Source organism: Marmota flaviventris, chromosome 10, assembly GCF_047511675.1.
Source record: "Marmota flaviventris isolate mMarFla1 chromosome 10, mMarFla1.hap1, whole genome shotgun sequence".
Lineage (NCBI taxonomy): Eukaryota > Metazoa > Chordata > Mammalia > Rodentia > Sciuridae > Marmota > Marmota flaviventris.
In genome coordinates this window covers 18,907,530-18,978,832 of record NC_092507.1, presented here as the reverse complement: position 1 = coordinate 18,978,832, position 71,303 = coordinate 18,907,530, and the positions used below count along the sequence as shown (strand labels likewise).

The window sequence follows — 71,303 nt, the reverse complement described above, 5'->3', positions numbered from 1 at the left end:
TGTCAAGTGGGTACCCATCCCTCCTCAGGAAGATGAGACTCAGAAAGTAGACGATGTGGCTACAATCAAGTAGCTCAAAAGCAAAAATCCCCAAGTCTACAGCTTGGCTCTGCTGGCTTGGGGTCCACAAGTCTGCGGTTCCAGATGCTTCCTTTCCTGGGGCCACGAATCTGGGACCTGGGCTTTTGTGAAGAAAGAGAGTTTCCCCCAAAGAGCCAAAGGATCCTTGGTGACAAAGCTCCCTTCCCTTCCCTGCCTTTCATAGGGCAGGTTCCTAGGGCCATCCGGAAGCTGGAGGAGTGGTGGAGTGAGCCCCAGCCTCAGACTGGGAGGTGGGAGCTCTCACCACTCTGCTACCCTCTCTTACCTGGAGCAGCTCGAGTACCTGTCAGGGCATGGCGGCCCTTGTCTACTGCAGGGCATCACACCCGGTGCCCTGTCTGCTTCTTGTGTATGGGAGAAACAAATGAGGCCAGTGACGTCAGGATCGCTGAGCACACTTCTCTCGTTTCTTTCATCCATTCCTGTAACACAGGAAAAACCTTGATTGAATACTTCCCTTTGTGCCTATTCTTTTTTAGGGGGTGGTAGTGGCGATTGAACCCATGGCCTCACTCATCCTAGGGAAGTGCTCTACCACTGAGCTGTATCCCACCCTGGGAGGCAGATCACTGGAGACGGAAATGTCCCTGATGCTTCCAAGAGAATCCACATATGGTCAGCCAGACCCTGACCCATCCTGGCAAGTGGCACCACTGGTAGAGGAAAGCTAAAGGAGCCAGGAGGCTTTGCACATGTCCCCAAGAGTGATCCCTGAGGAATGTCAGCTGACTCTCAAGAGTAGATAGGAACAAGGTCAGTTTTGACCAACATCTGGCAGGAGGGTATAGCGTAAAAGCACAGTCCTGCGTGGACATTTAAAAGAAAAACAATGTTTTTTTAAAATGCAACTTAAGATGTACATTTGTGTCAGCCTTACTAAATGCGAGTAAAGCTGGAGGCTATAAAGGAAGGGTTCTTGTGTGAGAGAGCCTATGATAATGACCACAAGAGTTACAAATTTGTCCTGAGTTAATTCAAGTCTGATTTCATAGACCTACAAATCTTCCTAACCTCCCACATTTGTGAACTTTCTGTGTTTCACTGATAAGATTATGAATTACTATCCTCGAGGTTTTCAGAGACTGGCTGAAATACTAATTGTTTTGTGTAATTGTTTACAACAAAGTAATGCTTTGCTGTCTTTACTGTTGTCTTAGCATGATCCCTGCCCTATGTATGCCTTGTCCAGTCACCTGCCATCTGTCACTGTGGACCTCTGGACTGCTCATGCTGAATGCACTTAACTGTAACCCCACCTGAAAGAGAACAAGGACTTTGGGTTACTTCCCCCAACTTTGCCCCCTTTCAGCAGGAAGTAGCTTGGAGATGTCATCGCCCATTGTCCATAGAAATGGAAGCTAGAAATTGACAGTGAAGAAATGTAATAGGGTTCACTTGATGCTTTTGTAAGGGACCCGCGAACGACAGAGGAAGAGACCACCAAGAGACCGACTCATGCAAGAGCAAAAGGGGGTTTATTGAAGATCCAACATGCTGGGGCGCTGTGCTCACTCAAGGAGGGAGAGCAGCCCAGAGCCCCAAGCAGGGGTTGAGCAGTGTTTAAGTACACTCTTTTTAGGGAGGGCAGGGACTTTACATACATCACAGTCCCCTTCAACAAATCACCATACACTGTGGGAAAATCAAACAACAACTCTCGAACATGATTAGTACATTCATTGGCGGGAACAGGTCGGGCGGGGGTGATAGGTCAGTCCTAAGAAGGGGGGTACATTCAAATTGATTGGTTTGGGCCCTGAATGCCTACGTGCCAAACTGCACAGGGCACAGGTTATTTAACAACTAAATGGTCAGGGGGAATATCTACTGGGCAGTCCCGTGAATTGTCCTAACAGCTACAGGAATTTCAGGTTTTGAGTGTAGCATAGGAACTTAACAATACCTGGTCTTTTACATTTTAACTCAGGCTTTGCAGCTTAGAAGCTTTACAATGCCTGGTCTTTAACTTCAGTTTCTTTTATCCTTTCACTTTGTCTATACCCCTTGTGGCTATGAAATTTACATTTTTTTTCTTTTTCCCCATCTTCTCCTCCCTGATCTTCTTTTCCCTAACCTTCTTCTTCTTCTTCTTTTTTTTAATATTAAATATTTATTTTTTAGTTGTAGTTGTCAATATCATTATTTTATGTGGTCCCTCGCAAGTGCTCAACAGCTGAGCCACAACCCCAGCCTTCCCTAACCTTCTTCCTGATCTTCTTTTCCCTGATCTTCTCCTTCCTCATCTCTTCTCCCTCATCTCATTTTCTCTGAGTCACCTCTTTAAAAGCCCCCTGTTCTTGCTGATGGGCAGAATCACAACCTTTGGACAGGAGTTCCCCATGTTTCTCTTTGCTAACAAAGCAATAAACTGTATTTTTCCTTTTTCTCAAAAATAAGTAAATAAATAGAGATCCACAGTCAGAAGACCTTATCAAGGTGTCCAGAGGCCCTGTGAAATAAAGAAAGGGAACAGTGAAAAACCGCTGGAGCCAGAGAAGGCCTCATGAAGGAGGAGGAGGCGTAGATGGGTGATGGTGGCACAGAGGCCAAGGGGAGGGAAAACAGCTCTGGAGAGTGGGGGCAGGTTGGACGTAGCTGCAGCACAGCTGCCTGAGGGCAGTTGTTTCTTATGGGGTGGGGCCTAGTGATTACCCTAGGCTTTCTTTGGAGACAGGTGGAGGTATGTATTCTGTATGTCTTGCTGAGTTGAAAGAAAGAAGCCATGTGAATGAGATACCAAGATGAGCTTTGTCAGGATGCCCCAGAGGAAGAGGGATTTTTTTAAAGGAAATTCCCATTGCTAGCACTGGACCCTCAATTTCCAAGTCAGTGTGATGCTGTTCAGGTTACACTGAGCTCCAAGCCCCACCTCCTCAGTGAGCACCTAGTGCTGGCAGGTGGTGGTTCCTGAGAGAAAGAGGGTTCAGTTGCATTGCTTTGCCACAACCGGTAGGCAAGGTTTCAGCCAAGTCACTATGACAGGCGCTGGTTTCCATTGGTTGCAGCACACAGCAGGACATCCTTTCCCACGTCCAAGACTTGATTTTAATCATAACCCCCTACAACCTCATGCAGAGAAAATGCCTGATCTTATCTGGTTTCCCCTGGGGAGAACTTCATGGCCTTCTGTTTTGGGAAATCCACAGAAAGTTGGAGCTGAGAGATGGGCATGGTAGCACATTCCCATAATCCCAGTGACCGGGGAGGCTCAGGCAGGAGGACTGCAAGTTTGAGGCAGGAGGACTGGGGAGGCTCAGGCAGGAGGACTGCAAGTTTGAGACTAGCTCACCAATTTAGCAAGGCCCTCAGTAACTTAGTGAGACTCTGTCTAAAAATTAAAAATAAAAAGGGCTGGGGATGTGGCTCAGGGGTCAAGTGCCCCTGGGTTCAATCCCCAGTGCCAAAAGAAAAAAAAAAAAAAAAAGAAATTTGTTGGAGCAGAAAGATCACTGTCCAATTTATAGATGGGGATGGTGAGTGAGACCCAAAAAGGGGAATAGTGTAAAGGACAATGGAAAAGCTCCGTAAACTCAACAAGCCAAAACAAACGTTTACCTGTGCGAGATTTTATTAGCAGGACCCTAGCGGCCAATCACAGAAGAGAAGGGAGGGGAGAGAGAGAGAGAAAGAGAGAGAGAGAGAAGAGGGGGGAAGAGAGAGAGGAGAGGGGGGAGAGAGAGGAGGGGGGAGAGAGAGAGGAGGGGGGAGAGAGAGGGGGAGAGAGGAGAGGGGGGAGAGGGGGAGAGAGGAGAGGGGGGAGAGGGGGAGAGAGAAGAGGGGGGAGAGAGAGTAAGAGTAAGAGAGAGAGCACAGACAGGGTATTGATATTTATGGGCTTAACACAGGATGAGGAGGAGCAGGGCGAGTGGGCTGTTACTTCTTCATTGGCGCCACTTCAGGGATTGGAGGTGCGCCATTCAAAGTTCGCGCCATTCAAAGGGATTGGATGTAACGGTTCGCGTCTGTCATGGACCTGAGCTCCAGGAAGAGAAGGCTCCTGGCGCCATCTTTTCTGAGCTCCCGGAAGAGAAGTGCTCCGGGCGCCATCTTTACCAACAAATAGAGTTGTTCAAAATTGTACAGCAGGGGCCAGGGTTGTGGGTTAGAGGCCGAGCACTTACAAAGCACATGCGAGGCACTGGGTTCCATCCTCAGCACCACATAAAAAAATAAATAAATAAAATTAAGTTTAAAAAAGTGTTATAATTTTTAGGGCTGGGGTTTTTGGCTCAGAGGTAGAGTCCTCGCCTAGCATGCGTGAAGCACTGGGTTCCATCCTCAATGAAAGGAAAGTGAGGAACCGGGAGTCATGCGAGCGAGAAATGAAAGATGGAGACCAGGCGGAGGCACACAAGAGAGTTCATCTGTCAGAGCTGACAAGTAAAGGCCATCTCTCCATAGACGGAGAGAGGCAAAACAGGCTTGGGGTAGGAGACTTTTATGGGGAGGCTCGGGGATTAGAGCCAGGTGGGGTGGTATGAGGGAGTGGTGAGCCTTTCTCAGAAAGGCCCTTGGGAGGGCAAGTGAAACTTTTTCTTAAAATGGCGGCTGTAACTTAAGATGGCCATCCAGATCCTAAGTAAGGACCTTACATTCAACACCACATAAAAATAAAATAAAGATATTGTGTCCACCTATAACTAAAAAATAAACATTTTTTTTAAAGTGTTATAATTTTTTAAAAATTATACAGCAGATTAGTTGTAGGTCCAGGCCTAGAACCAGGGTTCCTAACTCCAGTCTGTGTTTCTTGGTCAGTACATAAAGGTGCTCTATGTTTGTAAGGTATGCATGGACCCAACTACTATGTACAAGGAGGCAGTGGGCCACATCCTGGGAATGGGCAGGCCATATAATCCTCCAAGAAGGTTACAACCAAGGTATCAGAGCAGAAATAGAAAGAGATACCTGTCTGATTTTAAATGGCCCCAGAAAAAAACCAATGTAGTCAGTCACGTTATACTGTATTGTAAGGGTCCCGTGAAACGTCGGAGAAAGAGACCACCAAGTGACCACTCATGCAATTGGCAGAAGGGGGGATTTATTGAACCAGCATGCTGGGGCTCCGTGCCCACTCAAGAAGGGAAAGCAGCCCAGAGCCCCGAGCAGGGGCTGAGCACTGCTTAAGTACACTTTTTGGGGAGGGCGGAGGGCTTTGTATACATCAGAACAAATCATCATTAGGCGCGGGAAAATTGAATAACAACTCCTAAACATGATTGGTTCATTCATTGGCGGGAACAGGTCAGGCTGGAGTGATAGGTCATTCCTAAGGAGGGGGTTACATTTAAACTGACTGGTCCAGGCCCTGCAATGCCTATGTGGGACCACACAGAGCCCTTATTACTGGGCAGTTCCAAGCATTGTCTTAACAGCTACAGAAATTTAACTCAGACCTTGCAGCTTAGAAACTTTACAACACCCGGTCTTTTACCCTTTAACTTTTACGCTTTAACTTCAATTTCTTTTACCCTTACAGTATCTAAGGGAGAAATCCATACAGCTCTGAGCACTCAGTGACCTTCTTAGAAAGGCGGTCGGTCATCAACATATTTTATGTTTCAATCTTGCTAAAACCACACAAGCCACAGCAGAACTTCTGGGCCCAGCCATTGGCCAGCAGAAACAGCCTGACAGAATGGAAAGGAGAGACAGTGGACCTCCTTGTGTTATGCTCGAATTCAGGACCCCCAAAGACCACCAGAGACCCAAGATCGATGTAAGCAGCAAAGAGGTGTTTATTGCGAGCTAGCTCGGTCCTCCGCATGCACACACAGCAACTGGTGACGCTGAGAGGCCTCAAGCCCAGGGTTTGCAGCATTTTTATACATTTTTTGGAGAGGGCAGGGACTTCATATACATTATAGCATCCCTTAGCCAATCATCACACACCGCGGGAAAATCAAATAACAACTCTAAAACATGATTAGCACATTCACTGGCGGGAACAAGTTAGGTAGGGGTGATTGGTCAGTACAAAAGGGACATTCGTTTGAACTGATTGGTTTAAGCCAAGAGGAGTGTACATGCTGAACTACATGGTTTCCCAACATGTTATCAACCACCATAAACCACTGGGAGGGTTATCTGGCATCCCAGGTATTTCTCTGTCTCATGCTGATTGGTGGCTGCTAGGGGGCTGCTATGGATCCCCACCTAGCCTGACTGAGTCAGGGACACCTGGTGCAGCAGATCTCTCCTGTTATTTGTAGATAAACAACTTAGCAGGATGGGAATGTGCTTAGGAGTGCTCTGTGGGTTTTTCCAAGGACAAAGGCCATGTCCCTTCCTTGGACAGGCTTTGCTCTGAGATAGATGCTGGTTTTTCACTTGATATGACCACTTCCCTAAGCCATCTGCTCTTGCACATCCCTACTCCACAGCCCAGAGCAGATTCATGGAGCCTGGTGCACATCTGTAATCCAAGTTACTTGGAAGGCTGAGGCAGGAGAATCACAAGGTCAAGGCCAGTCTGGGCAATTTATTGAGACCCTGTCTCAAAAACAAACAAGCAGGGCACAGTGGTGCATGCTTGTAATCCTAGCAGCTTAAGGCAGGAGGATGGTGAGTTCAAGGCAATCCTCAGCAACTCATCGAGGTCTTCTAAGCAACTTATTGAGATCCTGTCTCAAAAAATAAAAAGGGGGCTGGGGTTGTGGCTCAGTGGTAGAGTGTTTACCTAGCTTGCATGAGGCACTGGGTTCGATCCTCAGCATCGAATAAAAATAAAGATATTGTGTCCACCTAAAAATTAAAAAAATAAATAAACAATTAAAAGGGTTGGGATAAAGACAGTCAATCCTGCTTAAAAAAAAAAAAAAAAAAAGGGTTGGGGATGTGGCTGAGTGGTTAAAGTGCCCTGGGTTCAATCCCTGGTACCCAAACAGATAGGGCTGGGTGTGTAGCTCAGTGGTGGAGCGCCCATAGGCTTAATCCCAGTATCCAAGTAGGGGAGAAAGGGAGATGCGGAGTCTTTCTTTCTTTCTTTTCTTTTTTTGGCTGCCCTGGTGCCTGCTGCTTCCACACTGTCACTTCACTATATGTATGGGGCTGGGGGCGGGGGGGGGGGGGGGGGGGGGCTGGGGGGATGCTGTCAGGGGCCCCAGGGAAAGGCAGTGACCTGACTTCCAGAAAGGCAAGTTGAAAATCCAGCTCCAAGTTAAGCTCCAGAGCCCAGACCCTGGCAAATTAGTCTTTTGGCCTGGTTGCCATGGAGACAGACAGGCAGCAGCTGCTCAGGAAGAAGAAACTGCAGCCTCCCCGACATCTAGAATTCTGAGACAACCGTGGTGGGGGAGGGGGCTGGACACCGCCCTTTCTCCCCCAGATGCAGAGGCCCCCGCCTGTCCCCCAAATCCCAGGCTCACAGGAGCTCAGGAGTTGCCAGGGTCACAAAAACAAGAGGGAGTGGTTTCCTGCTTCTAGGCCGGCGCCCTCCCCACTATACCATGGTTGCCTCCTGCTTAGCTTTTGGAGCAAACAGATCTTCTAGCACTGAGCCCTAGGCCCTGGGAGGGTTTCTGAGCCACCTCCTTGGAGGGGGCAAGTCATTAGAGGTGAATCCCAGCATGTTGGCCACTGGAGGCCAATTTGGCCCATTGCTCTGTCACCGTCTCTCTGGAAAACCTGGCAGAGGCTGTGTGGGTCTGTGACCAGCCATTGTCTAAGAAGGGAGCTTGATTCTGAGCCCAGAGGGAACTCAGCAAATGATGGGTTTATTTTTCCTTCGTTTGAGGCTACACTGATATCATTAATTTGTGGCTTCATTGGCCACGTTGCCCAGCTGGCCGCCCCATCAAACCCTGACCTCCCTGGCCTGTGGAAACAGTCCTTGGCACTCTTCCTCCCTCACCCATTATCTCTGGAAATTGAAGGTGGGAGAGGAGAGGGCCTGGGATCCAGGTCACCTGAGTCCACTTTCCCAGCAGAGCTGCCTGAGCTGCCCAGAGGTGGTATCTCAGCATCTTGGTTTCACCCCTTCAGTAAAAGGAGACCCGAGGCTGGTATCTGGGGCTCTGAGTTCTTGGGCTGTCCACGTGAGCAGGGCCCTTACATAATGGAACAGAGACGGGTGGGAAGGGAAGGAAAGGAAGGAGAAGAACAGAGGCTGCGACCGGCCAGCCTGGACTTTTGATGTTGCTGTTTTAATTACAGAGGTGGTTCCTGTGTGGGCGTGATCAAAGGGAGAAGCCAATGCCAAGGATTATAAAGAAAATTGAGAAAATAACCCAACACTTCAAACTGTACCTCTCTCCCCTAGCCGGAACCACTAGCAATTTTCTAGTGCATCCTCTCAGATCTGTCTGCTTTATCCCCACCCCACTGCCGTATTATTGCTATATTTAAATTCCACAATAATACGAGATCTCATTTTCTCATTTTTATAAACGATGCAAACACCGCAGATAAACTTAGAGTCAAAAGCAACCCACCTTTGTTGTTTATTCCCTTCACCAAACAGCTACCGTTAAGAATTTAATGCCCTCGCACCCATGAGTAGAGTTTTAGTTTTTCTTTCTTTAGCATAAAGGCAATGGTAACACCCATTTTGCTTTGCTAGTTACTTTTCCCACCATAAAAGCAATTCTTAACCTTTTTCAAGAGAGTATATCTGGGCTGGGGATAGAGCTCAGTGGGAGAACATTTCCCTAGCATGCTAAAGCCCTGGGTTTGATCCCTGGTACCTACAAAAAATTAAAAATAAGTAAATAAATGGGGGGGGGAGAGAGTAAACCTGCTCTATTCTGCAAAGCTCCTATTTCATATAGCCTACATTTCAGATGTCCTTGTTTATCTGATCTCCTCCAATAAACAAGCTATTTACAATCTTTTTTTTTTTGGTACCAGGGATTGAAACCAGGGGCGCTTTTTCCCAGCCCCCTCCCCCCACTTTTTTTTTGGAGACAGAGTCTCATTAAGTTGCTTAGGGTCTCACTACATTGCTGGGGCTGGCTTTGAACTCCTGATCCTCCTGCCTCCGCCTCTTGAGCCTCTGGGATTATAGGCATGCACCACCACAGTCTTATTAATAATAATGCTTTCAGCTTTTGTATGGCTACTAATACAGGATTTATTTCTAGAAGTAGAATTGCTGGGTTAACATGTCTGTATAGCTTTAATTTTCCAAGTTACCACAGGGATTTATTTTAAAGCTTTCTTTGTTTCTGTGTTTTAATTATCCAATGTAGACGCCTATTGCAAAGAAACTGAAAAATATACAAAGCTTTGGAGGGAAAAAAAATCACTCAGTCTTTCCCCCCAGAAACCACAACTGTTTACGTAATTTTAGACATATTTTCTTCCAATTATTTTTTTATGTCTGCAATTGTTACAGGGATCAGATCATACAGCATAGATAATTTTCTGTCCCACTTTTCTTAACATTATAAGCATTTCCATTTCCAATGTCACTGAAATATTTTTGTAAACATCTTTTCATGATTTTATAAAAGGTATTCGGTGCACATACCATGATTTTTTTCGTTTATTTTTCTGTTGTTTGGCTTTCAAGTTGACTACATTTTTTTTTTCACTGACACCTCGGTGTTTGTTTTTGTTCTTGTTTTCATAAGTCCTTGTCCAAACGCCAATAATTGAATTGGAGCTGGAGGTTATGAGCAGTTGCCTACCATGCATGAGGTCCTGACCACAAACAAAACAAAAATCCAATAATTTACTTAAGCTAGATTTCCAAAAGAAATGTCATATCTAGAGGTATGGATTTTAGGGAATTTATTTTTTTGAAAATCTGAATTGCTAATATGTACACAAGGTACAAAATTCCAAAGGCATTGAAGGGTTTACAATGAAAAGAAGGTCTTCCTCTTACCTGGTTCCTCCCTAAAAGCAACACAATTAACTGTTTTCTTCTTGTATATGTTTCTTATGGGGAAAAAACTTAAAGGTATGTTCCTTTTTTTCCTATAGAAATAGTAACACATTCAGCCGAACGCTGTGGCACACGCCTGTAATCCCAGCAGTTTGTGAGGCGGTGGCAGGAGGATTGCGAGATCAAAGCCAACCTCAGCAATTTAGCAAGGCTCTTAGCAACTCAGTGAGACTCTGTCTCTAATAAAATACAAAATAGGGCTAAGGATGTGGCTCAGTGGTCGAGTGCCCCCCTGAGTTCAATCCCTTGTACCCACCCCCCAAAAGAGAAAGAAATAGTAACACAGTATATAGATGCTTTTGCACTTTTTTCACTTAATATTTTTTGATGATTGCTCTATATATGAAAGAGAGAACTGGCGGGGTGTGGTGGTGCTTGCCTGTAATCCCAGGGACTGAAGAGGCTGATGCAGTAAGTCCAAGGCCAGCCTGGGCAACTTAGTGAGACCCTGTCTCAAAGAAAGAGTGGGGAGGCTGAGATATCGCTCACTGGTAAAGCACCCCTTGGTTCAAACCCCAGCATCGCAAAAAAAAAGACAGAACTGCACTATTTTCTTCTCCTTCTCCTTCTCCCCCTCCCTTCCCCTTCCTCCTTCTTTTTTTTTTTTTTTTTTTTTTGGTACTGGGAAATGAACCCAGGAGTGGTCAACTACTGAGCCACATCCCCAGTACCCACTCTTTTTAAAAATTTAATCTTTATTTTATCTATTTGTTTTTATGTGGTGCTGAGAATCAAACCCAGAGCCTCACACATGCTAGGCAAGCACTTTACCCACTTTACCACTGAGCTACAGTCCTAGGCCCCCCAGGCCCTTTTCATATTTTATTTAGAGACTGGGTCCCACTAAGTTGCTTAGCTTCTTGCTGAATTGCTGAGACTGGCTTTTTTTTTTTTTTTTTTTCAATATTTATTTTTAGTTTTCGGTGGACACAACATCTTTGTTTTTGTATGTGGTGCTGAGGATCGAACCCAGGCCGCACGCATACCAGGTGAGCGCGCTACCGCTTGAGCCACATCCCCAGCCCTGAGACTGGCTTTTGAACTCATGATCCTCCTGCCTCAGCCTGCTGAGTCGCTGTGTGCACCACTGCACCTGCAGAACTGCACCAGTCTCTAAATATTGCAAAAAATTATTTTAGATGAATGTGGCGTAATTAAATAAATCAACTGAGGCACTTGTAGGTTGTTTTCCATCTTTCTCTGTTGCAACAGTGTAGTGATGAATGCCCATACCTATACATCATGTGGTACATATATGCTCTCCTTTGTGCAATAGATTCTTGTCAGTGGAATTGGTGGGTCCCAGGGAATGGCTATCTTACCCCTTAATAGGTCTTGCTTTCTCCAGAACAGGGGACAATGTTTAAAGTTCTTGATACAAATGGCCAGAGTGCTTTCCTGAAAAGTGTCACCTGTTTATACTCTCACCCGCATTTTCCCTCCTACCACTGATGTGCCCAAGAGAAAAAAAAGACAGTAAGGTCTTGTTTGCAGTGTTTGTTCTCAATAGTTATTTTTTCAAAAGGATATGTTTAAGATTAGGGAAAGTGAGCAAATGGTTAACTTTTAAATCTTTTTTAAATTTTTAGTTAAGTTTTAGTCCTAGATGGACACAATATCTTTATTTATTTGTTTATTTTTAATGCCACTGCTAAGGATGGAGGCAAGCACTCTGCCTCTGAGCTATAACCCCAGTCCCAATCTTTTTTTTTTTTCAATTGAAACTCAGGATCTGGGAGAATTTCCTAATCCCGGCTTTGCCACTGTAAACGTTGTGACCTTGACACATGACATCCTCTGACCTGTTTCAGAATTGTTCCGAGGATTAGACACTGGGTAAAGTGCTTGGAACCTGGCAAGGGCTCAAGAGGTGGTAGCCTGCCCTGGATGTCACCCCCGGTCCCGAGGAAGGCAGGCTTTCAGGCTCCAAAGGAGGCTTGGGCGTTGCCAGCGCCTTTGTTCTTTCCCTCAAATTCTCGCACTGGTCTTTTCTGCCCTGAAGAGGAAAACGGAAAGCTGTCCACCAGCTGCTAGGGAAAAATACCCGAGCCCAGGACTGACCCTTGGGGGGCCGGGGACGCGGCCCTCTCGCAGTGTCACCGCAGAGTTTAGTCTCCACCCAGCGTGGGGGGCCAGAGCCCTCCTGTGGGGCTCCCCCGAGGCCGATCCGAGACAGGCAGTGCGAAGGGACCCCTTTCTTGCTTGATGCTCACTCAATTCAGTTCTTCCTCCCAGCTGACCCGCAGGCGGTGGTTGCCTGGGTCCCCCGAGCCGCAGCCTCTCCGCGGAGTAGGTGGGCGCGGTCAGGTGCGCATGCTCCTTGGCCAGGGGCGAGGAGCGACGAGTGAGTGCGGTCCTCTCAGCCCGCGCTCCCGGGTGGGGCCAGGGACCCCACCCGCTACCTGGGCTCCACGAGGGACAAGGGGGTGGCGCGGCGTCTCGTGCTGGGCGCTGGGTGCTGCGATCGGGCTGGCCCCTCTGCCAGGGTTCAGGTGGGCCTCTGAGGGCTCTGCGCCCGCGGACAGTCCAGCGAGCCTGGGCCGCCCCCGTTCTAGCACCGAGCAGCTGCTCTGAAAAGTCAGCTGCTCCAAACGCCATTTCGGTCCCCACCCTTGCCTTGGCTCAGGCCGAGCCAATCCTGACTCGTGTGTGCAGCTGTGCGCGCTGCAGGTGGGGTGACAGCGGATCTGCGCGGCGTGGCGAGGCCATTTTCTGAGCGGATTTGCAGTCATCTCCACTCGTGGTATAATCGCCTTGTTGGAGAATTTTAGCCATTCCTTTCCCGCCCACCCCTTCCTTTCTTCTCCAGGGTCTTAACTGATTTTCCAGGGAGAACAGACACGGACCGCGGGATGGGGGCAGGGTGGTGTCACAAAGAACCACTGACCCTGACCCTGATCCTGCATAACTCAGCCCTAGGCCTCAGTCTTTTCATTTACAAAAATGGAGGGAAGGGTTAAAATGGACCAGCGAGGGCGGGGTTCTGGGAAAATGGTTATCACAATCTGACCTTATCCAGTAAGACTGAAAATTCTCCTAACGTGTCAGGAAAATACTTGCAACACCTACTGTACTCAGGAAGGCTGTTTGCTACCACCTGATCTAATAACAAGCCACCAAAAAACGGCTCAAGGGCCCACAACTGGGAACGTGTAAATAAAATAGAGCTCATACCAAATGAGTCATTATATCACAGTTGGAAGGAATAAACTCCATCTATTCACTGGAACACAGACGAATAGAGCTTCAAACATAAGTAAAAGCAGAAAGTTGCAAAAATAATGCATAATATAAGTTTTGCAACACATTAAAGAGAACCATGGCTTTTCTATTCAAGGAAAAAGAAAGGACAGAAAAGATACACACTCCTACCTCATAGAGTGGCTGTCCCTGGGGAGAGGGGAAGGGAGCTGAGATAGCAAGTAGAGGTGAGAAGGATCTTCAGTTTTTCCTCTAGTATTCTAATTTTTTCAGGGGCTGGGGGTGTAGGTCAGTGCTTGCCTAGTGTGCACTGGGCCCTGGGTTCCATCCCCAGTACCCGCCCCTCCAAAAGGCAGTTCATTCACATATAAGGAATTGCAAATTGTATATTCATAAAGAAAACACTGAAGACAAATATGTTCAAATGTCAACAGTGCTTAATTCCAAGAAATGGTAGTAATTTTTTATTTTCTTCCTTGTACTTTTTTGGTTTTGTTTTAGTATTTTGTCTGTGTGTGTGTGTGTGTGTGTGTGTGTATACTCGTGCTGGGGATCAAACCTAGAGCCTTGTGCATATTAAGCACATGCTCTACCAGTGAGCTACACCCTCAGCCCTAGTTTTAGTTTTTCAACACACAGAAGTCAAGACTTTCCTCAATTTGAAGAGTCTGTGATCTTGTGATTCTAAATAATTGTCCTTAAAGTCCTAGCAACCCCACCCCAACCAGGAAGGCTTACAAGAATAGTGATATTCCACCCAGCCCCTCCCTCAGTCTTAAATTTAATCTTTTTTTTTTTTTTTATTCTTTTTAGTTGTAGATGGATACAATTGTTGAGAGCCACAGCCGAGTTGGAATGGCCCCAGGCATTTTGCCAGAAGGAATGGTTGAGAGGTGATGCCAAGGAGCCATTAAGATGATGATAATTAAGTGAAGCTGTGTATAATTGCTGTGACTGGATAATGCTGGATTGAAACAGGCTGTGTATTCAGTTGTATATAGACCCCTGCTGTCCGGCAATAGGGAGGTTCCTGCTGCCTCGGGCGCCCGCTACTTTTGAGTTCTCTCGGAGTTCCCCTTGAGTTCTGGTTGAGCTCTTCGCGGGGATTCCTGGAGAGTTTGCGTTGGTTGGTGAAGTGCTTCGGGAGGGAGTTCCGGTTGGTGTGTGGTGTTCCTGGAAGGGCCATGTGGGTGGCGTTTGCAGGAGTTCGGGCAATAAAGGAGTTCCTGTTTGAACCTACAAGTGCCTCGTTGAGGCTTGGTTATTTTGTGCCCAGCCAGACTGCGGCATACAATATTTTATTTATTTTTTTTATGTGGTACTGAGACTCGAACCCAGTGCTTCACACTGCTAGGCAGGCACTCTACCACTGAGCCCCAGCCCCAGCCCCTCAAGTTTAAACTTAACCCCTCCTCCATTTGAAACCTATGGGCTCCAGCCAGGGCAAGCTCCCTGCAGGTTCACTGAGTTAGTGTCTATTTATCTGTCTGTCTCTTTCTCTCTCTTTCTGCCTTGGGTATTTTTTTTTTTTTTTTTTTTTTTTTTTTGGTGGGAGGTACTGGGGATTGAACTCAGGGACATTTGACCACTGAGCCATATCCCCAGCCCCATTTTGTATTTTATTTAGAGACAGGGTCTCACCGAGTTGCTTAGTAAATCGCTTTTGCTGAGGCTGGTTTTGAACTCATGATCCTCCTGCCTCCACCTCCTGAGCCACTGGGACCACAGGCCTGCGCCACTGCACCAGGCTCTCCTGGGGATTTAACTGCACTATATCATCTCCTCTCACTGGCACCATATTCCACTTTGTCTTTGCCTGCAAACTTCCTTCAGTCCTCATCAGCTGTCCTCTTCTCTTGGAGACCTCCCCTGCCTGGGTTAGGGCTGCTCCTCAGTGTCCCTCAGCGCTCAGAGCAGATGGTCTATTTACTGTGCACTTCTTGACCAGGGACTTGCCTTCTGGGCCTGACAACTCCTAGTTGAATAAATGGCCAGTCAGGATCAAAAGCAACAAATTCTCTGGACTGAGTTCTCTGGTGCTCATCCTAGAAACTCTGAGTTCCGTTTGTTCAAGGTAAGAGACAGAAGCAGGATTTGAACAGAACCAGAGGCCACATTCTTAACCCTTATGCTCCTAGCTCCCAAGGCACTCAGTTTACTCATACACCAGATATGTACTGAAAGCCTTCTATGTATCGGGTACTGTTCTTCAGTAGTGAAGAAAATGGACACAGCTTTATTCTCTTACATTCAATTCAGGGGCTGGGGTGGAGGAGACACAGAAAATAAATAAATAAGTTATTTCCTTGGGATAAGAAAGATGTAATATACAGGGCAACGGGGAGGGGGGGCGGGGGGACAGGTTGGAAGTAAGAGGAAGATCAGGAGTTCAGCTTTGGACACACTTAGTTTGGAGACAACAGGTGAAGATGCAGAATAGGAGTTGATAAGTAAGTCTGAAATCCAGAGCATAAACTTAGGAGGATATATAAATTTGGAAGTCAGAAGCATGTAGTAGCACACATCTTTAATCCCAGCAACTTGGGAGGCTGAAGTACAAGGATTGCAAGTTCAAGACCAGCCTGGGCAGCCTAACAAGACCCCATCTCAAAATAAAAGTTTTTCAAAGGACTGGGGATGTAGTTGTGGAAGAGCACTTGCCAAGCATGTGTGAGGCTCTGAGTTCCATTCCAACACCAGGAAGGAAGGCAGGAAGGAAGGGAAAGGAAGAAAGAAATAAAGGTAGGTCAGCACAGATGATATTCAAAACCACAGAACTGGCTGAGGTTCCCCAGGAGAGTAATGAATCCACATTGAGTTCTGTGGTGCTTAGAGATAAAGGGGACAGAGGGGACTAACAAGAAATAGCCATTGAAGTAGGAGGGAACCTGGAAGAGTGTGGCATCCTGGCAGTCAGGTGAATATAGTGGTTCAAGGTCAGCTGGGGCAAAGACAATGAGAACTTGAAATTGGCATTGGAGTCAATAAGATAAATCTCATGGGTGATCTTGACACAAGCTGTGTCTGCAGAACTTGGCAAGCCCAAGTGTACAAACAGAGTTTAAAGAGAAAGGGCGGGGAGGAGTCGGAGACAGAGAGCTCTGTTACAACGGACAGCAAAAAATGGGGGCTCTGAAGGGGAGGAGGAGACGCAGAGGTTGTAAGGTACAGTGAGTTGCAGCGCAGGTGCACACTGCTGGGAAAGACCTGGTAGAGAGGAAACTGGCGCATGACGGGGAAGTGCCAGAGGTACACATACTTCTGCCCCTCCTCCTCCTCTCCCTCTATGTCCCTGCTCTCTTCTCCTCACCCCACTTTCTCATCTTACAATGAGCACCCAGTGGACCTCGCTGTGAGCAAACAGTACACCGACTCCCTGTTCCTGGGAGGACTTACCAGGTTATCTTGATCTTTCTTTGCACAAAAGCAGGGCTCTCTCAGGCCACCAAACAGGATCTTTTCGTTCCCAAATGAGGATGCATTGAACACTGTAGGCCCCAGGGACCACTCCTTTTGCCTGTTGCCACCTCTCCAATATCTTTCACCTTTTCTTTGCTGTGTACTTATGAACCAGCTGAATTGTAAGGGCCTTGAGGACAGGGACTCCACAGGATGCTTCCCTGGGCCCCCCACGGTACATGATTGGGTGCCCTGCAGAGTGTGTCAGGGTCTGTGCTAGGTGTTCCAGATTGACAGTCTCTGCCCTCAGGGAGCTCATGGTCCAGAAAGGAGGTAATCAAATAATAGCAAATAGATTAAATGCCATCCTAGGGAAATGTGGGGTGTTCAGAGGCCTGGGAAGGAAGAGGTTAACTCTGATGGGGTGTGGTCAGGGAAGGCTTCAGAGAAGGGTGGCAATGAGAGGGCACTTGTGAGGTGACCAGGAGTTCCTAGAGACTAGAGCGGAGAAGGTGTGAAGGGCAGGTGGAGGGGAGCACAAAGCACAGAGGCGCACAGTGTGCAGTGACCTGGCCACGGTAGGAGGGCAGGACTTTTCACAGGGTTGCACCTGGTAGGGGCACAGCAGGGGCAGTGGGAAAAGACTCTGGGGAGGTGGGCAAGAACTGGCCTGTGGAAGGCCTTATGTGCCATGCTAAGTTGTCCTTTAACCCCACAGGTGCCGGGTGAAGTGCAAAGTCAGGCTCAGAACTTAGGGAGACCCCCGTGGTATGAGTAGAGCCAAGTCTGACTTACTTTCAGCTCATGATATTAAACAAGTTAATTTATATTTATTTAAAAGTCAGGAGATGGGCTGGGATGTGCTCAAGCAGTAGCGCGCTGGCCTGGCATACGTGCGGCCCGGGTTCGATCCTCAGCACCATATAAACAAAGATGTTGTGTTCGACGAAAACTAAAAAAAAATAAATAAAATAAAAGTCAGGAGATGACATGAAAAGTCCTAAATTCCAGTTTCTGTAGTCATATTGTTGTAGGTCAGCCATTAGCCAGAGCTGAGCAGAGCCCTCTGTTATGGAGTGACTTGTGTCCCCTAAAAAGATGTTGAAATCCTAGCCCTCCTTCACCTGTGAGTGTGACCTTATGTGCAAATTGAGTCTTTGCAGATGATCGATCAAAATGAGGTCATGGAGTTGGGCGCTAATCCAGTAAGATGGTGTCCTTATAAAAATGGGAAATGTGTGCCCAAAGACAGAGGCACCCAGAGGGAAGACCAGGCCAAGGACTGGTTGGGGCTACCAGAAGCCAAAAGAGAAGCATGGAATAGACCCTCCCTCACAGCTCTCAGGAGCCAGCCTCTAACATCACCATCTCAGACTTGCAGCCCCAGAGCAGTGAGACACTGAATTTATTCAGGCCACCCAGTTTGTGACAACTTTGCTAAGAAAGACACAGAAAAGTAACTCATCTTCCTCCTCTAGCTTAGATGGGGGCTTTCCTCTACCATTTGCCCCAGTCTCCTCCAGGGCGAAGGCTTCCCCTGGGTCCTCCTGAGGGATTCGAGTTGGCAAGTACCAGGGCTGGGACGGACTGGAGGGAGGGGAGGCCTGAAGACCAATGAGAAGGCTGCTGTGGTCATCCAGTGGAGGGTGGGGACGCTGCCTAGTGATGGGTGCAAGGACCGTGCTGCCACAGCTCTTGCCGTCTATTTAGCCAGAAAAACCCCGAGCTCCCCAAATAAACCCTGAGCTCCCCAAATAAACCCCGAGTTCCAATGACACATCTGTTTGTTTCCCTCCTGTCTTCCCTCTTGCGGGGCATCCATCCTCCCCCACTTGACATCACAACCACCCCATGTTCCTGGCTTGAATTTCATTCAGTGTAGACTTTCACCCCGCCTGGAAGGGGTGCGATTTCAGCAGCCTCCCCTTAAACTTCCTGTGACAGCTGTAACCTCTCTTCTCACTGAATTGCTAAGATTGTTGATAATGCCAGTCCCTTGGAAGCCTTCCTTGCAAGAGACTGGGAACACGCTTTCCTGCCAGGCCGTGGAAACATGTGCGACAGAATGGCCCAGAAATTTAACGAATCTAAAGAAACTGGTAATTCCCCCATTTTTAGGCCCACAAGAGCCCATTCAATAAACAGACTATGAAAATCATCCTCCTAGCTCCATGGAGGAGGAAGAAATGACCCATTTGAAGCCCCAGAAGTCCAAGGAGAGTAGGAGAGCTATACCCCACAGCTGCTTGCATTTTGATTATTTGGAAAAAGCTAGCTGGAGAAGACACTAGACAGCAATCACCCCAGCTACCTCATTACCAGCTAAGAAGACAAGATGCTCTGTGCAACTTGGTATCCTGGGTTAGCTCCTGGAACACAAAAGGATCCCAGTGGGAAAATGGGGGATCCTATTAAAGTCAGCCATTTAGTTAATAGCATGGTACCGATGTTGATGTTGTAGTTTAGATAAATGTACCATGATTATGTAAGGCGTAAATATTAGAGAAAGCTGGGTAAAGGGTATGTGGGGACTCCATGAACTGTCATGGCAACTCTCTGGAAATGAGATTGAAAATTAAAGCTTAGAACAAATAAAACTCATTTCTTTCTTTCTTCTTTTTCTTCTTCTTCTTTTTTTTTTAAAGTGGACACAATACCTTTATTTAATTTATTCACCTTTATGTGGTGCTGAGGAGTGAACCCAGTGCCTCACCGGTGCTAGGTATGCGCTCTACCACAGAGCCACAACCCCAACCCCATAAAACCACATTTTTTTAAAAAAAGAATAAATAGCACTGGAATAGTACTTTTGAATTTGCAAGAGACTAGACTTCAGAACATACACTCAGATGAGCTGTCTCACCTTAAGCCCTAAATGTCATTTTGTGGCCAAAAATGGAACAATTTGACACTTGCTGAGTGTTTGTTCATGGTGTAGTAGAGATACAAAGACAAGTTGTACAGACTCCTACCCTCAAGGAGCTTACTCTCCAGCGAGGGGGACAGACACCTATAAGGATAATTATAATACCGCTACCACATAATCCTTTTAAAAAAGCTCTACTACAGAGCTTCATCCCTGCCCCCAACACACTTTTTTTTTTTTTTTCAATGCAGGGTCTCATTTAATTGCCCAGGCTGGCCTTAAAATTGCGATCCTTCTGCCTCAGCTTCCTGAGTCGCAGGGACTACTGATGTGTGCCATCGCGCCTGGCAAGGAAAGAATTTCGGTGTAGATAGAAACCCAGGGACTCAAGGCTGAGGGTTGGGTCTATGGCCTGAATGTTGTGTCCCTTCTAAATGCATATGTTGAAGCCTACTCATCTTTAAGGTATATGGTATATGGAGGTGGGGTCTTTGGAAGGTAATGAGGTCATGAGGGTGCAGCTGTAGTTTGTGTTTTTTTTTTGTTTTGTCATTAGTAAAAGTGATACATAAAAAATGAATGGGGTTAGTGCAATTATAAAAAATGTAAAAAATGGAGGAGAAGTGGGCTCTCTCTCTCTCTCTCTCTCTGCTTTCAGCTGTGAGAGGATAGGAAAAGATGACCATTTGCAAACCAGGAAGTATGCCCTCACCAGACACTGGGGCTGCTCCTACCTTGATGGACTTCCCAGCCTCCAGGACTGTAAGAAATAATGTTTATTGTTTAAGCCGCCCCATGCCTGTGGTATTCTATTACAGAAGCCTGAACTAAGACAGTTGGTGTCGGCAAAACACTGGGACATATAGGTATGTGGCCTTTGAGGAAGCTGAAACCTGGCAGGTGAGGAGTTTGGGGGTAGCGAGAATGAGGGCAGGGGTCCCTAAGATAGGAGGACATAATGGGAAAAATGCAATTTTTTTAAAAAATCTAATCCTCTCCCAGGGCCTCAGATATACTAGGCAAGTGGTCTGCCATGAGCTAGTTCCCCAGCTCAGCTGTAGTTTTTTTTTTTTTTTTTTTTTGTCATTAGTAAAAGTAATACATTAAAAAAAGTAACACATGCTCGTTTTAAGGAGTTGAGAAAATCCAGAATAGTATAAAGGAGAATATCAAATTCAACTGTTCTTTACCCTCCAAAATAATATTTTGGTGCATTGGCTCCACTATATTTTGTTCCTAGTTGAACTCATAAGTGGACACAGTTGGGTGTCCTTTCTTCATTTTTTTTAGTGCATCACAAACCTTTCTCCATATTATTAAAAAAAGAATCCTAGGACCCATGATCTAGCTCAGTGGTAGAGCACTGGCCTAGCATTCACGAGGCCCTGCTCTGGCTTCCATCCCCACCACTGCAAAATACTAAAGAATGAAAAAGGCCTGGTGCTGGAATGGCGCATACCTGTAGTCTCAGAGGCTCTGGAGGCTGAAGTAGGAGGATCTCAAGTTTGAGCAATTCAGCAAGACACCATCTCAAATGAAGAATAAAAGGGGCAGCTCAGTGGTAAAGCACCCCTGGGTTCAATCCCCAGTACCCAACCCCCAGCTTATCCCTATTATCTGCTGCAAAAAGAAAAAGAATGTTAAGGCAGGAAAGGAAGTCAATTCAGCCATCTCCCTTCTAATCCGAGAATCTAGGTCAATGTTCCTGATGGCTGACTGGCAAATTTTTGTCTCAACACCTCTTCTAGCAAGAATCTCATGCATTATGATCTACTCTTAGATTCCTCAAAAGACTAGGAATGGAACCACCAGATGACCCAGTTATTCCACTCACTGGTATTTATCCAAAAGAATTAAAATCAGCATACTACAGAGACAGGCACATCAATGTTTATAGCAGCATGATTCCCAATAGCCAAGTTATAGATCCAGCCCAGGTCCATCAACAGATGAATAGGTAAAGAAAACATGGTATTATATACACAATGGAGTTTTACTCAGCCATAAAGAAGAACAAAGGGGCTGGGGATATGGCTCAAGCCATAGCGCGCTCGCCTGGCATGCGTGCGGCCCGGGTACGATCCTCAGCACCACATACAAATAAAGATGTTGTGTCCGCCGAAAACTAAAAAAATAAATATTAAAATTATATAAAAAAAGAAGAACAAAATTATGGCATTTGCTGATAAATGGATGGAAATGGAGGTCATCATGCTAAGTGATGTAGGCCAGACTTAGAAAGTTAAGGGTCAAATATTTTCTCTTAATATGCAGAAGCTTGAGCAAAATAAGAGGGTAGGGGAGAAGAAGGGTATCCCATGAATATAGAAGAGAAATCAGTGGAGTAAAGGAATAAGAGAGGGAGGGAAGAGGGCCAGGAAAAGGGAGGAACTACAGGATGAGATTGACCAAGTCATGCTGTGTGTATATATGAATATACCACAGTGAATTTCACCTTTATGAACATCTATAAAGCACCAATGAAAAAAATATAAATAAATACAAGGAAGACCAATAGAACAGGGAAGGGGAATGGGGGAGGGGGAGGAAAGAAGGAAATACTGGAAACTGAAATGGAGCAAATTATATTCTACGCATGGATAATTATGTAAAAGTGGACCCCAGTATTACATATAACTATAAATGGACTAATAAAAAAAGTAAAAAAAACAAAAGAGATCTATTTCGTTGCTAAGTTCAACAATGACAGATTTCATTATTCTGTTCATCTTTTTTTTTTTTTTTGGTAATACTAAGAATTGAACTTAGGAATTGAATACCAGTGCTTCATCACTGAGTGACACCCCAAGTCCATTTTAATTTTTTAAATTTTGAGACAGGGTCTTGTTAAATTTCCCCGACGCCTTGAATTTGCAATTCTCCTGCTTCGGCCTCCCCAGTAGCTGAGAATACAGGCGTAAGCCATCATGCCTGGCACTTCTGTTCTTTTAGTCCTTCCCTATCACCATCCCTCTTTGAGAAGACAGATCTTCAGATGTATCAAGAATCAAAGCGTTTGGGGCTAGGGATGTAGCACGGTGGTGAAGCATTTGCTTAGCATGCACTGGGCCCTGGGTTTGAGCCCCAGTTCTGCAGGGGGGGAAAAAATGAAAGAGTTGCCAAGAGCGGGTGGTACCTGCCTGTAATCCCAGAAAGCCTGTAATTCCAGTGACTTGGAAAGCTGAGGCAGGAGGATCTGACATGTAGTAGCCAGTAGCCACCGGACCTTGGGCAAATGCCTAAAGTGCTCAAGTCTTCCTCATGCATCTGTGAAGTAACAGGGCTAGCCAAAGAAAGCAGAGCACCAATGAAAAAAACATAAATATAATTTAAATATAATAAATGTAAATAGAGCACAGAGTCGAAACCAGACTGTCAAAGCTGTGCCACTCCCCCACTGGACCAGCAATCTCATCTCTGCAGTCCAGCCGATGCTAATGTCTGCAGACCTGGGCAGGAGTATATAAGGGAAGCCCTGACACCATCTTACTAAGTGTCAGAGTCACAAACAGTTTTTTTTTTTTTTTTTTTAATACACGTTCTCTCCTTCATGATAGCCTAAAACGCCAGGTTTTGAGTAGAGCTATCTGCTCCCTGGTCTTCCCATTCCTGCCCCCCTGGCACTCACCAGCCCACTGTGAATCACCAGCTCTGGGCACAGGCAGGAAGTTTGCCCTGAGAGGATGCGCCCAGGGAGAGCGCTAGTGCAGATGCTGAAAGTAGACTTGGGCCATTTTGGCAAGGGAATTCTGGAGCCCTGGGTACCCAGCAGGTGGTCTGGACAGGGTGCCCAAGTTCCAGTGGGCTCACCTCCTTGGCCCCAGGGAACTCCATATATTTGTGGGGGGCACACTGGAGGAATTCAGGGTGCAGCCTTCTACAGTACAGAGCCTCACGCAAGGACTACATTTGAAATGTGTCAAGAAGGTACAGTCTCTGTGATTCAGTTTCTTTAGGGTGATCAGTTCATCCAGGATTGCCTGAGACTTTCTCTGTTTTAGCACTGAAAGTCCCTCATCCTGGGAAAACCCTTCAGTCTTGGGGGAACAAGGACAGTTGGTCACATTTGCTTCCTTATCTTTACAGTCTTCTAAGATTGTCATGAGGATCAAATGCATTCATATGCATGGAGTGTTTAGCTGTGTGCTAAACATTCTAGAAGTATGTTAGCTATTATTATTTAAAAGGTTCCGTTCTGCTAGAAAATGCTAAGATTCTACCATCAGAGGCTTCAGATGACAGAGTGGAGACTAGAATCTGCATGAAGGTTTAAGCCTGGAGGGTGACAGTCTAGTGGAGCCATCTAGCTGGATTGGGAATCCCAGATGTGGGTTGTTGGGAAGATGTTAGTTCACTGAGTATCACAAGGGGTTTGAGGGCCTTACAGGGTGCTCATGAGGAGAAATTCCTTAGGCAGTTGAAAATGTGGTTTTAGCATTCAGCAGAGAGGAGGAACCCAAGAGGAAAATGGAGAATCATCCCATAAAAGGAATCATTAAAGAAGGCGCAGCCTTGCGTTAGAGGGATGAGGGTTAGAACATGGAGTGTTGGCTCCATGCCACTCACACATTTATAGTGTGCACTTGTCCACAGTTCATTTGACTTAAAAATGCCATTGATTTGAAGTCATACCATTAATTTATGTCCTGCTAAGAAAAGTGTTGTCAATACTTAAGATATGCTATTTACTGATGATGAGGCCAAACTGATTTCAAAAATAGAAAAATGTGGAAAGAAATAAATCTTAGAATTAATTAAGATTTATGCCAGTCAAGTGCAGTTGTTCATGCCTGCAATCCCAATGGCTTGGGAGGCTGAGGCAAGGGGATCGCAAGTTCAAAGCCAGCCTAAACCATTTAGTGAGACCCTAAGCAACTTAGCAAGACCCTGTCTCTAAATAAAAAAATAAAATGGGCTGGGGATATGGCTCCATGGTTAAGCACTACTGGGTTCAATCCCCATCACACACACACACACAAAAAAAAAAAAAAAAAAAATTTATGCCAGGCATTGTGTCAGGCATCAGGGGGACAGGAATGGGATACAGAGAGGGAAAAGACCCTGCCTTCAAAAAGCTTCTTGCCTCCTGGTGGCACACCCACAGATCCCTCCACAGCAAGCTCCACAGTACAGGAGCCAGAGCTGTTCTGAAATCAGCTGCTGCTAGTGAAGTATTTATAGGAGTTATTAATACACTCAGAATTGACAGGCACGTCTTTCCTGGGATTTCCGGTCCTCCCCCTGTTTTTCCCTAATGCCTGAAATTTCTGGAGACAAAGCCTTTCAAACCATTTTTGAATGAATTGAGATAATGAATTGAAATGCCACATGCTGAGTGTTCAGTTGGTACCACTTCTGTGGAAGGCAATTTGGTACTATCCAAATTACAAATGGGTCTGCCCTTTGACCCTGAAATACCACTTCTAGGAATAAATCTTGCAGATACACTCACTCACTCACGAGGGAAATGCCATGTGTATAAGACCATCCATTATAGCATTGTTTGAAACAGCCAACAGTTGGGAATAAACTAAGAGGGATGGACAGAGCTCTGGCTAACAAGATCTTAGAATGTTTCATGTTGTGGACACCAGATCAAGGACATGAACTGGGAAAAGACCCCTGACGTGTACCCTTAAGTGAAAACTGCTAAACATGGAACAGTTACAGTAGGCTAGCATTAATTATTTATGGAAGGAATGGAGGGCAAGAGTACATATCTACACATTAACAAACATGGTGGGGCTTGAGTTGTGGCTCAGTGGTAGAACACTTGCCTGGCATGGGTGAGGTCCTGGGTTCGGTCCTCAGCACGGCATATAAATAAATAAATAAATAAATAAATGATCCATTTAAAAAAAGAAGAAACATGGGGGTACACCAGAAACTGGTAAAAATGATTTTGGTGAAAGAGAGACAGGTAAAGAACTTAACAGATAGGGATAGAGAAGGGAAGAGGATTTTTATACTTTATTTTAAAACCATATAAATGGGTTATCTATTCAAAATGTTGAATTGATGGAGTTTTTTAAAATACCACATGGGGGGCTGGAGATGTAGCTCAGTGGTAGTCCAATTTCTTGGCATGTGAGAGGCCCTGGGTTTGATCCTCAGGCCTGCAAAAGAATTAACTAGTTCATTGATTGATTAAACTAAATACCCCATAAGGAGGCTGGGGATGTAGCTCAGTGGTAAAACATGCTGTCAGCATGCTCCTGGCCCTAGGTTCAATCCCCAGCGCCAAAATATAAAATAGGGTTGGGACTATAGCTCAGAGGTGAAGTGCTTGCTTCATGAGGTCCTGGATTCGAGCCTCAGCACTGTGGGGAAAAATATATGTGTGTGTGTGTGTGTGTGTGTGTGTGTATGTAGATGGACACAATACCTTTATTTTATCTATTTTTATGTGTTGCGGAGGATCGAACCCAGTACCTCATACATGCTAGACAAGCACTCTACCACTGAGCTACAGCCACAGCCCTGTAAAAAATATTTTTTAAAATAAAACACCTCACGGAAAGAATTACCTAGCAACTACCACTCCTACCAAAGGGTGGAAGTATAATAGTCATTCCTTCATTCAATAATCTCTAGCAGACAAGAAAGTTCTCTATCATTGATGTTTAAGGGTACAGCAGGTACAAGATGCCAGGCGTTATGCTCAGTGCTTTTGTTATCAGAGGAGTTCCCAGAGAGTGCGGCCTCAACTCAGGACAAGTCACCAAGGTTCTTGGCCAAAGAGACAGAACAGAATTTCAGTAAGCACCAGTCAGAGACACAGGCAGAAAAGGAAAGCAGACGCACCTTCAAGGGAGAAGGTAGGCCAGCTTCTCCAGAGGAAGAAACAACAGCCGGTTGGTCCGGGGTGTTAATATTTACATAGGGACAATGCCAAAGAGGGGCTGAGCTAGAGGAGGAGTCAGGGTGGAATTACACAATTTCACACCAGTTTTTCTAGGGCTGGCACATTGCCCTCCTGTTTTTATAGGCAAGGGCATAGGTCAAGGGCACAGGCCTAGGGGGCTTCCAACTAAAGTCATGGCCTGGGTTGCCCAAGGTGCTTGTTTTGCATTTCAAAGATTCATTTCCGGCATTCCAACAGTCAAGCTTGTGGCCACTTCTGTTTTGAGACTCAGTTTACCTTTCTTTTTCTGTATTCCCAAATTCCTGTCTTAATTTCAGGTACATTAACTCAAACCCTCATTATACACCCCTCACCCCATATTGGAGGGATCTACTATCATGGGAGACAAGCAGAGGATAAGAGGGCTGTGAACATCCAAGTCCCCATCCTGGGCCAGGCCCAGTGCTGGTCACTCAGGACACCAAGGCAAAGACAGTGTCCCTGCACCCTAGGATCTAATGGTCTAGTGAGGGGCGGGGCATGTGAAATTGCAGATTCACAGGTTTAGAAAAGAGAAGGCAGGAAGTGAGTATGAGAGCACGGAGCCTGAGGACCAGGGACAAAGGGAAGAAAGAGGCTGAGACAATAAGAAAACCTCTCCCACAACACCCTAGGCCAAGGACAGGCCCCATAAGCAGCAGTAGAACTGGGCGCCTATGTGGGAGACAACCCGGCAGCCTCAGAACCAACAAAGAACAAAGCCTGCCGTCTCTCTGGGAACAGAGAAGATCTGACAACAGCCCTGCTCGTTTCATCAGTGTAGACATCCCTTCTGGACTTTGAAGCCTGAAGTGCCCTCCTTTGGCTGTCTACACAGATCAAATAATCTGGATGGCTGCCATATCTCGACTTCACTTTGTGCTAATCCATAGTCACAGCCAGCTTCGTAACAATCCGACCAAACCATCTGAGCAGAAGCAAAAATAGTTCTCATGGGCAAAGATAGACAGTTTCAGGACGGGAATGTTAACTCCTTGCTGCCTCTGCAAGAGGGAGGGGATCTTGAAGTTAGTTTTAGGAAGTCTTCAAGAAGGGAGATTCTGCCCCTCTCCAAAGTAAAGTCTCAACGCTATTTTTTCTCACCTTAGAGTTGAAAGCCCTTTCTATACCAGCGAACGTAGATGAAAACTCATAAAAGCCCACAATAGAGCTACATCCCAGTCCTTTTTATGTTGAGAGAGGATCCCCCTAAATTGCCCAGGCTGGCCTTGAATTTATGATCCTCCTGCCTCAGCCTTCAGAGTAGCTGAGATTATAGGCGTGCCTATACCACGCCCTGCTCACAAAGACTTTTCTATTCAACAGATCATTCTAGAGGAATTTTTAACCCATCCCCTTCTGATCCCAAGCAGCAATGAGGATTTCAAGAAATCCTCCTCACAGAGACTGGCAAGACCAGGTATCTAACAACAAACCCAGAAGCCAAGTGGCATTATTAATAAGAACAACAACAACAAAAAAAAAAAATTAAAAATCTATATGAGTTCTAACATCTACAATCCTAGCTGTGGTTTCCATGGAAATAGACATCTGCTCCAGGGAGAAAGAAAAGGTGGGGTGAAATGGTGTAAGTGCTTTAAAATAATCAGTGTTTTGAAAGATTAATTTTTTTCCTGTCACAACATTAGTAGTCAGAAAAGTAAGCTTTTCATCTGGCAATTTCTTCTATTTTTAAAAATGCATCAAATGGGCGTGACTTTCCTATGCAGACTTACAGATCAAATACAAAGACTTCAAGATAAAAGGTTAGTTCAGGGGGTAACAGACCTCTTGGCATTGGAACTCTTGCTCATTTGTGGTGTCTAAGTCATTTTTCAGCAAGGTCTTAGCTTGGCTCCTTTTTTTTTTTTTTTTAAGATTCTGCTCAGAAAACTGACAGATGGAAGCACCTGGCCGTTCTGAGGCTAAGTTCCTGAAAGAAGCTTTTCTGGGTTCAGAATATGAATCATTCCTGGTCCCCGCTTGCATGCTGGGCAAAAGCCACTTAGACTAGCTGGGGGGAGGCAGACCCCACACAAGGGCGATTGTTGGAGAAAATGCTGCAACCAGCATATTTCAGGCAACAGCGAGTTGCTAATTGTTTGCTTTGTGTGATATTTGCTGCCTGTATGATTCAGTTTTCATTGTCCCCAACACCTATTAATTGTTTTATCTCTGGCACGTCCCTAGTGACTAACTAGTTATGGAGCCTTTTTAAATTAAGACTGTTATTTCCAGAGAGTTGGTCAAATGTGTTTCTTGGTTTGGGAACATTAATTCCATTAATAAAATGAAGGTGCCCTTTGTTTCATCAGGCTCTCAAAGCATATGCCTTGATACACCGTCACTAGAGTCTTGGTCAGGGGAGTGGGAGAGGAGATCTGGAACCATGAGCATTTCACTTATTTATTTTTCTCATTTTGTGGGGAAGGGGAGGTCAGTCATTTTAAGACAAGTCAGGGTCAAACCAATTTCCTCTGTGCCTCTGCTGTGATTCTGATCTATCCAGGCCAGAGGAACAGTGACCTTGAGGTTCCTTTTGTTTTCATTCTTAAAAAGAGCACTGCACTGCTCTGACGAGCACGTGCTCCAAGAACAAAAGCAACACTTAGCTGCAGTCGGTGTATCTAGAACTGCTACTGGTCTTCCTTCCCTATCATGGTGAAGGGTTGGCAGAGCAGATGGAGTCTGCATTTGAGCCCAGTGGCTTTGTTAGACCAGAGGATATCAAATTCCAGAGCCTCACGCTTTCCTGCATGGGGTCCCTGGTCACCAGCTCGAGAGGCTGAGGACACTAGGGAGGAAGCACACAGTGAGGGAAGAGCCACGCCCGCCCGTGACCCGTTAGCACTGGGTGGGTTAGAGACTATAATGATGTCATAATACAGGTAGCACGCGGGTATCCAGAAGTAGGACGCTAAAGGGCAGGGGGCTATGCAGGGAAGTGGAGTGACATTGTCCTATCACAAGGACTCAGGCATCTTAGGCAACGGTGCGGGGTGGGGCACCAGAAGGGACGTTACTCTGTTTAGGTGCTGGCACCGGGAAGAACCAGGGTAAGTGGCTCAAACGAGGAAGAGTCCAGGCAGCCAAGGTTTAAGAGGTAGGGCGGGACCCCCTTACCTCCGCCCCGCCCCACCCTACCCTTTCCCCAGAGATGCAAAGCCAGCTCTGACTTTGTCCTGGTCGCCGCGCCAACGGCCTCTTTCCCGGTGAGACCGCGCCCTAGCCGCTGGCTCACACCTGGGGAGACCCCCAAGCACTCCCACCTCCGCATTGTCCTCGTGCCCAGTTGGCTTGGACTACACTTCCCGAGGTGCTCCGGGTCCAGAGGGGGCGGAGCCCACTCGGGTAGTGGGGAGGGGTCGGCACGTGCCGCTGCGCTCAGCCAATGCGTAGCCCCGCGGGTAGGTCACGTGCCGCTGTTTGGCGCTTTTGTGCGCGCCCAGGTCTGTTGGTGCTCAGTGTGGCCAGGCGGCTCGGACCGAGCAGGTGGGTCTTGGGTTCTCAATAGGGCCAGGGGTGGCGGGTTGGGGGCAGTTTTGAGAAACGCAGCGGGCAGGAGCGGTCAAGCTGTGGCAGCAGCCCCGGGGAGGGCAGCGGGCGTGGCCGCGGGCCCCCGAGGGGCTGGCGGGCGGGGGTCGCTCCGCTTTGTGTGTGGCTCGGGCGGAGCCCCGGCTTTGTCCCCACTCCCTGGGGGCGCGGCTGTCGTGGGGAAGGGGCGCGGCCAGCTGGGAGAACTCTGGTCGTCAGTCTCGGGGTGCCGTCGTGGAGACAATAGGGGGCGTGGGCCCTCGTCTGCCTCCCCTTTCCCTCGCCTTGTGTATGCGTCTTTTGTGGGGTCCCTATTGTCTGAAGGAGTAGGGCGCGCCCCTGGAGAGCAGCAGCCCTAGGTCCAGGCTGCAGGCGGCTGGGACCGCGCCGCCTCCCCGCTGTTGCCCTCTCCCGTGGTTGGGAGACTCGCCCAGAATGGCTCGCCGATCCCCGCGGAAGGGGACCGCAAACAGTTCTGGGATACTGCTGTTTGGGAATTGAGGTGACGGGAGGAGATAGGCAGCGGACGGCGGAGCTACCCGGCGGCCAGTTCCCTGTGCCCGCCCCACCCGCCAAGCTGCAGCGGCGGCTTGGCGGTGTTTTTGGCGGGAGTTGAGGGGGGGGCGTCCGCGCGGGGCGAGTTCGGGAGGGGCGGAGTTACCCGGATAGGACCGTTGGCTCCGCCTCTCCCTCCCCTTCCCACGCGCGCGGGCTCCGCAGTGTAGAGAGTTCGCGGAGATTCGAAAAGGCGCGGGGAGGAAGTGGGCGGGGCCAGGGGCCGGAGCTCAGGGCGTGCTTTGATTGGCCGGGGGCAGCCTGCCCTCTCTGCTCGCCCTGGCCAGGGACACGCCCATCCCGGGTCCGGTGCTGTCTAAAGCTCTGTAGAAATCGCTGTCGCAGATTTCAATTTTTGTGTGTTGGGAACCTGTAATCCTAGGTTTTCAGTACTAGCCCGAGATCTCCAAGTATCGTGATCTTAAAAAAAAAAAAAACCGACAAATGCATTTTTTTTAAATTTTACATAGGCAAGAAATATTAAAACCTAAAGGTTCACAAAACTTAATTTGCTCACTGTTGGGCAAGGAGCTTAAACCTTAAGAACAATAGGAGTTGAACATAATTGGTTAACGTTAGCTTGGGCGTCTTGTTATCCACCATGGCAGACCAGACAAAGCAGGGGTGGGTATTTCATTTGCACAATGAGTTGTAGGCAGTATTAAGATGGCTCCGATCTCACTGTTGAATTGAATCTGGAATATCTTCTCATGGTTTGGGCGAAAAAAATTTAGTTTTTTGGGGGGGTGGGGAGGGATCCTTCAACCTTGTAACTTACCTAATTCTTATTTTTATTTTTTTGAATAATCAAGGTCAGTTAACTTAATCTTTTGCAATCAGTGTTATTTTATTCAGCTTTCCCAATATGTTTCAGTAATTTTCAGAAACCTTGATAATTTTCTTTCTTGGTTAATGATGTACATAATTACACAGTGATTTTTCTGACATCAATTTATGTAGATGTGATTTGAGGTCCCTTTGTATTGATGACATACAGAAATGCAAAGAAATTGATTGCATGCTTTTGAAAATCATTTTCAGGGCTTTCCTTACCAGTGGATTGTGTAGAATACACTGCCAGTCTCTTGTCTTCTATTCACCATGGCTTCTTCTGGTAGGTAATCTATTCAGAAAAGCTGAAATTTTGATGGGTTTATGATTATAGAATAGGAGGTAGCTTAGGTCTTAAGATTTTAATCTGGCACTTGTTTTGGTTTTATTACAAACCCACTTTCTGAATAGGAGAATAATTTAAAAGAAAAAATGATTATCACTTGAATGTACTGAGAGCTCATAATTGTTTCATAATTAGAGGATTTGGCTTGGTCCAAAGCAAAATTGTGGAGTTTGTGCAAGTCTTTCTTTTGTTCATTAAAATGATTGTCAAATACTAATTCCTCAAAATGGAGTTTATTAATCCAAAGATGTTGAGCTTTATTTTTCTGGGAGATGGTATTTAAGTAATTACTTGCCTACAAACACATCTTCGCCAACCCTAATTCTTTTCATTAAATTGGCTTGGTTTTTAGAAATTATGGAACCATTTATTAGAATAGGAGAATCCCATTTTTCTGAATTATCATAAATATGATCAACTCCAGATATTCAGGTGAAAGAACTGGAGAAGCGTGCCTCAGGCCAGGCTTTTGAGCTGATTCTCAGTCCTCGGTCAAAAGAATCGGTCCCAGATTTCCCCCTTTCCCCTCCAAAGAAGAAGGATCTTTCCCTGGAGGAAATTCAGAAGAAATTAGAAGCTGCAGAAGAAAGACGCAAGGTAAACATCACAGCTCACAGAAAACAGGATGTTTATTAATGTGAAGGGGCAAATCAGTTTTGTTTCCATAACGGGAAGAAAACAATTGTAGCTGCACTATAATTTTAACTGTGAAAATTATATATGTCAATAGTGGAGGAAAATAACAGCCGTCATTTATTGGGCTCTTATTATATGCCAGCTTCTATGTTTTTCCCCTTTAATACAATGACTCTACAGGGTAGGTATTGTCTCAGATAATGGAGATTAGAAAATAGACTCAGGAACGCTAAGTCATTTTCCTGAAGTCCTACACCCAGTGTTGGGGCCAGAATTCTAGCTGAGTTCTGTTTTATAGGATGCTTATATTACTTGTGCTTCCTCTGAAAAATATAACATTTGTTGGCAGATGATTCTTTGTAGTTTTATTTTTTATAGCTATACAGTAAAAACATTTAAAATTGCTAGTGATGTGGATGTGTTGCTCAACTGGTATTGTGGTAAGCTTTTCTCTTATGTAAGCATATAAAGTAGCCATCTTTTAAAAGAGCTAATCAGAAAAAATCAAATACTAACATAGTTGTAAGAAAAATTAGGAAACAATTTTGGAAATTAAAAGTATTCATTATGCTATTTCCTAGAAATGACCTCTGTTAATATTTTGGTGTATTTCTTCCCATTAGAATTATTCTATTAATTTATTCTGATTATTTAGTCTTTCCTTTCCCAAAAACTAATTGGGGTAAGTAGATTTAATTTTATTAAGGTTGGGGGAATCAAAGGTACAAAAAGGTGAAGGTGACTGAGAATGTGACCCAGTGGTAGAGTATTTGCCTAGCATGTTCAAGACTCTAGCTTCAGTCCCTGGCACTGCAAGGGAAACAAAGGTGAAGTAGGAATCCACCCTAGCCTAGCTCTGATAGTGTGATATGAAATCAAGCATGCATACACACACATATATGACCCTTTTTAAATAGGTGGAGCCTGTGCCTTATAACTTTCTTTCAGTGCCACATTCTATGTGGATAATGACCCACTGTTAGTGCTGGGAATCCGTTCTCCAGGAAGAGTGACAATGTTTACATTGATGCGTCATCTTCTGCCTGCTATTCTATGAGTTCATGGAGTTAGGAGGAAGCAGTATGACTGGAGGCTGGACCAAGGGAAGATTTTTAAGAATCACCAGACCCTGTGGTCATTAGCTTGTGCTTTATACAATAACCACCTAAATGTAATGAAACTCCTATCATCATGATTAGGATATTGCAGAAGCAAATTAACAGAACCAGTGGCATATCTCTGTAGCTATGCCCTGCGAGTCAGTGTTTCCAAACACATCTGAATGTGTATATCAGTTAGGGCTAAAATTTTTATAATGAACTAGTTTTCTTTTGGATAGCCTTTAAAGTTTAACCAAAATCCTTTACAATAAAGTGCCATTCCTAAGGGTATTACTCAAGTCATTTGGATAACATTAAGCAATAAATCTTAATCAGGGTTTTCTTACAATGGCGACAGGGTGTGGTGATGCATGCCTATAATCCCAGCAACTCTGGAGGCTGAGGCAGGAGGATAGCTAGTTCAAAGCCAGCCTTGGTAACTTAGTGAGGTCCTGTCTCCAAAAGGTGAGGAGATGGCTGGGGATAGGACTCAGTGGCAAAGCACCCCTGAGTTCAGTCCCTAGTTACCAGAAAAGAAACGAGAAATAATTGGGCAAGAAATTTTTGAACAAGTATGAGCAATTTTCTAAAACAAATAAAAGTACTAGAAAAAGAAGATGAATGTACAACTATAATGACCAGTTAAAAAACTACAGGAAAAAAGATTTTCACATTATTTTTAATGATAAGGATAACATGTCAGAACTTCAGTATTGTTTAAGGGACCCTATTTTCTGCCTCTTTGATCTTATCTGACATGATTTTTATAATTTTAATTAATGCCAAAGACATGTCAGAGTCTAGCCTGTTAAACTTTTTTCCAGTCTCATGAAGCTGAGGTCTTGAAGCAGCTTGCTGAGAAACGAGAGCATGAGAAAGAAGTGCTTCAGAAAGCAATAGAAGAAAACAACAACTTCAGTAAAATGGCGGAAGAGAAACTGACCCACAAAATGGAAGCTAACAAAGAGAACCGAGAGGCACAAATGGCTGCCAAACTGGAGCGTTTGCGAGAGAAGGTTGGTTTCTTTGTTGAGTGGTTAAGAGCTTGCCGTTTGACGCACCAAAGAATTGGCATGAATTAATTGCCTTGACTAAAAAATGTTAGGTGTCCTTTGTGGCCTGAATTTGGGAGCATAACATAGTAAATGAGAGAAGTGCTTAGATGGGGCTGGGAGATATATCAGTGATAGAGGGTTTGTCTAGCATGTGTGAGGGCCCTGGGTTCTATCCCCAGTAATATAAAGAAAAGAATAAAAAGATAAGACATTGAGTAAATTTCCAGCATAATTGGACATTCCTTGGAAGCGCAGTAGAAGGCTTAGCTATTAGGCTTCACAAGTGACCCAGGAGATTTAAGATGATGTCCTAGAACCTCGTATTTGTTGAGTTCCACAGGCTGTTTACTGAGCCTATGGGGTGGGCTGTAGTTTAACTGGACTTTTCATTCAACTGATGATGATTATATGCAATTTCTTCACAGGATAAGCACATTGAAGAAGTGCGGAAGAACAAAGAATCCAAAGACCCTGCTGATGAAACTGAAGCTGACTAATTTGTTCTGAGAACTGACTTTCTCCCCTTCCCCTTCCTAAATATCCAAAGACTGTACTGGCCAGTGTCATTTTATTTTTTCCCTCCTGACAAATATTCTAGAAGCTAATGTAGGACTGTATAGGTAGATCCAGACTGTAAGATGTTGTTTTAGGGGATAAAGGGGAGAAACTGAAAGTGTTTTAATCTTTTTCTAAAGTGTTGGTCTTTTTAATGTAGCTATTTTTATTGTTGCATCTTTTCTACTTCAGTGCACTTGGTGTACTGGGTTAATGGCTAGTACTGTATTGGCTCTGTGAAAACATGTTTGTGAAGAGTATGTAGTGGCTTCTTTCAAATTGTTAGATGCTGAATATCTGTTCACTTTTCAATCCCAATTCTGTCCCAATCTTACCAGATGCTACTGTACTTGAATGGTTAATAAAACTGCACAGTGCTGTTGGTGGCTGTTGCTTCTTTCTGTTCAGGTAATTATCAAGCTGTAGAGACCCTCCTAATTTACTGTTCAGATGGGGCTTTGGGCTGGTGGAAACACCCAGCATGTACATCACTGCAAGCTCTGCCCTGGGTTTCTTGCTTCGGAGGCAGTTTGCATTGTCTTCTTCCACAATCATCACTTTGTGTTGCTGCCTCAGCCCAGATCAGCTGTGACTATATTCTTTCAGATGTTTATTTGCAAACAAACAGTTTTTTGTTTCTCTATCCCTGTTAAAAAGGCAATTTAAAGGTACAAGTGGTGTTTCTAGAGAATAGTTTAGAGGGGATCTTAAGATCTTAGGATATTTGATGGTTGGTTTGCTCAGTATTAGTTGGGGGTGCAACGTAATACTTTCCTTCCATAGAGTGATAAATCGACAGGATACTAATGACACTTTTTGTGCTGCTGGAACAACTCTTGTGAAATGATTAAAGGAACATTAATTATATTCTGGAGTAGTATATGACATGGTTGAGATTGGAAGATAATTCATCTTGTACTCAGAGGCCATAAATACCATTGTTAGCATACTGCCTCTCAATTCAGGGAAAGCCTCTGGCTGCTGTCCTAGGTTCCTATTTGGGAAATAGCCTTAATTGCAAATGAATATTTGCTTCTTATACTACAGCAAAAAATGTTTCCGGGAAGACTACTGAGATGTACTAATCTGTGTGCTCCTGTAGCTCTGGCTTGATCTTGATTTGGGTCCAAACTTATTTGTGAGAATAATAATGGCCTACCTCCCGTGTTAGAATTGAATGAATGTGGTATGTGTGTACAGAAAGAACACACTTAGAACTGTTGAGTATATAGTTAGGCTTATTATAAATAGCAATTACTATTTTCATCCAGAGGCTAATAAATGATCTCAGTTTATACTTTTGAATTGGAAATGATTATGTAATTTTTGTGTGCCTTGACTTTGAGACTAAAATGATAATAGGAGTTTGGAAGAAAGTTAATATATATAAAGAGTTATGGTGGGGTGGGGCTGGGGTTGTGGCTCAGTGGTAGTGTTTGCCTAGCATGCATGAGGTACTGGGTTCAGTCCTTAGCACCCTATAAAAATATTGTATCCACCTAAAGGTAAAACAAAGGTTTAAAAAAAAGGTAGGCCGTCTAGAACAGAAACAAGATCGAGTGTATTTTTAATGTGTGACAAGTTTTGAGCAGTAATAAAGAAGACACAAGGCAAAGGTGAGGCTGGTGTACAGGGCCTTGGCATTGTTCATCTTTGGATCCTGTCTCTGGCATATAGGATTGATTCTCAAGGTTCACATGGGTGAATCGAGCCTACAGGATCTGCATAAGGCATTAGTTCTGAACAGATGGGAATAGAGTAGAAAGACAGCAGGAATTTGGAGTAATAATATCAGGTGTCATACAAATGGCAATAGGATACTCAGGACATAGAAGAAAGCAAAGACCAGTCAAAATGGGCCTGAAGGACGGTCCTTCAGCTAGTTACAGCCAAGCCCATGGTGCCCTGGCTTACTGTCAGAAGGTAGTTCTAAGCCTCAACCTCATGACAGTGATGTCACAGGGAACAGAAGGGGATGTAGCCTACCCCTGGCCTTTTTATTTCACCCCTAACCTTAGTACTTAGTCTTGAGATCAGAAAAGAAGGTTGGGTTAGGTTCCTTATGCTGCACTGTGAGATTCTTCACATTTGACTTAGGGGGAGGCGAGTAATGGCTACCCATGAACTCTGGAGTCTTGTTTTTGTTTTTTCAGGTACTGGGACTCTAACCTGAAGCCTTACATACTGTGTGAATGCTTGTCACTGAGCTGTGTGAACTCCCAATGCCCTGGGAATGTCATGTCTTCTCCCAGGCCTGAGTGCCCTTTCTCTCATCCTCAGGAGTCTGCCTCTACATGGGCACGCCAGCCTTGTGACAGCACTTATCTCAGACTGACCTTATAAGGCCAGTATAGATTGACTACAGCCTGGGGCCTGTCACCGTGGAGCAGACTCCATTCCTTTCTTTTTTTTTTTTTTTAATTTTTAATATTTATTTTTTTTTTAGTTTTCGGCGGACACAACATCTTTGTTTGTATGTGGTCTGAGGATCAAACCCGGGCCACACGCATGCCAGGCGAGCGCGCTACCGCTAGAGCCACATCCCCAGCCCGTCCATTCCTTTCATCTTCAGTGGAAAACGATGCTTGTCCCTTCCTGATATTTTCATACTAGGACTATTATATTCCTCAATCTGGGGATTGAACGCAGGGGCACTATATACCACTGAGCTAAGTCCCTGGCCCTTTTTATTTTTTGAGACACAGTCTCATCAGATTGCTAAGATGCCTTGAACTTGCAATCCTCCTGCCTCAGCCTCCTGCGTTGCTGGGATTGCAGGTACATGCCTGTAATAAGGCAGTTCTGAGCAGATGGGAATATAGTATAAAGAGGACCCAAAGGAGGAATTTGAAGTACTTGAACCTTGTGATTGCATAGGCTCCATGGAAGAGAGGTTTGAGAGATGTGAAGAAGGTCCTTGAATCAGCACTTAACAAGACCCCAGAATGCTCTACCTTGGGCCATATGCTAGGGTTGGGAAGATGAGGTGGATTCCAGCACATCCCGTGCTTACAGGTGAAGGCGAGGAAAATTGCAAAACACCTGAGAGTGATGTGGACCATATTCATGGCTTAACCACATGTGCTCAAGTGCTCAGTAAAAGCAGTAAGCACAGGGGCCTTGAGCAGTCTGGGAAGCTCAGGAGAAAAGGGGTTTGAGCTAGACCCTTGAAAATTCAAATCCCGAGAAAGCACTTAACTCTTAAAACACTTAGTAAGGGCTGGGGATGTGGCTCAAGTGGTAGCATGCTTGCCTGGCATGTGTGCGGCCCGGGTTCGATCCTCAGCACCACATACAAACAAATATGTTGTGTCCGCCGAAAACTAAAAAAATTCTCTCTCAAAAAAAAAGGGAAATGACTTGTTTCAGATTAGTAGCTCCAGAATAGAAGTCTGAGTCCTCCAATGCTATCCACAGAGTAAAATTGAAATATGTTGCAATTAAAAGATCCTTTAAAAAAACAAACAAACAAACAAAAAAAAAACACTTAGTAAGCACGCCAATGCAGCATGCACAGAGAGCCAGCACAGTTAATGGCTCATGGCAGGCTCTCTTCCATGCCTTTGTCCTAAGCTGTGGAGGTCATTTGAAGACTTCAGAACACAGGGACAATAAACATTTTAAGGTAGGCAGATAATTGGATAAGAGCAGATGCTCTCTACGCGGTGGGAAGCTGTTGGAGCAGCACTGATGAGGCACGAGGGTCATGCTAGGCAAGTACTCTGCCACTGAGCTACATTCTCAATCCTCTGGAGGGGCAGATGTGACTGACAGTGTATTGAGGAGCTTGGACATAAGCTGCTGAGCACCAGAATCCAGAGGAGGAGAAATAAGCCACTCACAGCTGACTGGGAAAGACAGTGCCAGCATCAGAGCTACTGTTTATTGAGCAGGTGGTGTTACATAAATGGTCTTCACTGTGCAGAGACGTAAACAGGTTAAGGATGGTTCTGCAGCTTGCCCACCATCCAAAGCTAGTAAGGGAGTCTGAGCCAGGCAGTCTTACTCCAGGCCCTAGACAGGAAGGGGTGCTGCTGGAGGGGGAGATCAGGCAGCTTGGCACCCTCTGTTTCCCCGAATAATTCCTAACTACCCCAGACCTGCACACCAGACTCAGTCATCAATATAAAGCCCCAAACTGCCAGTACCACCACCTCAAGAAGGCAGTTGAAGATCATCTCATTATTCTGGCATACCTTGAAGAGAAGTCCTGTCTCCACCCCTAGCACTTTTATTTTTTTATATATTTTTCATTTTTGGTACTTGGGATTGAACCCAGGGGTTCTCAACCATCGAGCTACATTCCTATCCCTTTTTGTTTTTCATTTTGAGACAGTCTCGCTAAGTTGCTGAGGTTGGCCTCAAACTTGGCATCTTCCTGCCTCAGCCTCTGGAGTATAGGATTATGGGTGTGGCTCCCATGCCCAACTCATATTTTCCAAAGGAGAGTTTTGATTTTCAGTGATTGTTCTTCCTAGGTAAATCTGTCATTTCAGATGAGGGTTTTACCTTACTGCAAATTCAGTTTTTGAATCACTGTTAAATGTGACTCATTTAGAAGTAAGTGATGAAGGACAGGCTTATAGAAGTGATTCCCCCTTTGGGCAGAGGCTAGAGTAGGTACCCTAGAAGTTTCCTTCCAAAATCAAGACTGTGTGGGTTCTCTACCCGGATATTTCGTTATTTTGAGATGGGGTCTCACTTGTTGCCCAGGATAGCCTTGAATTTGTGATCCTCCAATCTCAGCCTCCATAGTGACTTGGATTACAGGCACATATCACTGCACCCAGCTTCTCTACTTAGTCAGATTGCAGACCCTCTGTGGTAGGGGCCATGTCACATGCTGAGGATTGTGCTGAGCTGAGCCACCAGGATCCAGAAACATCACTGGTGAGCAAAGTCTCTTGACACCTGCCTCTGCCCAGGTGAAATAGAAGGTCCCAAGAGTCCCTGTGGCTGTCCCTGTCTCTGCCAGTAGAAGTTGGTATTCTTCATTTGAGGGGCACAGGAAAGGTTTTCTGACTGACTTTGTATATGAAAGCACTTAGATTGTAAAAACGTCTTCATAGGATTTGATGGGCTCCAAAACTCAGCAACGTCAGTGGAGAAGCTTTTGCTCATAACTGAAAAGATCTAGCCACCTTCCAGCATGGCCAGGAGTCCTATCTTCCCTGGCCTTGGCCACCAAATCCTACTGAGAAAGTGAGTTTGATCCAAGAGAAGAAGAAACAAACAGGAGTGGCTGGGGCTATGGCTCAGTGGTAGAGTGCTCACCGAGCATGCACGAGGCACTGGGTTCGATCCTCAGCACCACACAAATGTAAAATATATTGTGTTCACCTAAAACTTAAGAATATTAAAAGAAAAAGAAATAAGCAGGAGTGATCGAACTGTCAGTGAGAGGAAGACTGGGCCCCTCTATAAGTATAGGGCTTCCACCCTCTGTGGCCCCTGTTTTCCCTCATTGGCAAAAGCCCCAGTACTGACTGGGATATGGGGTTGGTGAGGACTCTCCATGCTAAGCCTAGCTTCTCTTTTCTGCTGTACAGCTGTGTACTTAAGGGCTGAAGCTCTAATTATTTTCATGATCTAATTGAATTCCCTAAACAACCCACTGAGATTATCATGCCCATTTCACAGGTGAGAAATGAGGTAACTGGGTCAGATTAGTTGTTTGCTCAAAGTGGTAAATTCAAATCAGACACAGATTTTTAATCTCCTTGCTATACAGTAGCTGCTTACGTATCACAAATCTGATTCACTAATTATGCAATTAATTGTTTCAGGTGTGTGTCTCCAGCTAGATGCAGGGTCCTCAAGAGCAAGGGATTGCCTGACACATTCACCATTAAATCTCCCACTCTGAACCTGGCTTATGGGTGAAGGTTATTATATGTGTCAAATTAAATAATTGAGTGGTGACTCCCTGGTCCACTTGAGGCCACCTACTTTGTCTTTGTCTTGTGTGGACCCATGGGAGTCAACTCAGTTTTCTAAACAAAGGATGACTCTGCCTTGGTTTGCAGACTGTCCTTGGAGATGCCCAATTCTTAATGGAATCCTAGTTCCAAAGGCACAAGCTGGTGGCCTGCAACCAATTTTGGTCCAAAGGCAAATTGCATTTCTCCCATGCTTTTTCATTTATTAAATCATTTGACGATTTAATGTGAAAATATGACTTCAGGCTTCTCTTGAAAAACCTTTACATCTGGCAGCCCTGGGTACTGTCTCACCCAGGTGCCATCAGTGGGCTCTGGGAGGCTGCTGCCCTCTGGAGGCAGGATTTGTGCTCTGCAGTTCTTTCTTCCTCTGGTCCACGCTCTGCATTTCACTGCCCCTCCCTGCCCCACCTAGTGGGAGGCGTAGGGTTTGCAGATCATCAATCCTCCAGATTTTTTCTTTCTTTTTTTTTTAAGTAAAAATCCAATCAGAGTCGGCTTGGTGGCGCCCGCCTGTAATCCCAGCAGCTGAGGCAGGAAGATTACAAATTTGAGGCCAGCCTGGGCAATTTAGTGAGATCCTATATCAAAAAGTAAAAAGGGGGTGTAACAGCAGTAGAGCACCCCAGGTCTCAATCCACAGTACTAAAAAAAAAGTCCAATCAGTATGAAGATGTACAAGAAAAAGTGACTCTTCCCTCTGAGGTCCCCCAGTTGTCCTCCCTGTATCTCCTTCCATAGACACATTGTCAGTCTACAAGCATAGTCACCGCTAATTGGCACTTATTGACCAGATCCCAGCTGGGCATCAGGATAACATGGTATATTTTCAAAATACAGAGACTCAGGACCCTCATCAGGGCTTTGGAGGCAGAATTTCTAAAATTGAAGCCCAGGTATCTAGAGTTTTAAAGGCTCAGAGTATTTTCTCTTGCTCAGCAAGGTAGAGACACCTCTATTCATGATATGATGGTCTCAGTTCAGTTGCCACTCTCCAGTCCCCCACAGCCTGGCAGAGATGAATTTGGAGCTCCATGCATTAAGGCCATGACTCCTGGTGTGCAGATGGTACCCTGAACAGGAGCACCCAGAGGGGAAGGCAGGGCCTGAAATTCAGCCAGACTTGAGAGCAGAGGCACATGCCACATCCTCACACCTGCCTCCCACCCCCAAGGAAGAGGCACCACTTTCTTACTAGGTCAACTATCTGAACAAATAGGGGCTGGGGTTGTGGCTCAGCGGTACAGCGCTTGCCTAGCACGTTTGAGGCCCTGGGTTCGGTCCTCAGCACCACAAAAAAATAAATAAAGGTATTGTGTCCAACAACAGCTAAAAAATAAATATTAAAAAAAAAGTATCCAAACAAATATAGGGAGGCCTGTGCCACAATGGGAGGCACAGACAAGGACTTCTTGGCAAGTGCAGGCCCAGGATGACTTCCAGAAGGAAGTGATGTTTGGCCAACTTTATGTGGAATTAGAAACAAAAGAAGGTGCATCTCTACTCCGTGCTTCCCTCTCAGTTCGACTTACCCCATTCCCTGCCTCAGGGTTCCCTGTGGTTATCAGGCACCACCTTTCTGGCCACACCAGGGACACTTTTTTTTTTTTTTTTTAATTTTTTGGTACTGGGGATTGAACCCAGGGGTGCTTTACCACTGAGCTATATCCCCAGTTCTTGAAATTTTATGTTGAGACAGGGTCTACCCTAAGTTGCTGGCCTGGAACTTGCTATCCTCCTGTTTAAGTCTTCCCAGTAGCCGGAATTACAGGCATGCACCACCACACCTGGCCGGAGGACACTTGAAAAGCCATGTACATGAGTGCCTATACAAATATGTGCAATGAATCCCACTATTATGTACAACTGAATGCACCAATGAAATATGGAGAAAATTAAATACAAGAAGAAATCACACTGATTAAAAAAAAAAATCAGGAAGGCCCTGAAGACTGCAGTGGGAGGGGAAGGGTCAGCAATAAGTTAGACCAATGTGTCTGGCCTGGGCTTTTGGAGCTGACTGACCAGGTAGCCAGAAGTACCCACAGTAGGGAATGGGGGTGTGAGAGCCTCGTGCCTCTGAAAGTCTCCTGAGAGGCTCTGCATAGCTGGAGTCCTTCTCTCAGTGCCCAAGTCAGTGCTGTCCAAGTGCAGTCCAGAATGCCAGTGCATAATCTGTTATGGGTCCACAATGAGACATTGAAAATGAGCATTCTGTAGTGGGCTGGGGATGTGGCTCAGGAGGTAGTGCGCTCGCCTGGCATGCATGCGGCCCCGGTTCAATCCTCAGCACCACATACAAAGATGTTGTGTCCGCCGAAAACTAAAAAATAAATATTTAAAACAATAAATGTCCCGACCTGCAGGACATCAACGAGGGCGGCGAACCTAGGCAGGAGGGAATGAAGGGACAAGAGACACGAGGAGTGACAGCAAGACAGGAGTTCTGATCAAGCTGCAAATTTTTATTGTTCTCATTGGGGTATTTATATGCTGGGGATAGGGAAGTCAGGTGGGAAGTTTCTCTTCGGGGGCGTGGGTGGTGCAGTTACTACTGCAGGGTGTTTGCACAAGGCGAGACAGCTTCAAGATGTTCCAGGAAGATAAGTAACCGAAAAAATGTTCCAGGGCAGGGTCAAGTAACGGCCAAACAGTTCACAAAGGGAGCTTCTTTTTGTAGCCCCTGACATTTCCCCCTTATTCTTATACAGAATATGACTAAGGTGCATCGGCTTTATAAGAGGGGATGACAGAGGCCCTGTTCCTCTAAAGGGAGGGTTTAATGTCCTGACTTAATCGAGCGTCCTTGCTGGGCGTCAGGAGAGTGTCCTCGGCATGTTTTATGAGGAGACGGATTTAAGAAGCATGCCAACCGCCATGCACCAGGGCGTGCCATTCAGAGGTCTTGGGTTTAGGGATCCTTGGATCCATCCTCCTGCAGTCCTGCCTGCACCCTCAATTGTCAAGGCCTTGTGACCTCTGTCCTTGGATGCGTCCTCCCCCAAGCGGAGGGGTCCAGAGGGAGAGGGCCCTTAGGACAAGGGCGATGGGCAGTCAGAAATTTTTGTACAAGAAGAGAGGGTGTCAGGGGAAAATTTTTAGGACCCAGATGGGACATTAGCGGTTTTCCATTGATAGATAGACCTCGGGGGTGCGGTCCTCCATTTCCAGATGATGATAATGGACCTGTATGGGCTTAGAGGCCAAGATATTAATCTGTTCCTTAATAAATTGTACCAGCCTGTTTATAATGCAGGGTCCTATGGTGATCTTCAAAAGTAGACCCAATAAAGGGCCCAATAGGGGAAGAAGGTAGGGTAAAAATCCATTAAGCCCTGTCCAGAGTGGATTTTCAAACAGCTCCCGTCGTCTCTTTTCTAAGTCTTCCTGAAGCTGCTTAATTTTAGTGCGTACCATGCCTGATTTATTGGCCTAAAAGCAGCATCGTTCCCCTAAGGCCAGGCAAATACCTCCCTGGTTAGCTGCCAGTAGATCTAAGCCTCGTCTGTTCTGAAGGACCACCTCTGCCAGAGAATCTATTTGGTCCTGTAGATCTTTAATGGTTCCTGATAGAGTTTGTACATCATCTATAAGTTGTTGAGACAGGCGATGGTAAGAGTGTATAGCCGTGCCTAAGCCAGCGGTACCTGTGCCTACAGCTGTTGGTATTCCAAGGCTGGCAAGGAGCGGTAAGGCTTGTATGGCCCGCCTGTGTCTTTTTACCAGGGTGTCTAGGCTAGGAATGGGTAGAGCCTCATCTCCTGAGACAACAGTTATATCAGGGAGCAATAAGGCAAGAACACAGCCACCGGTCCAATTGGCTGGAAGCCTGGGGAAGGCTAAGTTTCCTCCACACATAAAAACCGTGCCACTGGGGGGACAAAGAGGTGGGGTGGGTGAGGAATAGTTTTGTACTGACGAGCAATTTCCAAAAGAAGTAACCCCAACATCAATATCATAGGAGTTATTCTGCATCATGCCTAAAAGACATAATGTAAGGGTATCCATAGGCTGTACTCTAAAAGGAAGCCCGGGTTGACAGGTATCATCACCATTTATGGTAGAATTAACATGAACTGCCATGGGCATTATCGCCCCTGTTGTCATGCAAAGCCAGCAATCACTAGCAAGGTGAGGGTTGGAATCATTAAGCAAGGAAAAGGTAGTCTCCAAGATATCCAAGGTATTAGTATCTAAATCTGGGAGTTGGGATTTAGGCAGCATTAAAGGATGATATGTAAGCTCAGGGATTTGGGTTTTTTAAAAGCTTAATTATCTGAAGATGCTTAACAGCATCAGTGGGTCCTCCACCATCAGAGACCCCTGTAGGGGCCTTAGCAGGCCAGCAGGATGGTTTACCAACAGTGCCTTGGCATCCAGCCAACTGCAATTTGGTGTATCTGCCTTCTCCTCCCCAGTTGAAGAGAATGGGGGTATAATGAGTAGTGGTCCCCCCTGCTGCACGAGTTTTAGTTAAGATGGCTTCAAAATGTTGTATTCCCTGCTTATTAACACAAATTGAGGCTGACTCATAACAAGAGGCATGCATCGCCGTGGTATATGAACAAGTTGCAGAACAATTTTGGAGAGTACTAGAGGAAATAATTTTTGGCTTGTTAACACATACCCATTTAGGCTGGTGAACCCCTCCGAGTCTATTGTCAACCTCGGCACGGAGGTAAGCCACCTTAGTCGTGCAGTCAGCAGTCTGGGTATAACTGGTGGGAGCCTGATTCCAATATCCTCCCTTGCATTCACAGGGGGAGCCAAAAAGGTGCTCCAAAATATTGGAAGGTGGAGGGTCAAGGCCTCCATATACAAACCTGTTCAAGAGAAGTACCTGAAGCAGGATCCTCACACCAATTGTTGGTTGCATCTGAAAAAGAGGAAAATTCGTCCTCAGGGGGAGGGTTTCCATCCCTGGGTTGGGGTAAGTCATTGACCTGTTTAACCAAACGTTCTGGCAACCATCTTGGGGCCGCTTGCTCTTGATCCAAAACACAAGCTGAGCCTCGTCCCCAGATGAGGACAGGATCTGGTCCTTTCCATTTATTTGTAAGGGGATCACACCACATAACAGGTGGGCGAACAGAATTGGACGAGGGATGCCAGTGTCTGTCTGCGGCCGAATGGCCTTCACTGTCTAGGGTAAGAAAATTAAGGGCAAATAGCGCATGGCTGAGGCGATCTCTGGGGGTGGTAAATACAAGGGCAGAAGCCTTAAGGCGAGTCAGCCACGTCTTTAAGGTAAGGTGGGCACATTCCACAGTGCCTTGTCCCTGAGGGTTGTATGGAATCCCAGTAGTGTGACAAATTTGTAAGGTGGAACAGAACTGTTTAAACTTGGCACTGATATATGCAGGGCCATTATCTGTTTTGATATGCGTTGGTTTGCCCATTACGGAGAAGGCTGAGACAAGATGAGAAAGGGCATCTTTGGTAGCCTCTCTAGAATGTGGTGATGCAAAGATAAAGCCACTAAAGGTATCTATGGAAACATGTATATACTTGGTTTTTCCAAACTCAGGAAAATGAGTAACATCTGTCGCGACCCCTCGCCAGCCAGGGAAACACGACACAGGATTCTTCTTTCAACAGTTTATTCAGGCCTTGAGTCATGTATCATCTTCTAGCGCCCGCTCCCGACACACCCAAGCACAGCTTAATAAAGCCCCCTGCATCCCAATCCCAAGCCGCCACGTGGATCTCTCTCATAGGGTGGTAAGGGATTGCGCGCCAACTCTCCATAAAAGGAGTTGTTTACCACAGGCCACCGTGGAAGCCGGCGCCATCTTCTAATGGCGGCCACGATCTATAACAATGGCTTACCACAGTTCCCCCTTCTATTTTAAATAACAATGCAGGCGAAAGTAGAGGTCCTATCCCACTGTGCAGAAGTGGCTGCAATGTATGGGTCAGTCCTAAGGAGGCGCCTTCCCCAGACCTGATCCCATATCAGCCGACGCCTTTTTTCGTAGGGCGGGGCGTGGACGTCAAACCCGCATGCAATAGGACATGCTTTCCTTGAGGTCCGTTGAGGGATCACTCAAGTGCAGTGCTTTGCCTCGCATCCTGCATCGTGACGACGGCGAGAAGTAGGATAACACAGGTAGCCTGGTAATAATAACAAAATTTAAGTTGGCAACACAATCCCTAAGCCCCAGAGGAAGGTAAAGAGTCTGTAGTGGAGAAGAAAGACCAGTCCTGAAACCCATCTGCGTGCAATGGTAACAAGACCTGCAGAGTGCAAGGGCTATTCAGCACTGGGAGAGAATAAGAAAGAGGACATGCCAATCCCAGTGCAATGTGAAACTAACTTGGGGTGCAATGGCCCTGCCCAGAAATCACTGTTTAAGATGTGCAAGCCAGATTTGTGGAGAAATGCCATTTTCTAAGGCCGCAAGAGCCTGTACAATCATAGCCTTTTCTTGTGCATGGCGATTTTTAAGGCGACAGAGAAGCCACAAACAAAGTACAACACCGAAACAACACATTGCCCCAAAAATGCCCACTCCCACCCATTCCTTAAAGAAGGAAAAGGCAGAGGATAGCCGACTGGTGAATTGACCCAAAGTCACTGGTTCGACACGGGTACTATTCAAAACAGCAATCTGCGTTAGTTGAGACTGGATCAAGTTTTCTGCTTCCATGGACCAGGTTCTGGATAGATACTCCCCGATGATGCGGGAGGCATTTCTGGAATCATTAAATCTGACAGAGGTTATACATAAATGCGCACGTTGATCGACACAACCCAAATGTACTAGATCAGACAACTCCTCAACTTGAGCTTGAAGCAGATCTATCCTTTGATTAGCAGCCAGAATCCCAGATAAAATGTGTTGATTAATTCTACTTTGAGATTCAAGTATGGTGGATGTTTGTTGAATAACCTGATTAATAGTGGCAGCAGTTTGTACCTGGCTGGCCATGGCTACTCCAGCTGTAACTGCTGCAACAGCAGATACCGCCACAGCTGTCACTATAGCTGCCGTAATTCCAAAATCTCTACGGGCTCTAATCAGTTCAACAATAGGAAAAGACTCTGGATCTGCAGTAACCGGAATCGGGACAAAGGTCGGAACTTTCATGACCACTGCCGTAGTCCAGGAGCCATTCCAACACTCAGACAAATAGCAGGTAATATTAGAACAATTAAGCATCCCCTGTGATGTATCATTAGCCAAAATAAACAGGAACGGAGATTGGAGACAGACTGCTGCGGAGGGTAATGTAGCATTAGATAATTGTGAATTATTTGCAGAAATTTTAAGCCTCCTACCTTGCCCCGAGTCTTGGGTAATGCCAGAAACATTAAACAGCCAACTTTGGACTCCTCGTAATTGAGCCAAAGCGGAAATATCAGCTGTGGCTCCCTTTTCATTGGAAATCAACCATTGAAACCAAGACCAACCTGCTCCTATAGAGGAATTAGTGTTGGAAGAATTATACAAGTATCTTTTAAGAGAGGGGGAAAGAGAGAAACCTTTAGCGACCTGATGTTTCTCCCAAGAATGATCTTGGCAAGGCGTGAATGTTGGGGGGAAGCCACACTTAGGAGAGCAATAAGGAGAAGCCTTAAAATGAGTGGCATTAGAGGTCTGATTAGAAGGAGACAACGGAATTAACACCTGGGAAGTAATGGCCAGAGTGGTAATATTAAGCTCAGAAGTATTTGTCAAGTTTCCTGAGCCCTGGTATTTCCCTGAGTTAATTTGTAGGAGCGCTGCAACCAAAACTCCCTGCGAGATCCGACTGTACTGCAATGGGTCCTCCCAGTTAGTCAAGTTCTTAAGTTTTAAATGGATGCAATCACCCTTGGAAAAACTGAAGCAAAAAACTCCTGTGAGATTGATGCTGGAGAGATTGAAGGACCGATCTTGGTCCCCTCTAGGGGAAACACAAGGAGCAGACATCTCACATGAAGTAGAAAAAAGAGTGGGGAGAACACTAGAATTGCTATGAACCGGCATCGGCATTGGCCACGTTCGAGCTACCGCCCACCACTGCATTGATATCCCCTGTACCATCAATATCAGCATTAAAACCAGGACACTCAGTAGAAGGATGGTCCTCATCATGAGATTGTTGCAGCGCCTCCTGTTGTTGGTTGATTGATGTCGGGACTCTTCTTGTCAGGCGTTCTGGAACCCACACCGGCTCCGTCCGGTCCTGTGGGAAAACACAGACGGAACCTCGTGTCCATACCAGCACGGGATCAGGCCCATACCATTGTCCAGAAAGTACATCTTTCCACTTAACGTGCCCAAATTTCGGGGCAGAGGGCGAACAGTGCCTAGTCGCAGCAGAGCGCCCTTGGATGTCCAAATTCAAGAAATTAATAGTAAATAGAGCCAGGGAGAGGCGCTCTTTTGGGGTGTGGCCTAAGCCAATTCCCCCTTTTTGTTTTATTAACATCTCTTTTAGAGTCTTATGAGCACGCTCTACAATACCCTGACCTTGTGGATTGTAAGGTAAACCATGGACAAGCTGGATACCCATCTGGCTGCAAAAGGGAGAAAATTGTCGTCCAGTATACGCTGGACCAGTGTCTGTTTTAATGGTCTGTGGTAAGCCCCATGCTGCCCAGGCTTCCAAGCAATGCGTGATAACATTTCCAGCCTTTTCACCAGACAAAGCAGAAGCATGGATAATGCCAGAACAAGTATCCACAGACACATGGACATACTTAAGCTTGCCAAAGTCAGGGATATGAGTGACATCCATTTGCCATTTTGTTAAAGACCGCAAACCACGAGGATTTACGCCCACAGAAGGAGGATGATGCAAAATGACACAATTAGGGCAATCCAAGACAATTTGGCGAGCATCAGCACGGGAGATAGTAAAGCGCTTTTGAAGTGCTCGTGCATTAACATGAAATTTACTGTGAAAGTTTCTAGCTTGGTCTAAGGAGGAAACGAGGAACATCCAAGAAGGACGAGTAGCAAGGTCAGCTTGGGCATTGCCAGCAGAAAGAGCACCCGGTAAGCCTGTGTGAGCTCGAATATGTAAAGGGTAAAAACAGGCGGAGCGATTCCAAATCAGTGTTTGAAGATGGAGGAAAAGGGAAGACATTACTCCTGAAGTGTGTATGGGACCCACAGCTTCCAACACCTTTAAAGCTTGAACTACATAAATAGAATCTGAGATTAAATTAAAAGGAAACGGACATTGTTCAAAGACTTTTATGACAATTTGTAACTCCACCCATTGTGGATTGCCAGGAGCAAACTGATGTTGGATAGGAGGTTGATCATTTACCACATAGGCTCCAATACCAGTTTTGGATCCATCTGTAAAGATATTTGCAGCTCTTGGGATAGGCGTAGAAGAAGTGATTTTAGGAAAAATGATAGGATGTTCCTTAACAAATGTTATAAGAGGATGTGAAGGATAGTGATTATCTATCTCTCCTGGAAAAGAGCATCGCAATATAGCCCAATTATCCAGGTTAGCACACAAAACTTGAATTTGTTGACACGTATAAGGGACAATCACAGACATTGGAGGAAAACCAAAAAATTGTATACTTTGTTGTATCCCTAACATAGCTAAGGAAGCAACTGCATCAGGATAATACTCAAGAGATTTTGCAGGGGATATACGTGGATGTATCCACAATAAAGGACCATCTTGCCACAAAACTCCAGTGGGTTGCCGTACAGTGGCGAGCACACATAATTGAAGAGGCTTATCCTCTTGACGCCTGCAAAGGCTAGCATGTTGTATAGCCTCCTCCACTTTCAGCAGCGCTGACCTTGCTTCCTCAGTAAGATGCCGAGGGGAAGAAAGGTCTGAATCACCTTTAAGAATTTCATACAAGGGTTTTAATTCAGCATTGGGAATATGTAAATAACCCCTAATCCAATTTATGTCACCCAATAGTTTTTGGAAATCATTTAAGGTACGTAAATTATCAGTCCTGAGAGTTACCTTTTGGGGTGTAATAGTTTTACAAGAGATACTAGCACCAAGATAATCAATAGAACCTCCTGTTTGTACTTTATCAGATGAAATAAGCAAGCCCTTTGATTGCAATAAATGTACCAAATCAGCGTAAGCTGCTTCCAACATATATTTGGTTTTGGCTGCCAGCAATATATCATCCATATAATGTATACACTTTAATAATGGATACTTTTGTCTGAGTGGAACAATGGTCGCTCCTACAAACATTTGACACATTGTAGGACTATTGGCCATGCCTTGAGGCAAAACCACCCATACAAACCTTTGATCAGGTTCCTCATGATTACATGAAGGCAGAGTAAAAGCAAAACGTTCGGAGTCCTGAGGATGCAATGGAATGGAAAAGAAACAATCTTTAATGTCTATACATATCACTGGCCAATTTTTTGGAATTGTTGAAAGCAAAGGCAAACCTCTCTGAATGGGTCCCATGGGCTGCATTTGAGCATTAATGGCCCGTAGATCATGTAACAACCGCCATTTTCCAGACTTCTTTTTAATAATAAATATGGGTGTATTCCATGGAGAAGTGGAGGGCTTTATATGTCCCAATTTTAATTGTTCTTGTACTAAAGCACAAGCTGCAGTCAATTTTTCAGAGGGGAGCGGCCACTGAGGAACCCACACCGGCTCCCCTGTATTCCAGGTAATGGGCACCTGATCCTCAGCGGCCCCTAAGAAAAACCCAGCCCATGTCTATTAAGTTTTTGTTGAGGTTCTAAGTGATATCTACATCCCTGTAAATTTTTTCCTAATCCAAGACCTGGTCTATATCCCATGTCCTGCATTATCTTTTGAGCAACTGTTGAATATTCATTACTAAGTTGAAACCCCATGTCCTTCATAAGATCACACCCCCATAGAGAGATTGGGAGATCGAGCACATATGGTTGAAAAGTGCCAGAACGTCCCTCAGAATCTTTCCATGATAAATGCCTGCAGCTGACTTGTGGAGCTTGAGCGTATCCCAAACCTCTTAGTGATTGATCTGAGAGCTGCACCGGCCACCCCTTTGACCAGTCCTTTAAAGCAATTATGCTACGATCTGCCCCAGTATCTAGTAATCCTAAAATTGATTTGCTTTCTATAGTTAACTCTAAAGTAGGACGGTTCTTCATATCTAAGGACAAGTAAACGCAATTCCCTCCGGTGGTTCCAATCTCATCACTTGTCCTCAAAAAGGAATTAGCAGGAAAGCGGGTATGTAAACTGGGTAGAATTAGCAATTGGGCAATCCGGTCTCCTGGGGAAATGGACACAATGCCTTTTGGGGCCTCCACCATAACCTTCACTGTTCCTACCGTGTCCGGATTAATAATCCCAGGGAAAACATGAAGGCCTCGTAGGATAGAGGAAGCACGCCCAATCAGCAAGCCCACAGTGCCAGGTGGTAAAGGTCCTTTAAATTCAGTCTCCACCAGTTGGACTCCCATTTTAGGTGTTAATATGAGTCTGGCGGCGGAGCAGAGGTCCAGTCCCGCGGCACCTGTAGTGGCTCTCCGCGATTCTTGGGATGGCGCAGGGACGGCCATGACTCGGTTTCCATTGTCCCATTTTCCATTGCCCCATATATTTGCGGGCCCTGGGGTCGGGGGCCCCCCCGGCCGTTTTTTGACATGTTTCTATCTTTTAAAGGCTGACCATGTATATCTCTGACGGACCTACACTCATTAGCCCAATGCTTTCCCTTTTTACATCTGGGGCATAAGCCCGGTTGACGGCTAACAGAGGTGGGCTCAATTTTGGATGTTCCCTTCTTGTTAGGACATTCTCGTTTAAAATGTCCTCCTTGACCGCACCCAAAACACTTTCCAGCAACAGGGCTGGATTTATGTGATAATTGAAGGACAGCAGTAGCAAGGCCTGCATTAGTTAACGGCCCACCTATTTCTCTACAGACTTTCATCCAGGCCTCTATGCCTTTGTTTTTATAAGGAGTAATAGCTGCTTTACATTCTTTAGTACATTGTTCAAAGACAAGTTGTTTAATCAAGGGCATTGCTCTATCAGGGTCACCAAAGATTTTTCCTGCGGCGTCCACCATCCTGGCAACAAAGTCTGAGAAAGGTTCTGTAGGGTCTTGTATAATTTTTGTCAAGTTGCCAGACACTTCTCCTCTATTTGGGAGTGATTTCCATGCACGGATACAAATGTTATTAATCTGTTCATATACCTCAGGGGGGTATCCTGTTTGTTGATTAGCAAACCTGCCTTGCCCCAAAAGCATATCCTTATCCCAGGCAGGGCGTCCCGCTGCATGATTTTGAGCAGCTTGCTCTACTGCACCCTCTAGCATAAATGCTCTCCAATCCAAGTATTTCCCTGGGGAAACACAAGCGCGGACTAGACTAGCCCAATCTGAAGGAGTCATGCAAAATCTAGTAAGTCCCTCCACCTGAGTAAGGGTGAAAGCGGCATCTATGCCATAAGTGCGGACAGATTCTGCCAAGGTTTTAATTATCTTAAAGTCTAAAGGCTCATGATATCTTCCCCTGTTATTGTCCTGAAATACAGGGTATGCAAGTCCCATATCTGTATTAACTGTCCTCCAAACTTGCGCATGAAAAGATCTCCCGGAACCTTGGCTTCCCCCCACATACGGGGGTGGGGCAACCGGCACCATATCTTCTTCTAGATATTCTACCTCCTCCTCCTCAGAGTTTTGTTGACCGATATTAGATCCCTTCCCCTTCTTAAAGTAGGCCTGCGTGCCCTGTATCTCCTTTTTCTTCTTCTTCATTTTTATCTTGCGTTGTTGTTGTAGCAATATATCAAGGTCTTCAGAACTCTCTGAGTCGCTTATGTTCTCAGGCGTTTTTAATTCGGTCAAGTCTGGGTAGAGCCTTCTCCTATTTTTATTTTCAGGCTCTTTTGCCTTCTCACTACTCTTACTCTTAATACTCTCTGCCACTTCACTATGTGATCCTTCAGATTTCTCCTCATGTAGTTGCTCAAGAACAGCTTGACCCTCACTCACAGCTTCTTGGCATTTACTATCTACTATACATCCTCTAACTAACTTCCAAAGTGGTATAACACCACCCTCTAAGGTGCCTTGCTCACGAGCGAAATCTAGATCTTTCCCTAATTTGTCCCAGCTAGGAATCGTAAGACTCCTTGAAAAGGCAAACCAAGGAGCCGCTATATCAGCTTCTCTCAAAAACATCTGCAAAGTACTCTGCTTTACCTTAAGTCCTTTTGAACGTAGCAACCCATCTAGGGCCAACAAAATTGGGCTTGAAGAGGTAGCGCCCATAATGTTTTCAGAGCTATAAAGAAAGGAAAAGTACAAAAGCTCCGCTCTCTCCTTCTTTACAGAGGAGCATCCCGCTATTAGCTTGCGGATTCCCACTTTACCTGGGAACTTACCGGTGCACCACCCTGACTGCTGAAAGTTCTGGATCCTGGGTTCGAGGAATATGGTTCCCCGTACAGGCCACCAATTGTCGCGACCCCTCGCCAGCCAGGGAAACACGACACAGGATTCTTCTTTCAACGGTTTATTCAGGCCTTGAGTCATGTATCATCTTCTAGCGCCCGCTCCCGACACACCCAAGCACAGCTTAATAAAGTCCCCTGCATCCCAATCCCAAGCCGCCACGTGGATCTCTCTCATAGGGTGGTAAGGGATTGCGCGCCAACTCTCCATAAAAGGAGTTGTTTACCACAGGCTACAGTGGAAGCCGGCGCCATCTTCTAATGGCGGCCACGATCTATAACAATGGCTTACCACAAACATCCATTTGCCAAACCTGATTGGGCAGCAATCCTCGGGGGTTAACTCCTAGGTGTTGAATGGGGAGGGAGAGAGCGCAAGCAGGACATGCTTTTACTATTTCTCGTGCCTGTTGCCTGGTAATCTTACAAAGTGATGGAAGGCTCTGGGAATTTAGATGGTGAAGATTATGTAATTTTGTAGCCTTTTGAATGGAGCCAACAAAAATTGGAAAGATGGAACGAGTTACTGCATCAGCTTGGGCATTACCTTGTGTTAGAGGGCCGGGAAGATTAGAGTGTGCCCTGATGTGCCCCAAGAAAAATGGGTGTTGCCTGGCCTGAATCAGCTGTTGAAGTTGGTGAAACAAAAAGGCCGCATTGGAAGAGGCCTTAATGGCGGGTGAAATTTCCAACAGGGGCACAGAGTGGGCAATGTAGGCACTGTCTGTATAAATATTAATAGGTTTGTCAAAAAATGTTATAAAAACTTGTGTTATGGCAAACAATTCCACAAGCCGTGCTGACTGATAGGCAGTATCCAAGGTGGTGGGCTGGTCATTGACAACAAAGACCGCATGGCCATTACTGGAACCGTCTGTAAAGACAGTAAGGGCTGGGCTGGGGATGTGGCTCAAGCGGTAGCGCGCTCGCCTGGCATGTGTGCGGCCCAGGTTCGATCCTCAGCACCACATACAAACAAAGATGTTGTGTCTGCCGAAAACTAAAAAAGAATAAATAAATATTAAAATTATTAAAAAAAAAAAAATAAAGACGGTAAGGGCTTGAGGAATGGGAGCTTTTTGAGTAATTCTGGGAAAAATAAATGGATGTAATTGGGCAAAATGTAAAAGGGGGTCATTGGGGAGGTGGTTATCAATTGTTCCCAAAAAGCCTGATAGGGCAATACCCCATTCATCCCCTGTCTGTAATAAAAATTGGGTTTGGTCCTTAGTGTATGGAATTAAAATACTATCAGGGTCTTTGCCAAAATGTTGTTGAGAGAGCAAGCGACCTTTAATAATAATAGAAGCTACCTGAGCAGGATAAACAGTAATAACCTTGGAGGATGTGGTGGGTAAATGGACCCAAAGCAAGGGGCAGCCTTTATTTTTATTTTTTTTTAATAATAGGGTTTATTTCTTTATTTTTTAAGAGAGAGAGAGAATTTTTAATATTTATTTTTTAGTTTTCAGTGGACACAACATCTTTGTATGTGGTGCTGAGGATCGAACCTGGGCCGCACGCATGCCAGGCGAGCGGGCTACCGCTTGAGCCACATCCCCAGCCCCCAGCCTTCATTTTTAAAATGTGGATCCCGCTGCCAGAATATTCCTGTGGGTGTATGAGGAGTGTGTAAAATAACCAAAACCAAAGGAAGGTTATAAGAAATTTGCGTAACAAACTGTTGGGCAATGGCTTCTGTGATTTGGTTTAATGTCTGTCGTGCCTCGGGAGTAAGCTTCCGAGGGGAGGAGGGGTGGGAATCGCCTCTCAAGATATCATTAAGGGGCAAAAGTACACAAGTGGGTAATTTTAAATATGGTCTTAGCCATTGAATATCCCCCAGTAATTTTTGAAAATCATTAAGGGTGTGAAGATGGTCCACACGTAGTTGTATTTTAGGAATTTGGATCTGATTATCTTGAAGTTTAAGGCCCAAATAGGTATAAGGTCCTGTATTTGAACCTTGTCAGGAGCTATCTGTAGTCCCAAGGCAGTGAGAGCTTTGTAAAGGTCCAAGTAACAACTATTAAGATCATGGGTATTAGGTGCAGCAATTAACAAATCATCCATATAATGTAAAATATAAATTTGTGGCCATTGCTCTCTCACAGGGTCTACTGCTTGAGTGACATATTTTTGGCAAAGACTAGGGCTGTTGGCCATACCTTGGGGAAGAACCTTCCATTGAAATCTCTGCATAGGGCCCTGAAAATTAATGCGAGGGAGACTAAAGGCAAAATAGGGTCTATCCTCGGGATGTAAAGGAATGGTAAAAAAGCAATCTTTTAGGTCAATAACCATTTTGCAATAGTTTTTGGGAATAGCCACTGGTGTAGGAATGCCTGGTTGTAGGGCTCCCATTGGACGCATAACTTTATTAATGGCGCGCAAATCTTGTAACAGGCGCCATTTGCCTGATTTTTTCTTAATAACAAAAATAGGAGTATTCCATGGTAAAGTTGAGGGTTCTACATGGCCAGCTGCCAGCTGTTCCTGTACTAACATAGAGGCAGCCTCCAATTTTTCTTGGGTAAGGGGCCACTGATCCATCCACACAGGAGTCTGAGTTTCCCAAATGATCTTGTCTGCATGGGGTACAGGAGGTACAGGAGGGTCACTAAAAATCCGAATACCCAAGTCCATGTTTATCTGTTTTTTGTGTGGGTGGTATGGATTCAACTAATCCTTGTCTCAGTCTCCCAAGGCCAGTACCAGGGACAAAATCCATACGAAGCATTTGATGAGTCACTAGGGAGTTGGGGCTGGCAAGAATAACTTCCATTTGACTCAAAATATCTCGGCCCCATAGGTTAACAGGAAGGTCAGGAACAACGAAAGGAGTGACCATTACCTTATTGCCTTCTTCATCAGCCCAATTAAGAGTCCTAGAGCTGACTAGAGGATTTTTTGACTGTCCTAATTCCTTTAAGGTCAGTCAAAGATGAGGTGAGGGGCCAACCTGATGGCCAGTGTTTTTGAGAGATAACTGGCATCCGCACCAGTGTCTAGGATTCCTTGGAATTCCTTTCCTTCAATAAGTAGGGTAAGAGTGGGTCTATTGTGAGAAATAGGCTGAACCCAATACACATCAGAGGAGCCCAAGGAGGCAGTCCCCCGAGGTAGGGTCTGGGTGGTGGAAGTGCCTCCTGAGTTTAGGGGAAGGAGTATTAATTGTGCAACTCTTGTTCCTGCTGGGATGGCTGCAACTCCATTAATAGCTGTGGCTAGTATTTGTATCTCTCCAGTGAAATCATTATCAATAATGCCAGGGAAGACCTGAACACCTTGTAAGGTAGCAGAGGCTCTTCCAAGAATAAGGGCACACATATGAGATGGAGAGGGACCCATAATCCCAGTAGGTATTATTTGGGGCCCTTGCATGAAGTCTAACATTGTATTGGTGGCGGCACAGAGGTCCAGTCCTGCGCTGCCTGGGGTGGCTCGTTGGAGGGAGGCAATTGTGGAGGAGGACTTTGAGGTAGGTTGGGAGTTTGGGAGGGAACAAACCTTATTGCCCCTGGGTTTGTCTTGGGGGAGGTCGGGGCCAGGGGCTGGCCCCGAAAGGAGTTTCCCGAGAAGCGGGAAGAAATAGGCTGTCCAAGGGCATTTGTCTTAGATCTACACTCATTGGCCCAGTGACGACCTTTACCACATCTAGGGCAAAGGGTGGTTGGAGGTGGTTTAGCTCCAGTTTGAGGAGACGTTATCCCTAGGCTCTGTTTGCCTGTTGGACACTCGCGTGCAAAATGGCCAGGTTGCTTACAAGTAAAGCAAGTACGTGAGCCAGGATTGCGAAAGGCCTTGGTAAAGGCAGCACCTATGGCGAGACCCATGGCATGGGCTGCTCCCATCCCGGCACAGAGTCTAATAAAGTCAGAAAGTTCCCCTTTATCCTTATGTGGTCGAAGAACATCCTGACATGCCGGGTTGGCATTTTCAAAGGCAAGATGTTTTACAAAGGTGCTTTTGCTTTCGCTTGGTCCAAGCAGGCGTTCCGCGGCTAGGTTGAGCCGTGCAACAAAGTCACCATAAGGCTCGTCAGGCCCTTGTCGAATTTTTGCCAGGGAAGTGGTGGCCGAGCCCTTTTGAGGGAGGCGTCTCCAAGCATGTAAGCCAACTGTCTGAATCTGCGCCAAAAGTCCAGCAGGGAAACGCGCCTGTTTAGGGTTAGTGTCAAAAGGCGCATTGCCCACTAGCTTAACATAAGTCCAGGATTTAGAGGAGGCCTTTGTTAAATTTTTTTTGAGCAGTTTCCCGACAGTGCTCTTTTTTTTTTTTTTGAAAGAAAGAGCTTTAATATTTTTTATTTTTTAGTTATCGGCGGACACAACACATCTTTGTTAGTATGTGGTGCTGAGGATCGAACCCAGGCTGCACGCATGCCAGGCGAGCATGCTACTGCTTGAGCCACATCCCCAGCCCCCCGACAGTGCTCTTTAAAATCTGCATTCCATAACAGGAAGTCTCCAGCACTGAGGGTAGCTCGAGCCAAGAATTTCCAATCATTAGGAGTAAGCCACTGCGCACTTTGGCTTTCTAATAAGGCCAACGTATAAGGCGCAGTGGGGCCATAGTGAGCACAAGCCTTTTTAAGTTTTTCAAGAAAACTCAGGCTTAATTTCTTGTAGGCACCCTGGGTTCCTTCCTGCCTACAGGTGGGCTCCTCATCCTCTGAGTCTTGGTCTTCCTCTTGTCCTTCCCCCCCGGCTTCCTCCTCTTCATCCTCCTCTAAGTCCTTGTCCTCAGTCTGGGCGGGCTTATCTGCCTGACTGCGGGTGACTGGGAAGGCGAGAACAGGCTGATGGCGTGGCTTACTGTTGAGAGCCACAGGCGAAGGGGCCCCAGCAAACTTCCAGCTGCCGGCTGATGATTGGCTCACAGCGGCCCCAGCAACATCTAGCTGATTGGCTCCTCTGCGGTGATGCTCATTGGGCTGTTTCCCTGCCCTTTCAGACCACGGAGCTGCTCATTGGGGGACTTTTTTGGCTCCGCCCACGTGACCCAGCCAATCGGCCTCAAGAGCAGGAGGATTGTGGGAGGTGGAGAGAAGCTTGTGTGGGAGAGAGAGGCTTGTGGAAAGCCCGTGGTGGCAGTTGAGGCTCTGAGGGTTTTTCCTGAGAGGCTGTTTTGTTTGGCGTGTGTGGTTCTAAAAATAATGCCTTTTGTATTAGACCGCCTTGGGCCAGCTAGGGTTGACTCCGTGCCTAAGGCTAAGCTCAGAGTCAAGGGATTTTAATTCTTTTAAAAGTTGGATCTGTTCCCATCTATGTTGGAGAGACTCTCGCAAGGGAGCCAGGTTAGGTAAGGGAAGTGGAGAAAAAATATCTGGGGGGGGGGCAGTAGGCCCCTGGAGGGCCGGAGCACAAAAGGCAGGAGGGATATAGGAGGGAGGTGGATTTGTAAGTCCTATAGGCTGTGGCAGGGTCCTGAGAGGTGGCGGGTCTTTTGAATGGTAGCGAGCTGCTTCCTCCTCCAAGGTAGCCTCCTCCTCAGGGGTCAGTCAATGTGTCTCCGGGATTTAAAACTGGATAAAGGTGGTTGGCAACCTTTGGGGCCTTATTTATTAGGGTGGGATTTTGAGGGGGACCAGGAAGGTTCCCAGGGTCCTGGGGAGACTGAGAAGGATCTATGTCTATACTAACTGAAGGGCATGCTGAGGGGGGACGAGAGGTCTTTTGCATAGCCTCTTCCCCAATCCTAACAAGTTTTAAGGTACCATTGTCAAAGGGTGAACTTTTAAGAATTTCATTAATTAAGTTCCAGTAAGAAAAGGTAGTAACAGGCACCTTTTCTGGGCCAAAGGATTCATAATAATCTTTTAAACAGTCTCCTACTCTAAGCCATCTTTTACCATCAATGGTCCCTTCAAGGGGAAACTATGGACACAAATCTTCTATGTATGAAAAGAATAATTTTAAGTCCTTTTTCTTAACACGCGCCCCCCGTGTCTTGAGGGCCTCCTTGAGGCCTGACAAAAACAAATCATGTGACGAGACTGCTTGTCCCATGGTGGGTCACTCACCATGCGTCGTCCCCACTCTCCTCCTGGATCTGTCTCTCAGTGGTGTCTGCCGAGGCGATCGCGAACTCTGCTTGGCCAGGTCTCCCCGGAGGACGGCGTTCCCCCCTCAGTCAAAGGCTCGAGCACACGCTGGGCGCCAAATGTCCCGACCTGCAGGACATCAACGAGGGTGGCAAACCTAGGCGGGAAGGAATGAAGGGACAAGAGACACGAGGAGTGACAGCAAGACAGGAGTTCTGATCAAGCTGCAAATTTTTATTGTTCTCACTGGGGTATTTATATGCTGGGGATAGGGAAGTCAGGCGGGAAGTTTCTCTTCGGGGGCGTGGGTGGTGCAGTCACTACTGCAGGGTGTTTGCACAAGGCGAGACAGCTTCAAGATGTTCCAGGAAGATAAGTAACCGCAAAATGTAACGGCCACACAGTTCACAAAGGGAGCTTCTTTTTGTAGCCCCTGACAAATAAAAACTTCTGTAGTAATTTCACAAGGTCTGTTGAATACTATTAAAGTGGAGGCTGGTATTTGACATCTTTTTCTTTTTCATTTTTTATATTTTTTTTTAAAAAAAATTATGGTTAAGTATACATAATATAAATGAACATTTAACCATTTTAAGTGTACAATTCAGTGACATTAGCTACACTCACAATATAATCATCACCACTATTTTTTTAAAAGTTTTACAAAAGTTATGTTCAAGCTTAAAAACATTGTTTTAGGGGCTGGGATAGTGGCTTAGCGGTAGAGAGCTTGCCTAGCATGCGTGAAGCACCACATAAAAATAAATAAAATATTGTGTCCAGCTACCACTGCAATAATATTAAACACACACACACACACACACACACACACATTGTTTTAATTCAGTTTGAAAAGCACTTGACCTGGGGTTTCCCAAAACCTCAAATATTTAAGAGACAGCCCTAATTGAAGGGTTTGATTGCACTGCTTGACTTCATTTCCTCAAACTGCTGCATGGAGGTTGTCCCCAGAGAATGGAGTGGGCTGAAGGCCACAGGAGTGGACAGATGAGCAACATCCTTGGAGGAGACCTGTTAGGCATTGCTCAGTTTGGGGCTGGGGCAGGACTCAGGGGCTCCCCTGTGAGGGCTGTTCTGGGCGTCTGGGCCCAAAGCCTTCATGAGAGGCTGCGAGGGTGTCTGTCCAGAGGCCTGCAGGCCTGTCTGCTGACTCAGCTGGGAGGCCTGTTTGTTTTGAATTTCAAGAATGTCTGCACCAGCCCATAGGGCTTGGTAGATCCCACCCTTCTATTTAGAGGAGGTACCTGAGGTCAGAGAAAAGATTTGGCCAACATCAGGGTCAGTTAAGTGATGGTTTCAATTCCCAGGCTGAAGCAGGGCAGCAGTTTTTGGAATCACACAGAATGGGATTCAGTTCTGGCTCTAGTGGCTCTGTAGGGGCCGAGGGAATCCTCTGTAACCTGGGGATAATCCCTACAGGCTGGTGCTGGGTGTAATGAAGCACCACCCAGGGCCTGGCCCCTCCCTCCCAGTGATCCCTCCCTGGGTTCCATGGGCTTCTCAGCCTGCTATTTCCCCGCCTTGGGAGTGGCAGACAGAGGAACAGGGGACACAGTCCCTGAGCATCTCTCCTCCCAAGTGGACTTCTCTCCATACTTTTCTGCCAGCTCTCTGGCTGTCTTTGTTCTTTCTGGGACGCAAAGTGTTTGTAAAATGTCAGGATTGCGCCAGAAGAACTAAAAAGTCCCTTTTGGGGAGGAAATGCTGACGTTTGGAGGCTCTCAATCTCTGTGTCTTTTCTGAGAGGGCCAAACTCCCAGCACGTACGTCTGACCTGGCCTCCCCTGGATGAGGAGGCTGCCTGCTTTGGTGTCACCTCCCTGTGTTTGCTCACACCTGTTTCTCTTTTTCTTTCTTATGGCTAAGGATTTTTGAGCTCCACAGTTTTCCATATATTATATAAACATTTTAAATATTTTATTTTGTTGAACCCTTAAATGAATATCTCATTTATAGATGAGGAATCAAGAGAACTAGGTCACATACTCATAGACAGTTTGTGGCAGAGCCAGTAATCTGCTCTCTCCAGGCCATTTCCCAGAGGGCCAGATCCTTTTCTGGCCTAAATTCAGGGGGTCAAATATGCAGGTGCCTGTGTTCACTTCCTCTTTCCTGATTTTTTTTTTTTTTTGTGTGTGTGTGTGTGATGCTGTGATTGAACCCAGGGCCTTATGCATGGAAGGCAAACATTCTACCAACTGAGCTATATCCCCAGCCCATCCTTCCTGATTTTCTAAATGATTTATGACTCTGCCCTCAGAGATGCTCCCACAAGCAGGATCACCTGGGCAGTTAGGGTTTGGAATGATGGCTGGTTCCACCTACTGGTCCTGGTTTTTAATATGCATATCTCTTGCCCCCATTGCCTTTCTCTTTAAATGAGCTAAAAGATATCTTAAGAGACTACCCAAAATAGGTCCCTGCATACAAACATTCATTGAACAAAAACATGGAGCCCTCTTACATGCCAGGCACAGTATTAGGCCCTGGTGATGTAGCTGTGGATGAGACAGGCAAGACCTCTGCCCTCCTTCATGAGTTTACATTCTGTAGAGAAGATAGATGTGGTGGCCAGGCACGGAGCTACACACCTGTCACACAGTACTACACACCTGTCATCCCTGCAACTCGGGAGGTTGAGATAGGAGGACTGTCTTAAAAAATAAAATGGTCTGGATCCCTGGTTTCAGTCTCCAGTAATTAAAAAAAAAAAAATGACGGTGACTGTTATGGGCAAGAAGAAAAGGAGTGATGTAATAGGTGGTCACTGACAGGGGTGGGCCTCTACAGATGAGAGGGCAGGGCCAGTGTGTTCCTGGCAGAGGTGATAACCATTGCAAAGGTCCAAAGGCAGGAGCTGGTAGGTGTGAGGAAGGAGCACACAATGCCCAACTGAACGGTGTGTGGTGGTGCACACCTGTAATGCCAGTTACTCAGGAGGCTGAGACAGGAGGATCACGGAACAACTTACGCCTGTCTCAAAATAAAAACTAAGTAAATTAATGAATAAATAGGGCTGGGGATGTAGCTCAGTGGTAGAGTGCCCCTGGATTTGATTCCCAGTGCCCACCCCACGTGACTGGGTAGGTGGGCCAGCACATCCCTGCAGGGAGGGGCGTGGTCAGGGTCCAGCCCTGCAATCTGTGGGCCAGGGTGAGGGGTTTGTGGTATAGTCTGTGTGTGATGGGGAGCTTTAGGGCACTTCTAAGACGGAGTGATGTGTGTAAGACATTGAATGAACAGACACTGGAAGAAGAGATGAGTGGTTCTGGTTTGCTAACTTGGTGTACGCAGGTAACCCCTCCCCCATCCTGCAGCCATTGTGAGGAGGAAGGGCAGTGTGGTCAGGGGAGCAGGAGTGCAGAAGAGAGATGCTGGCGACCTGGACAGTGGGGTGCCAGTGTGCTGGAGGTGAGCCTCGAGGTGGGGACGACTCCTGGGCTTTACCCCTGGGCAGCCAAGTGAGTGGCGGTGCAGTCTAGGCAAACGAACGAGCCAGGAGAAGGAACTAGCGTGGGCGTGAGGTGGAGAGAGGCAATGGGTCCATGTGGCCACCATGGCAGCCCTTGCTGTGCCCTCCCGGGATCCATTCTCTCCTGTTTTTTTATAACAAAATGCCTGAACGTGTTTTCTGAAGTCCTGACCTGTCTGGCCCTTTCTTACACCTTTTCCCCTTTCCCATCGTTTCCAATCTGGAATGGAGAGACCATAGCTCGACGAAGTCCAGCAGCTACCTTGGGATCACGAGAGTAAAAGTCACATGACAAGATGGCTGGAGCAGGGGACAGACGGAGCCTGGGTCCTTGATGGCATCACTGAGCTGACACACAGCTTGGGGTGCCTACCCCAGCTTCTGTGGCCGGAGGCAGAGTCATCCTTTCACCTGTTTGTGGCTGTGCATGCCTTGCTGATGGATCATGCTCAGCTGGAGATTTTGGAGGACCAACCTGGGCCTAAGGAAGGGGAGGGGTCACCTGCATACACCAAGTTAGCCAAACCAGAACGCAGTTTGTCGGGGGCCGCCCTGGACAGGAGCTCTGTACACACCTTGAAGTCCTGAGCAAAGAGGTGCTGGACTGGCCGTGCACCCTCTGCTCCTAAGAAAGCGGCTCTGCGAGTGGGCGTCACCCCATGGAGTTGGATTACGCCACCTGTTTGTTGTAATCCTACCCTTTTGCCCTTTTTTTGGATAGAATGTTCCATGGATTCGCTCCCCCTAGAAATAAAAGCTGAGCCTCAGAATGTGCCCCCCCACACCAGCCTCTTGCTTTTCTCTTGCCCCTTTGTGGGAGCCTGAGGCTGGGAGCTGGGGAAGCCGTCCTGACACCCAGAAAAAGGTATTCCATATCGAACCCAGTGCCTCACATTTTGTGTCACCTCAAATTCACCCAAGTGACCTCGGTCAGTAGCCCACACTGGACTTGGGCAACAGACAGTTATTTATTCATTCATTCATGGAATACTCAATTCATCGGGCTGTAGCTCAGTGGAAGAGCACGTGCTTAGCATGTGTCAGGCCCTGGGTCCAGTCCCCTGCAACAAGAGGAAAACCAAATATTTACAGAGGACCTACTCTGTACCAGACACTATCCTAGAGGCTAAGATTTAGCCCCGAGGAGTTTGTCCTCTGGTGTAATGTAGATGCCAGTCCTTCCTTCTGGGCTTTTGCATTCATTTGGTTTCCAAGGTGGCAGGTTTGAAGTAGGGCAGAGGGAGTGGGTGGGGTGTGGCATGTCCTCACAGAACTTTCTGACCCGCCTTTATGTTAGCAAATCAGAATGGTCAGCATGTTTCTCCAGTGTTTTCTGTGAGCCAAACACGGGCTGCATTCTCTCTGGGGGAGGTGTTGCCCTCATTTCCTGAGAAGCTGAGCCCACAGTCACAGGGCTAATGAGTGGCTGTGCTGGATTTGAACCCAGGGCTTTCTGACCCCACAAACTCTACTGGCAACCCCGACACCCCCACTTCCTGGCTACCTCTTGGCCCTCTTTCCTGAACATCCATTCTTAGTTGACAAAACCACTTCCTGATTTCCCCTGTCCCGTGGCTTTGCAGTGGGCCTGTCCCTTGTTTGTGACCACAGTCAGGCACCCAACAAGGGCACGGCACCCTTCATTCATTCATTCGTTCAACTCTTCAAGACATTCTCTCAGTGCGAGTGGTAGGAACGTAGGACAAGTCACAGATCCAGACACACAGCCCAGGAAGGGAACAGGCCGTTAATAGGTGTCACAGTGCTATGGGTGGGGTCATTGGAAGGGCCAATACATGTACAGAAAAAAACACCCAAGTCAGACTGGGACCAGTCCGGGAGGGCTTCCTGGAGGAGTGACACCTGATCTGAGCCCCAAAGGAGAAGCAGGAGTTAGGTTGATTAAAAAGGCAGCAGTGTTTTTTTTTTTTTTTTTAACCTTCATTTTATTTATTTATATATGGTGCTGAGAATCGAACCCAGTGCCTCACACAAGCTCTGCCACTGAGCCCCAGCCCAGCCCCGCCCAGCAGTGGGGGTTTTGACATGGGGAGCGACAGGTGGAGGGCTAGAGGTGAGATGCCTGTGGTGGGGGGCAGCTGGGCTGTGATGGAGCTGAGCAGGGAGACAGGAGCCTGGGAGGTCATGGATGGGGTAGGTCGGCCCTGAGGAGCCACCAATGAAGGGGAGCTGGGTGGCGCCTGGTTGGGTCCGTCTGGGCGCTCCATGAACCCCAGATGGAAAAGCAAATGCCTGAGAGAAGGAAGGGAAACTGCGGGCTCCTCCCACGTCCTGCAGGGCAGGAGGGGGTGGCTCAGTGATCTCACAGTGGCCAACTCCCCCTACCTGCCACCACGAGTCCCCAGCCTGGGGTCTTCCCAGCAGCCTCCACCCTCACTCGTGGCTCTGCCCTTGCCCTACACAGTGTGGTCCCCACAGCAGCCAGAGGGACCTTGATGGACACTTCCTCCGTCACCATGACTTCAGAGCCCCTGCCTGTGCTGAGCAGAGGTGACGTCCTCCCACAGGCCTCTGCCCACCCTGCCGGCCTCGCAGAGTGCTCCTGGGTGGCACCACCCACGAGCGCCGCTCACAGAGATCACGGCGTGTCCTGCACCAGCCCCTGGACGTGGCTGAGACTTGAGAGACGCCCTCACGCGGACCCTGACACACTTCCACCTTCATTCCCGCAGCCGAGAGCACCTGGTGGTGAGCAGAGCAGGCCTCCGGACATCCCCCAGCCCACCTCCCTGGGCTCCAACCCCTGTGGCCTGTCCTGAAACCATGCCCCACGCTGTCCTGATGTGGGGTGTTGCCGTCTGCAGGCTGACAGGGCATCGTCAGGGTCCCACCCTGTGCCCTGGAGTTGGCGACAGAAGGCAAGGAGCCACCAGAGAGAGCCCAGGCTCCTGTGCGGTGGAGACCAAGGTCGTCTCCAACACCTAGAACGCTGGTTTGGCGGCTTCCAGGCCGCTGCTCTCTCCCCTTCAGCGGCAGGGGGAGCCAGAGGAGGGCCTCTCACTGACCCCACAAAGGCCCCTAAGCCATGTGGCTCATAGCCTCTGTGAAATGAGTTTATTCTGAAGCATCAATTTTCCCTAACAAAATATTACAGTCACGGTGGCCTCATGAAATGGGAACAGGCCTTTGGGACTCCTGTAACTGACATAAAGGTTATTCTCATTGGATTGTAAAATAAATAAGTAAATAAATGAAATGGAAAGCAGATCATGTCCCATTTCCACTAAAAACCCTCCCCTAGGCTCCCCATAGCACCGAAGGAGGTCATCTTAAGATAATTTGGAGAGGGTACTGGGGATTGAACCCAGGGGCACTCAACCACTGAGCCACATCCCGGCCCTATTTTGTGTCTTATTTAGAGACAGGGTCTCACTGAGTTGCTTAGCAACTCACCTTTGCTGAGGCTGCCTTTGAACCCACGATCCCCCTGCCTCAGCCTCCTGAGCTGCTGGGATTTGGGCTTGAGCCATGGCCTCTGTGCTGGCTTGGAAATCATCCAGACAGTGCCATCAGGCCCCAGGGTTACTGGGCCTCTGTGATCTGTTCACCTTCTACTTTTTCCCTGCCATTCTCAACTAAGCCTGAGGCCAGGGCCCCACCTCAGGGCCTCTGTCCCTGCTTTCCCACTGATTTTCACATAAATGTTACCTTAGCAGCGGCAGTGCCTTCTCTGATGACCTTAGTTAAAATAGCCGCCTCCTGCCCCAGCGCCATTTCTTACCCTGCTTGATTTTTCTTGACAGTATTTATGTGGATTCTTTCCCCCTTGTTAGACGATGTGCTTCAGGGAGAGTGGGGACAGTGTTTATCCTACTAGCAACTGCATCCCTGGCACTGGGAATAGGGCCCCAGGCACAGGGCGGAGGTGTCAGTGAACACCCATGGAAAGAGATGCCTGGTCCCCTGACTACCCCTTGTGGCCCTAACCAGAGCTGTCCCCCTTCCTCTCCTATTGGCAAGATCTCCGTCTGCGTCAGCTCCTTGGTTCTGTATCTCCCACCAGCTCTCAGGGACAGAGTGGAAAATTCCACTTGGAAGCAGGAAGGACAATCGCATTCCCTGGGCTGGGCTAGAGGGACTGAGAGGAAATTTCCACAGCCACAAACTGTGTCTGGCGTCATGAATGGAGTGGCTGAGGAGTCCCGGGAGGGTCAGGGTGCCTCATGGACATCTGTGCCTGCCCCCTCTGCCAGACTTGGAGTGCAGCGTGGTTGTCCATCTGCAGATAGGGTACTCCATCGGGGCTCGGCTCACACTAAGCTTCCCCCTACAGGGGCCTGAAGTGTCCTAGAGCCAAAGGAGGAGGCAGAAGGATCTGTGGCCATCAACAGGTTCCATCTGCTCCTTTTTTCAGATGGAATAACTGAGGCCCCGAGAGGGGAAGCAATTTGACCAAGGTCACACAGGGAATAAACTGGAACTCACGGCACTGCCTGGGTCTGGGGTTCTCTCTTTCTCTTCCATTCCCCCCTCTGCTGCCCTTCCCTTCCACTGTCCTCCAGCTCCGATTTCCCAGGTATCTGCTTGGGACCAGCCCAGCACCCTGAGCTCTCTGCCTTAGAACCTCAGCTCCCGAGGCTGCCTTGCCTCCTCCTCCTCCTCTGAGCCCTGCAGTTGCCTGCCCTGCCCCCACACTCCTGCTGCTGCCACCAATGTTGCTATATATTAAAACAAACAAAACAAAACAAAACACAAAACAGTCCCCAGGTCACTCCCTATTCCAAATAGATCAGAATGTCCAGGCATGGCCAGGCAGGGCATTTCCTCAGGATCCTGTGAGGGTTTCATTTGTAGCAGATTTGGAACCAGCTTTAGCCTTGATGAATGGCACTGCCATATCCTGTCCCTCAGTCCCAGGGCTGCAGGTGACCTGGCGGGGTTTTTCACCCCTAGATTTACTTTCTGGACTCCTGGACTGGAGCCCCAGCACAGACCTTGACTAAGCTCTCCCCTCTCCCTCCTGCTCCTGCCCTTTGCCCAGTCTGGGCCTCATCCTCTGCATCGATTGCCTGTCTGACCTGTATCACCATTGCCAGGTAGTTAACAAATATTTACCTCTTTTTTTTTTCCCTCCTTTTTGAGGTACTAGGGATTGAACCCAGAGGTGCTTTACCCAGGGTGAACTACATCCCAGTCTTTTTTATTTATTTATTTTTTTTTTTGTTTTGTGACAGGGTCTCTCAGCCTTAACAAATATTTACTGTTGTCGATGGCAATGACCTATGAACAGTGTGGTCAAGGGAATCCTGGAGGCGGAATAAGAAAAGGGTGGAGTTACATCCCCTGCCCTGTTTGTTTGAATTTTTTTTTAATTATTTATTTATTCTAATTTATTTCACAGGATGGCAGAATGCCATCATATTACACATATAGAGCACAATGTTTCAAGTCACGGATTGCACACAAAGTATTTTCACACCATTCATATCTTCATGCGAGTACTTAGGGTAATGATGTCTAACTCATCCCACTCTCATTCCTACCCCCTTGTCCCCTCCCTTTGGTTTGTTATTTTAAAATGGTGTCTCACAGAATTGCTGGCCTGGAGCTTGCAATCCTCCTGCCTCAGCCTCCCGAGTGGCTGGGGTCTCAGGCGTGTGCCTCTGTGCCTGGCTCCTTGCCTCACTTCTATTCACAGTATTTAGGTAGGTTCTTTTCTTTTCACACCTAGAGGAGGGCCTCACGCAGAGCAGGACAGGTGCTCGATAAATACCGTGGAGGAAGATACAGGACCCCGACTCCTGCGAGTGGCCGTAACCTCGAGTTGTCGCCATCCGCTCCCCTTGCCCCTTCTGTCTCCAGCTCCGTGGTGCTGGCAGCAGAACCTTCTGAAGGAAGGTGGATCCTGAGCCGTCTGAAAAGGACGCTTCCCGAGGGGGTCCTCCCAGAGCAGGTGAATGGCGGTGCAGAAGCTGAGGTGCGGAAGTCATAAGGGATCCATCAAGGAGGGCCACTTCCTGTCTGGGAATGCTCCGGGAGGTCCCTGTTGGGAAAGTTTCCCAGAAATCCAGAGAAGTGCCCCAGGGGACCACATCAGCCCTTGGAGACCTGCCATATCCCGAGTCAGCAAAGCCTGGTTGCAAGCCCGCCAGCCTTTCCCACTGCTTCCCTCTCCCTCAGGCCATGCTTTCAGCTGGGAGAGAAAATGGAGGAGGTAATGAAGAAAGTGACCACTGTCCCCCTGCCCCCAGGAATCCCAGAGCAAGCCAGCGAGGCTTTAGACTGACTGGGAGAGGACAACTCTGATGGCAGACTTCTTGGCACCGAGAAGATGGGTCTGTGCTTGTGCACTCAAGGGGCAAAAGGGGCCTGAGCATCTCCCGTGGGGCCTCCAGAGGAGTTGCAGGGTCCTGGCGAGAAAGATGCGGACACTGCCGGGGGCCCTGCCCAGCGCCGTTGTTCAACAACTGCTTCCCAGGTAATGGCCTAGGAAGCCAGTCTGTGCCAGCATCCATGGAATTGCTGCCAAATGCCTGTGCAGCCTGCCAAGGTCCTTTATGTCCCAGGCCTGGCTCCTTTAGCTGTGAAATGCTCCTGTGGCAGGCAGCCATGGTGCACGCCTGTAATCCAGTGGCTTGGGAGGCTGAGACAGGAGGATTGCAAGTTCAAAGCCAGCCTCACAACTTAGCAAGACCCTAAGCAACTCAGCAAGACCTTGTCTCTAAATAAAATATAAAAAGGGCTAGGGATGTGGCTCGGTGGTTAAGCACCCTGGGGTTCAATCCCTGGTACCAAAAAAAAAAAAAAAAAAATAGAAAGAAATGTCTCTGTGTAAAGGGCCCTACCAGACCTTGCTAGTCTGCAGAAAGATCAAGGGACCCTCAGTTCTAAGCTAGAAAATCAAACAGCCCAGCATCTGAAACAAACTCTGGGAGGCCTCAGGAAGCCAGGCTGCAAGACTGAAAAATGATTTTCCATCTTCTCCACGCAGTAGGAAAATAAATATTCTAAAACTTGTGGTTTAGGGGTGGGTGGGTGTAACTCAGTGGTAGAGCGCTTGCCTAGCACCCACAAGGAAGGCCCTGAGTACCACTCACACCCAAAAATTGTTGTTTAAGGAAGTTGACTTTAGCAGGGAATAGTGGAGCACACCCGTCTCTGCAGCAGCTTGTGAGGCTGAGGCAGGAGGGCTCTCAAGTTCAAGGTCAGCTTCCGCAATTTAGCAAGGCCCTGTCAAATAAAAAGGGGATGAAGGGGGGCTGGGGATGTAGCTCAATGGTAGAATGCCCCTGGGCTCAATCCATTACTGGAAAAAAAAAAAATCCCTCAAATTGTTCCCACCCTCAGCTGGAGGCAAGCACTGATTTACTTTCTGTCTGCTAGACTTGCCTTTTCTAAACATTTCATTTAAACAAAGGCATACAATGTGTGCTCTTTTTGCATCTGGATTATTTTCACTAGGCGTGTTTCTGAGGTTCATTCATGCTGTAGCGTGTATCAGT

At 46.7% G+C, this 71,303-nt stretch overlaps 1 protein-coding gene and 1 long non-coding RNA gene across 2 annotated transcripts; one reads left to right on the top strand and one right to left on the bottom strand.

Moving 5' to 3' along the window:
• The first annotated feature begins 29,777 nt into the window (after positions 1-29,777).
• Stmn1 (stathmin 1) lies at positions 29,778-35,338 on the top strand. Its single transcript, XM_027937641.2, has 5 exons — positions 29,778-29,832; positions 31,471-31,543; positions 32,031-32,203; positions 34,167-34,358; positions 34,823-35,338. The coding sequence occupies exons 2-5, from the start codon at positions 31,531-31,533 to the stop codon at positions 34,892-34,894; spliced, it is 450 nt and encodes a 149-aa protein (XP_027793442.1). The 5' UTR covers positions 29,778-29,832; positions 31,471-31,530; the 3' UTR covers positions 34,895-35,338.
• Positions 35,339-43,335: 7,997 nt separating this feature from the next.
• On the bottom strand, positions 43,336-61,770 carry LOC114094352 (uncharacterized). Its single transcript, XR_003583016.2, has 3 exons — positions 61,613-61,770; positions 60,327-60,780; positions 43,336-49,063 (listed from the first exon to the last, which is right to left on the bottom strand). It is a non-coding gene; the product is annotated as an uncharacterized lncRNA (long non-coding RNA).
• Between the last annotated feature and the right edge of the window lie 9,533 nt (positions 61,771-71,303).

Excerpts from the sequence above, each read along its gene's own strand:
- Stmn1 (XM_027937641.2), top strand. Across the intron at positions 32,204-34,166 it reads CTGCAGAAGAAAGACGCAAG|TCTCATGAAGCTGAGGTCTT; the intron begins GTAAACATCACA and ends ACTTTTTTCCAG. Across the intron at positions 34,359-34,822 it reads TGGAGCGTTTGCGAGAGAAG|GATAAGCACATTGAAGAAGT; the intron begins GTTGGTTTCTTT and ends ATTTCTTCACAG.